Genomic DNA, 72,089 nt, shown 5'->3' on the forward strand with positions numbered 1-72,089 from the left:
CTTGAGATTGACTGTAGACCCTGTAGTCTTTAAGGTTGACTAATATAAGTTCTATCTTCAATGGAGCAGACAAAACAAGCATGACAGAACTTTTAAGAAATTTTCGAAGATTGCCATCAGTTAGCTTATATTTCAAATTATAAAACCAAAACAAATATATAAAGTCTATAATAAGTCTTTGATACACACTCCAAAGAGTGAGAGAGAACACATGTATCTGATGCCATAATGGAAGATGAGGGGAGAAAATTGAAACTATTTTGATTGGTATCTTGCCAATGAAGTAGGCCACACCTGCACAATTGGAACCTACAAATTGTCCTTATCCTATATAGTTTCATGTGTTCCTTCCCTTTTTGGTCTTTTAAAGAGTTCTTCTCTATTCTGTATTCTTGTGCATGCCAGTATATATATAATTTGTGGACAATTATTGTATTATATACATTTGAGTGAATAGAAATTCATTATGAGTTTACAAAAGTTCTATTAATAGAAAAATACTACTTATTTTTGTTTAACTTCACGAAATTTCCAGGAAAATAATACGAATTGATAAAGTCATAAAATCCCACGTATGATCTTAACAAACAACACTGTTCATCGTGCAAGGGACAAATGAGAACAATATGAATCCACTCATAATGCATCATGTCTTTGTGCCCCCTCCTATGCTTCACGTAGAAAATGCAAATGTTTGGAAAAACCGAGCACATGCACTTTGTCTTCCTCACATTAGAAGAATTATTATGAACGTTATCAATAAAAAATTTGAGAAATATTAATATTATTAATATATTTCTAAACAATTCATTTAAATATTTTATTAAAAAAATACAAAACTATATAACTTTTCGTATTTAATAAAATCTTATTAACGGGTATCTTAATAGCATGAGAAATTAATAAATAAATTTTTCTTTATTAAAAATTACATACTAAAGGTATATATTGAAAGCTAGCTATAATGAAAGTGTGTTGACAATTTTTGAGAAAATAGTGCATGCAGCGTGCAGAAACAATGTAAAAAAAATAAAAAATTACGGTATCATCTATCACAAATAAACACATGATATATTTAAGGTCTTTTCCAATAATTATCAGTATAATTTTTTTTTCGTGGTAATATAGAAATTAAATTCTAATGTTATTTTCACAACTTTTTCTTGATCAATTACTTTTTTTTAGAGATCACATGTTACATGTAACTTTCATAAAAGATAATCATGATTAAGCATGAAAGAATTATAATGAGTAATAAAATTATCTGCCAGAGTATTTAACACAAGTATATACATGATTGTAAATTTTTTATTTTTTATTTTTAATGTAAATTTTAAAACAAAATGTGTTTGATAAAAATAAAGTTGAAATAATTTTTAAATTATTTTTGAAACACTTTTACATTTATTTTTAAAATCAATATTTTTTTTTGTAAATTTGATTTTTAGTTTAAAAAAATACACATTTGACAATAATATTTTGTATTGTTACCACCACCACCCATTGTCATTACCCACCACCACCACCACCAATAGCACCCGCCTCATAGCCACCAACATTGTTGTCATTGTCATTGTCATAATTGGTTGTCATCATCACCACCACCAATATTATTATCATTGTCGTCATTGTCACTGTCACCACCACCAATAATGCTTCTATCATCGCTATCAACATTGTTGTCACTATCATAATTAGTTGCCACCACCACGACCACCAATATTGTTACTACCACCACGATTATTATTGTTATTGTCATTATCTTCGGTATCATCATCACCATCAACATTACTATTACCATTGTCATCATCATTATCACTACCACCACCAAACACTCCACTACCACCAACACCGTTCCCATCAACATCACCATCATCATGACATTGCTACCATTACCACCGTCATTATTACTACCACCAACAATACTAACTTCGTCAACCGCCACCACACTGCCACCATTTGCTGCCACCATCAACATCACTACCACCGCCAACCTGCTAATGTCACTTCCATTACCATTGTCATTGACACCATCAATATTACTAGCACCACCATCGTCACCATCGTTGGCTGTTATTACCAACATCGCTACTACCACCACGTCGCCGCCATTGTCACCATGAGTACCACTGGTATCTTGATCCTCGTTATTGCTGCCGACATCATTAATATCACCATCATGGTGTCACCACACAAAAATACTCTTAAACTAATTTTAATGTGATATGAAACTTTTAAAATAAGTTTATTTTAAAACTAATCTTATTTTAAAAATTGGTTTAAAATATTTTTGAAACTAAAACTAAAAACTAAAAACTAGTTGTTATTTTTAAAATTTTCAAAATTCAAAACTAAAAACCACCTGGTGGTTTCTTAATCAATAATTAAAATACATTTTCCTATTTAACAAACCATATTTACAATTTTGTCATTTTTAGTATACTTGTATTACCAATAAAAATGTATTAAAATATATCTTTTAAAAACAAAAATTTATACTTATGTTTGTTGTTTAATATATAAATATATACAAATTTCTTTCATCTATTTTAAATAATAATGTATTTTATCAACTACAGTTGGTCCAGTTAGTAAAAAATGAATTCATATCCCAAAAAGACATGTGTTTGATTCTTATTATCAATTTGAGAATGTTGTTGTTAAGTAATCTATCAGCACGTCTATAAGTGTTTGTTGATCTTGAATCTTGTTCTAATTACAACGAGTCTCATTAAAAAAAAATTAAATCCAAAAATATTAATAATGTATTTAATTTATATACACGGAATTATGCTTGTTTGGTTCTCTACTCAGATAGTCACAGACCTCACCTGGCTCCTAACTCCTAATTACATCAAGTGAGATTTGTGAAGCAAGGTTCCCTACTCTAGTCTTTTTCCAGGTATCCATTACCACATCAGCTTTTCAGGCCACAACCCAACATGTGATCCACCATAAGATTGTCTCTTATATCAACGGCTCTGGTCGATTTGAAAAAGAATCCTGGCCGTTGATCCTGCTCCATACGGTGGTCAAAGTGTGAGGGGTCAACAACATCAGATCATCATCATTGTCCACTTATGTTGAAGGGCTCACGCCTGCATGCCACCCCTCGCACGTGCAAACATCTTTGCGCAAGATGATGTGCATGTGTGGGTTCGCTCGTGCTGGATTCAGCCCCTGCCTCACGTGAACAGTGCCCACTTTGTTTCCCAGCTTTCTCTTCTTTTCATGACCTGTCACAGCTTTTGATTGGTATTGATGAATGATGATGCACTCTTGAGCGAAATTGAGGGGGGGAAAGGATAAAAAATATACTATTTAGATAAATATAAATAAAAATATATATTTTCTCTCTATTTAAATTAATAAATGAGTGAAAAAGATAAATAATTCATATAAAAATATTTTTATATCAAATAAAAAATTAACTTTATTTTTAATAAGTTGAAACTTACTTATATTATTTTTCAATAACTAATAAATAAACAATTGATTTGAGTGATTAATGAAATAACATTAATCATGCTAGAAGGATTGAATAATGTGTTGGTCAAAATATAAGATCTTTTAAAAATGAAAGATGTTAAAATAACAGTTTGTAAAACTCTCATGATAGAAGTGTACTGTTGTCCAATAAGTTAAAAGCTTATCTTTTAATGAAAAAAATTTGTGTACAAGGTGTGATAGATAGTGAAATACTATTAATAATCTAATAAAGAATAGTAAAAATATTTCGCTTTATATTAGTTCATTCAATCTGAACTACGTCTAATTCTCATTTACTAAGCAACAAAAGGTTCCACTAATCAACTTTGATTATAACAAGTATTTTTTCTTATCACTTATGGTTTACAAGTATTCTCAATGACACTCCTGGCACATCCCTTAGACTTTCCTTAAATCAAAGAACACCCAAATATTATTTTCTCACTAAGCCACTCCTCACACACCCCTTAGACTCTTATATGAATCTAAGAACACTCAAGTATTATCTTGTCACCAAAACACTCTTGACTTTTAGAAATAAAAGTTTGAGGTAGAATCAAGATTCATTTACAACACTCAGAGTGGATTTACAATACTACTTTTATCTCTCACTAACACTTTGTATACATAAAGGATAAACTTTTTTAGGCTCAATGTGTTTCTCAACTATTGTTTTTTCTTTTTCTCTTATTTCTTAAATCACAACTCTCTTTCTTTCTATGTACGTTCATCAATGTTCTTTAATCCTTGATGTTGTATTTATAGGTAAAGAGACACTTGCAATTTTGGAGAAGATCTTGGGAATGAATGTTTTGACTGTTGTGCTGATTGATCCTTATTTCCCAAATTAAGCGGATGTTGCACGTTCCTGTCTAATATGATCAAAATTTTCCATTTCTGTCATTCATATCTCTATATGACTGTTAATCAAATAAAAGGAAATGAAAGATGATTTCATACATATGTTCCTTTTAAAAATAAGATCATATAAGGTGGAATAAATATATAATTCAAATAAATGTGTGCTCCACTCGCTATTTGGATGCATTGGACGAGTGTTTCATGCTTCTAGTAGGTGACTTATCCATTTGTGGATAGATCTCTTCTGGTGTCATTTTCAGTCATCAATTCTGTTGGTTTTACACGCAACAAAGTAGTTAACATAAATTTATATTGTTATTTTCATCAAAATCGTAAGAGATGTTTAGGTCATCTAATGATGGATTGTCCAGTATCTAACAATGACGAGCTTTTGTATTTCTTACTCAAGTGGTCATCATTCAGGAGTTTGAATGTTGACTCTTGCATATGAAAAAAACTTGATTGGACGAAGACAAATCATTTGAATGTCTTTATATCACTAAAAAAAATTGGATGAACAATCAAATATACTCTTTGTAATTATATGTTTGTTGAAGAAACTTATTTTTTACTGAATTTTTTTTCTTACTTTCTCTTATGAGGGAGAGTTGTTATGAAAGCTTAAAAAATATTTCATTTTTTAACTAGATTGTAATTTAGTTCTTCAACAATTCTTAATTTGTGATTTTGCTTTTTCTTTTTTTCTTCTACGATTTTGATCCCCTTATTTTAAAAAATCTATAATTTTGATCAAATTTTCAATTTTGTATAAATTTTTTTTTCTTTTATTTTGACCCAATTGAACTCTAAACACAACATATTCACTTAAGAATCATAATTATTTTTAATTAATTAAATATACAAAACTAAATTATTCAAAATTGAAGGTTGAATCAAAATTATAATTTAAAAAAAATAAGAGATCAAAGTAGTAAGAAAAAAAGAGAGAACTAAAATCATAAATTAAGAGTTATTGGAGGATTAAATTTACAATTTTATCTTTTTTTATAACATTCTTTTCAATCCACTCAAGAAATAGTAAAAACTTGATATCTTCATTATGTTTATTTTTTTACTTTTTTTCCCCATTAAACTACATAAAGAGCGAGTCCTAACTACTTGTGATAGATGAGGAAAGCTGAAGGAAAGCCTTTCAATGGGGTTGGGCTTTTGCACCTTTTTGGGGTTTACACTTTAAAACATAGAGGGCCTCCATGTGTGGGTTTCTAGAGTTCGTGTTCATGCCTACAACAAGCAGTGGGTGGAGCCCATAATACATGACTTGGGCCCACATGACAGATGGGCCATATTATGGGCTTGTCGTCAAAGACATGCCCGTGGCTGTGGTGTTTGCTCACTTTGCCCAGAGCTTTAAGACCAGACAATTAGAATCTTTCCACTTATGGCACAGTTAGTGGGACAGTGTCATAAACACTCAACAAAAGAAAAAGTAATTTACTTCATAATATTTACCATACCTTTTTTTGACTGAAATATTTATTTACCTTACCTTGAACAGTGTTTAAATGGTCATAATACTAACGTTTGATAATGTACCAAAAATATACTAACGTTTAATAAAAAAGTAGAAAACAAATGTCAAACATAAATAGCAAAGTATGATTCTCTAGAAAGAGCTAATTTTTGTGATTAATGATTTGAGACATTGTAGAAGCAAGTGCCATCTCGTGAAATCACCTAAAATAGCAGCATTTAGCTTTGGGCCCAACCAAAAGTTGGAAAAACATCTCCAAGTCCATTTCTTATCATGATATCATGAACAAATCAAATTGCATTAATAATTCTGATACAAGCAGTATATGTAATTATACAAACTCAGAAAGAGCAAAATGTACGAAAAAAAATGTAATGAACATGGATAAAATTGCAACTGAGGGACCAGCTAAACTAACAAATATAATAATTTTGTTTTACTGGATCTATTTCTCCACTCCATTGTATCTGTTTAAATGTTGAAGTAAATAAATGTTCATTATAAATTTCTAACGTATTCATTCATATTGCACTAATATTTGACTTAAAGATATACCATTCCTTCTTGACAGTTAATGTTACTATTTTTATTCTTTTTAGACTCAGTTTGATAACATAAATTGACATTGATTTAGTTATGAACACAAATGGAATAGAAAGGAATCGAATTAGGGAGGGGGGATAGTTTGTAGGGGAATAGCTAGAGAGTGGCGAGGGATATAGTTTGTGAGGAATTAGCGAGAGATTACTGCTCTTATGTTCAAAATTTACCAAATACGACATAAATAATCTAGTACTTTGATGATAATAGAGACTATAATCACGATAAATGAAAGTGAAAAAAAATGCTCAATATTAGGAGTGTAAGGATTCGAACCAGGACATTTTTAAAAATCCTGCATAAGTTGTTATCAATAAGCTATATTGATCAAGTTATTAAAATAAGCTCAAAAGATCTTATAAACTACTGTTAAGACATTTTTATAAGTTCTTCTAAACACTCTCACAAACATTTATAGTAAAAGATAAATTTAAATAAGCTGCTCATAAGTCTTTTCAAATGGGACCAAACTCTCCTTTCATCATGAAAATCTAATATAGAAGAATATATTCTTCTACACATATGTCTGAAATCCAGAATGCATTGCCAACACTGATGCACATGGAGTTTTGAAAAGTGCTCTGGGGAAGATTATATTGTGCCTAGAAACATGGTCTAGTGATTGATAACCAATGATCTGGAAGTTGAAACATTAGTTCATTTCTAATATGGGTTAAACTTAGTAGTCTCAATCATCGATTCCTCCCCCGGTTCTTTCTAACTTGTCCTTAAAATGATGGCTAAATGAGTAGCCAATGATAATGATAATTCAAACCCATTAGGATAGAAATGATGTTGCTGAACGCAATTTAAAAATCTGAAATAATCCTAAGCATCTTAAAAGCCCTATATTCAGTTATTAATTAATATCAAAATTCTAAAACATAACATTCCAACAAATCCAAAAACTTTACACAAGATTTTTTTCTTAAGAGGTGACAAACCAGGCGAAAGTCACGTGGCCATAATCATGCATAAATCCAACCAAAGACAGCTTGCCTTGCAAAATGCATAATAAAATTAGCCAAAAGTCACGCATTGATTATAACTTGTTGTCTACGAGTTAGGCATAAAGATGACTCCACGCGTTTCCCCTTAGTTCCTTCTCCTTGTCTTTTTTATTTTCTGCCTTTCTGCTTTTCTTTTTTAAAGCACATGCATGCATGACAAGAGTTGCACAACACAGCAATGGTTACGATTCTTTTTTTGTGTAGGCACAAAGTATTTTTTTGCTGAAGATAATCTTGTTTGAACCATGCATGACTATTATGAGCGACAAAACACTTTCTCTTAGCATTTAACTTGAATTTAAAACTATTTAATTAAGCTGGAACAATCTCACACCATTGACAAAGGTTACAAATAAATTAAGTTCATTCTCACCCTCAAATTACTTTCATTGGCTCAAAGCTTTTCCACGCAATTCTTGTCGCTGATGTGTCAAAAATGTGTACAAGGGACATTATATTGTTCTTTCCTACCCCTTGATCATCACAAACCCTGAAACCTGCCAAGGGAAATAATTGAGTCTCAATTGGTGCCATAGTTAGGTAGAGTCGTTGGTTGGGAATCCAGTGATCACAGTTGGTCTCCATTGTGGAAAAGGGCTTGGTTATGTGATCCATCATCAACTTCATTCCAAAGCTTGTCACCATATGTCTCAACATGCCCCTTCCATGCATGCATTCAAGCAATATGTATATCCTAAGATTAGAAGCATATTGCTGCAATATGATTAGTTGATACATCCAATTGCCACAAGGTCCCATCCTTTTGCTTGCTTGTCATACACCTGAGCCGAGTAGTCTTTTATTTTGATAATGAATAAACTTATGTGTAATATTTTTTGTGGTTTTAGTATCATTTTCTGACTAGCTGGTATTATAGTTTATGTATTGCATGATATAAGTGTTTATTTTATATAAGTATTTTTAATATACAAATCATATTAATTACGAAGGTAACATATAAAATAAAATGTACATTCAAAGAAAATTGAACGAGTGAAAAGAGTGAAAATTTCACTCTCCAAATTATATTTTCTAATTTATAATATATTCATTAATAGTTAGAATTAGAGTTACATATTAATAATTTACATAATAAAAATTGATAAAAAAATTTACATAATAAAAATTTGTATTAGAAATTAGCTAAGTAGAAGTCTACTTTTTATTTTATTTTAAAAAAAGCAGTTAAACTCTAGGTTTAATTATACAACATTACCAAAAGCTACAAAACTACTCACTCTCTGACTTTAAGTCTTTTTTTTTCGAGGAGTTTTAGGAACACATTTTCAAACATGTTTTTTCATATATATTGTTAAAATTTATTAAAAATTATAAAATTAGGACAAAAAATCATATGAAACTCATAAAATATTATTATTTGCATTCAACTATAACCAATGAGAGAAAGTGTAAGAGGTGTGTTTCTAGATTTTTTTTGTTTCTTTTGCAAAACCTCTAACTATTGATTGGTTCTTAAGTTGCAACTGAGCATTGTTCTGTTTGTACAACTTGGATGCCTACATCAGCCAAATTAGGTGATTCATCTTAATCAAGAAACCTTTCACGGTGACACAACTACAAAAAGGAGCTTCTACATCGGTTGAAAACAGGTATCTACGACGGGTCCCACACCATCTTTGTTCCAGATGTCGTTGTATGTCGACAACAACGACATCGGTCATTCAAGGACCCGTCTTTGTAATGTCAGAATACAACGTCAGTGCCTATATAACAATAGACGTTATAAAAAATGATTCGACGACGCACATGTTGAAGAACCCGTCGTTGTTGGGGTCCATTTCAACGTTGGGTACGCAAAGACCCGTCGTTGTTGTGGTCCATTTCAACGTCGGGTACGCCTAACACCCGTATTTGTTGGGTTTCCATTTCAACATCGGTGGCGGGTTCACCCGTCGTTGTTTGACAGTATGGCAACGTCAGTGGTGAGTACACCGTCGTTGTTCTTTGAAGTTTCAACGACGGTGGTCCACGCACCCGTCGCTGTTGGCGTATAAACCTATAAAGACGGGTTTTGATAAGGACCGTCATTGAAGTAGTTCCCCTGCTCACAAAACTTGGGTTATACCATTCAAATTTCAAAAACAAAGCTACACTTTGGTTATCAGTGATAAGGAACAAACAAATATTACTCACATGGTGTTCACATTTCCAAGATTCAGGCAACAGCAAACCCTAAGCTGCCATCCTTTCAGATGACTTTAACTTCCACTCACCTTGGAAATTGAATTATCTGCCACTGCTGCACTACCTTTTATCAAAACCTATATGTAGCATACATTATATGCTGAACGATAGAGACATCATTCATGATTAAAACCTAAGTTGCAAGTCCACCCTCAACCCAGCCCTTCTAAATTATCAGTAACCAATTAAAATCATTTTGAAATTCAGAACTTGCCAGTATTTGATATACATATAAATAGTAATAACAACGAGAGGGAGGGCAGGGACCAAAAGCAGACCCAATGATCAAGCCCTATGAAATAACACGTCCTTGAAAATAATTAACATGTGCAATAATTCCGTTACTGCTAGTCTAGCCCTCAGTCCATAATCATATCTTAGAACTAACAGACTCTGACCAAAATTTAATGATGCTTCTGATAGAAAACAAGGCAGCAAGTAGGGTTCACCGCGAATATTGAGAAGATAGATAGAACATACCTGTATACAGCTGCGTTGAACCATTGCTATTCATAGAAATTGTTACTAGTCTTCTGTCTTGGCCCAAAGATAAAATTTGCATCCTTTCAGGCCAATCAGAATTTAACCTTTGTGCAAAATCTTCCACTTCCCTACAAGAAAAGAAACAAAGTCATCAAATGCAACATAAAAGACAAAACAATAAAATAAAGCACTCAACAATTAGCTGACAAGATTATCCTCTTTCATAGGTTATATTTTGATATGACCATTTCACAAGTTGTCAACTAAAATTAAATAAATGAATGAACTACTACATAAGACAAATGCAGCACGCTCAACACTGAATTCAATTAAGCAAGAATCCTCTTGATTAATAATAATTTTAATGGAATGCAATCAATGAAACATGCACTAAACCAGTCAGGAAGATTCTGCATTTCATCAAATGACGATATTAATTGCATGCAACATTCAAAATTTGAGAATTTCACCCAATTACTTTAGCAGTAATTACCTGAGCATCTGACAAACTCCTCAAGAACTCTCTTTAATCATAATTTTCATCCCCTGGTCGCCTTCCCTTGGCATCCCTGCAATCTCTGTACCAATACCATATAAAACAGATAGCTTCATAAAAATGATAATATAAACCAAAATATTATTAGACTGAAAAAGGGACACTAACAGTTGATATAATGTATGCCTAGCTGATCAATTCAACAATTCATGTAAGCCTAGTTGATCAAATTTTAGAAGTAGAACATTTGAGTATAATGTATTAACTTATAGTTCATCAATCCACAAACAAGGAGGAAACACACCTCTTCAATGCTTGTGCTGCTAGTCATTTTGCTGCTAGTGAACTTTAGGAGCAGAATCAAAGCAAAAGCAAGGTCAAATGATAATATATCATCTGCTCAAATGATAAAATCACTTATTAGAACAATTTTGTGGTAGATAATCCACATGTTGAATAACTAGTCTTGAACCTAAATTTAGGTATATAATAAACAAACAAGAACAAAAGATTATCTCAATTACCTTCAATTTAACCTTCTTGAGTAACTCTTCCAATTGATCTAAGTTCCTCTGAAAAATGTAACAAAATTAATTCAAACCCAGAGATAACTTTGTTCACTGCAGTTTCAAATTTCTGATTTATTACTCTTCTAATCATATCCCTAATCATATAACAATATTTAATTGTTTGTTGTTAAGCACATTACTATTTATTTTCTTTAAATTTATGAAGCTACAAAGTATAAGATTTTTATGATGATATGTTAAAAATAAATTTTGAGTCACTATATGAAAACAAAAAGAATGGTATCAATTGAATAATAACTACAATTAATGACTCTAATTTGTTAGGACTAAGCTCAGACATATTTCTTTCTTCATGTACGTGTTCAAGCTGGAACCAGATATTATTACAAATGTGGGGATAGTTCTATTCCAGCCATGAGCCAAGAGCATTTCTTTTAGACTTTTCCAAAACCTAGTCCAAATAATTATCCAACTCGAATAGTAGTTCTTGGACTCTTAGTTTCACTTGAAGCTTAACCATAAGTCTCATACTATTCATCAAAACAAAAAAGTACACAACGCAAATAAAAAAAATACATTATTGAACAGTGTCATTCATGTATCAAGAAATAGTTCAGATGGGGCAAGACGAAAATTGTATCCAACCACTTGTGCATTTTTATAATTATAATAATAACCCTTAATCAGTGTGAAGAAGAAAACTAGTACAGTAACGTAGATTCCTTTTGTCATTTGAATGCAACAGGTTATGCATATCTAATAATGGAGGAAAATAATCCAAACCACAAATGCATATGTAATAAATCCAACAAGCTATGCTCGAAGTGCACCAATCCAGATACGAAAAACGCGAAACCAAAACAACCAAGAACATAAACTTCCTTAGTACTCTGACTTAAGTAAACCCTTTGGCCTTCAAATCCTTTTGGCATATTCAACGATGCCATTGTTAGGGCAACTCAACAAGTCGATAATCACATTTTAAAAGTCTTACTTAAGTAAACCCTTAATACTATAACACATTTATATTACCAAACAAGAACTCAAAAACTTCAACATCCTTACCTTCACACTAGCAAGGTGGCGACACCACTCCAAAGGGCACGACTTCGGCTACGTGGCGGTGGTGGGAACAATAGCTAGGGAGTCGACTTCAAGTTCCTTTTGCGGAGGTCAGGGAAACGCAATGTGAGGGTGGGCACGACGGAGTCGATGGTGGGATGAGTTCAGGCAACAACGCGCTATAGGTTTTTGGAGGACACGAGAGTGTTCAATCACCGCGAAACATGAGTATATAAAGTACAAAATTAAAGACGGTGTATGAGTAACACCGTCTTTGTATCTGACTATTTCTACGACGGTGTTTATAAACGCACCGTCTTAGATAAGTTCCACCAAAGGTATAAAGGTGGGGTTCAAATGAAACATCGTTGTATACGAAATGCACCACATAAGAAACTTATATATTTACGTAAATGCCATCGTGTGCACTACTACGTCGGGTTATATAAGACCGACGTAGAATGTGCGTCGTAAAATAGGATATTTTTAGTAGTGTGACAAACTTGGCCACCAATTATGCAAATTGAGTCTCGAATGGAGATCCGTACATAACCCTTTCAGTTTCAAGACTCGGCCATCAATTGGGCCAGGGATTGAGCCCACGAAACTCCATGAGCTTTGTTTTTCTGCACTTTCCAGTTACTTCCTGCACTCTCTTTTTCCTTTTGAAATAACCAATTCAAAATATAATATTACATTTCGAAATGCACTTCCTATTTAGTTTTTGGAATCATCAATCCAGAAGATAAAAGAAAAACATCCCAAAAAAAGTGCAGGGAAAACTTGGTGTTGGTCATGGTGGCCAAGGTATGGAACCCATTTGGATGTATATATGGGAAGTGCATGGGGAGAAGAAAATAAGGAGGAAAAAGGTATGTTTGAATAAATTTTTGTCAATGGCTGTTGGCTTCTATTTTTTTGTCAATGGCAAGTGGGAAAAGTAATAAGATAAAAGGTATGTTTGAATAAATTTTTTTAGAAGTACATGGGGAGAAGAAAATAAGGAGGAAAAAAAAATAAACTTCTCCATAGTATTAATTTATGCATAATTTAAAAATCAACTTTATGAGAAACTAATGTGAAAGAGTTTCTACAAATTAACGTGTACATACGATAATTTTAACATGAAAATTTTAATTTCTTTTTTCTTTTTTTTCTTCTTACATGTAACTTTTAGAGAAGTTTTTTCAACCAAACCTAAGAGGAGTCATGATATATGCATGGCTGATAGAGAAATCTACGAAGATTTGGCTTGTGATTTATGAGCATCACCCATGCATAACGCATGGAGATGGAATCAATTAAGGTTTGGGCTGTATAATTTTAAGGCAATTGATATTTGAGTGATGCTAGGTGCACCTAGTATTTTAACAGAATGGACGAAAATATCCTTCACTCAAGTTGATCCGTATGAGCCATACGAATCAAGTTGATCCCTATGAGTTATACGGATCATGTTGATCTGTAAAACTAGGTGAGCATGAGTAAAGCATACGGATCAACTTGATCCGTATAGTTTACTTATGCTCACCCAGCTTTTCAAGGAAGAAGATAGAAGATGGACATTTTTGACATTTTATAAAAATGCTGGGTGCACCAACAATAATGCTGGGTGCACCTAGCATCACCCTTGATATTTGGGCTATTGGTCCAAACATTTTCTTTTGTGGTATTGCTTCTTTATGCTTTTGCTTATTTTGTGTGGGCCCTTTGTATTGGACTTAAATTCTGAAATGGCCCAAATCTAGAAATAATAATTATTTGTTATTAGGAAAGAAAAATGAAGATAAATAGAACATATGAGACAAATTTGGATGTTGACACAAACTGCTTTTTTTCTTGAAATGTTTTGTCAATTTTTGAATTCCAGGGCACCACAATTTGTAAGGCTTAAAAAAGAAGAAGAAGAAGTTGTGACGGAACTTGACATGGGACAAGAATAATCTTTCAAGGTTGTTCAATTCAGAAGCAAATACAAGAAATCAATTTAACAGTTTCAAATCAAAACTTCCGGTCTAGAATAATAAAAAACGCACTAGTTACAAATTATACAATTATCGGAAGGTAGATCGAAGAGAAACATAGCTATGCATAAAAGGCAACAAACCCAATGCAAAATGTTGTACAAAAGAAATAAATAAAAGAAGCCCAACTAACGGAAAAAAGTTTAGTTTATATGAATTGTAATAGTTTTATTTTCCATTAATCAATCAATTAAAAATTACAATAAATATATTTTTTAAAGTAGTTATTATAAAACTTAACATACTAATTTATAATTAAATGATAATGTGAAAATTCACTATCATTACATATACTATTTTATCAACTGAAAATATTGTTGACAATTTTCATCGTTGATTACATGATTGGTGACGGTAGTTGATTTTTTCTTTCTTGAATATTCTTTGTTGAATATTGTTGATGGTAGCTTTTGTTCAATAAAATACAAAATCCTTTTACTGTAAAATAAGTTAATGAAATGTAAATTTAAATCGTATATAAGCTATTCAAAACTTCACAGTTAGATCAATTTCATATATTAGTGCTTTAGTTGATAGCAAGGAGTTAGGATGGATAGGGAAAAAAGGGTAAATTATATAGACCATTTATTTTAGTTTAAAATATTTTTTTATTTTTATTTTTATTCTCTCTGTCAAACGGAGGGTAGCAGAAAAAAAAAACTCCAAATCAGAAAAAATAAAAGTAAAAAAAGAGAGAATATTCTTCAATAGATATAATCGTAACGTTTTTATCTTTAGCCGTTTACGTGAACAATTCAAAGATAATTGAAGTTTTGCTTTGTAACGTCTTTTGGATATACACAGAAGGCGAAATTACAGAAAAGAAAAGGTGCTAATCCGACGAAGCAGCCACGCAAGGGCAAAACATTTATCCAAATATAAAATTTATAAAACGGTGGTAGGGTCCACACCACCACCACCGACTTGTCCAAACACTACTTTTCCTTTTTGATTGGTAGCTAACTTCTGCACCTAAAACACTCCTCATCAATTCCAACTCACCCATTTCCTTAATCCCCATCGTTTCACAATTTCACCTAGCTTGCCTCATCTCAAAATTAACAAGTAAATGCAAGCTTAAAATCAACATAGGCTAATTGATAATTGAAAATTAAAACTTGATAAATAAAAAGTTAACTTATTAAATTATATAATTATGTTTGAAAAGGAATTTCAACTAATTTTTACTTTTTTTATAAACTAAAAAATTTATTTGGTTATTGATAAATATTTTTTTTAAACATTAGTTTCTAATTTTTTTATTTTTCTTATTTTTATCTTCAATATATTTATTAAATTTTCTTATTATCTTTTTTAAATAAATCGTAACTTTATTTTTTTTTATCATTTTATATTTTTCAACTACTTCAATGGTTAGTTTTACCTAATACTTATCATTAAATAAATTAATTTTTCAACTTCTAGGTATTAGCTTCCTTTAAATAAATTATAATTTTATTATTTTTCTATCATTTTATATTTTTCAACTGGCTGGCTAGTTTTACCTAACATTTCAAGTAGTTTTTTTAACTAGTTTTGGTGAACATAGTTAGAAAATAATAAAATTCATGATTTATTTACAAAGGTTATCTATGAAATTGAATAAATATATTGAGGATAAAAATAAAATAAAATATAAAAACTAGAAACTATAAGTTAGAGTTTTAAAAAATATTACTTCAAGTAATGTTTCAAAAAATATAAAAATTACTAAGAAGTTACTAAAAAGAGTTTATCTATCAAATAATCAAATAATATTTTCAGCTAGTAAAAAACACTAGAAATTAGCTAAAATATTTTATCGAATATAACAAAAAAACATCTAAAAAATAGAGAACAAATAGTTTTGTTTCAAGGCTAAATGATAACATGAAAGTGTAGAACAATAAAAATTTAGTTCTTAATTGAATAAAAATTTGATTTAATTTCTAAATGTATAAAAATTATGATAATTACATTTTGCAATAAAGTTTGACTATTTTGTTGTCATTAAATTTTAATGTAAGCTATAATTTTAAATATTAATTTAATATTAAGTTGTGAAATTTATATATCAATTTGATTTTAAAAGGATTAAATTGTTGTTATATTACATTTTTACAATATGTTTGGTAGGGAAATAAAGAGCAAAAAGAAGAAAAATAGAGAAAAAAAATAATATAAATTCTAATAGACTTCACACCTCTTATACTAAACTTTAATTCAAATAAGAATCTTACTAATAAGACTATAAGAGCACAGGATTAACGAATGATATTTTTTTTAGTATCAAAATCATAGAAAAATACAAAAGAAATTTCATGAAAAATACAATTTTATACATCCCAGTAAAAAACTTTCTATTTTAGTCTTAATACTTAGTTCCTTAATGGATATTACGTCCTTTCCAAATCTTTTGATGGTTTAGTTTTCTATTTGTTTCCTTTAAATATTTTTCTTTTATTTTCATAATCTCCTTCAAACTGAGCATTAGGATGAAAGTCACCGTTTATCCTGTATTAAATTTGGAGAGAAGAACGCACGCGCGCATGGATCGCGTGAGGGAATCTGGCTGTTTATTACTGGTCAACAATAGTGAACTAGCAGTGTGAAAAACATCGTAAGCGAAATAGAAGAACAAGGTGGGGGAACAGACCAATGATAAGGCGCGGCTCACGACTTCTTAACCTGCGCACCCTTCCGTTACGAACCCAAATCGTATTTAAACTGCGCACACCGCGTTCTTCACGTTCAACCACACTCTCTCTCTCTCTCTACAATTTTTTTTTAATCTTTTTGATTCGCTTCTGGCTTTTTTGACTCTAAATTGGGACGAAAAGTCGAGCCTTCGAAGAAACGCAGAAACTCATAAACCATCGCTGACTCCGCAATTTTCGTCGGTTCCTCACACACTCTCTGATTTCTCCGCGATGCGATTCGATGAAGTGGTTCTGAATTCGGAGCAAGAGTTTTTGTTTCTGCGGAAGTGTATCAGCTTAAGAAACTGCGTTTAGGGTTTCTGTTTTTGGTGGTGTTGTTGTGATGGCGGATGCTGACGTGGACCTTTCGGAACTGTTCTCTGGTAATGCCGACGAAGACGACGACATGTTTTATATAGATATTCAGACCGTCCAGAAGGTTCTTGATGAAGACGATGATTGTTACTTTCAGGAGGTAGGGTTTCTTCTTTGCCAAAAACAGAGACTCAAATTCCGAATGCTGTCACTGTGTAAGGTTTCTCTGAAAACCGAATCAGTTATTGAACATATGCCGAATGAAGTATCTTGTGATAGAAGAATTGAAGCTTCTGTGCAGTGGCAACGCTAATTTTTTTTCCTTTTTTTCTTTTTTCAAATTTATTTATTTGTTTTACTTTTTTTGAGCTGAAGATGTAATCTGCACAGAATCCGAAGGCCAGTTCTTTTTTTTTTACCACTAATAATTAATTTTACTTAGATAACTATTGTTTAATTTGCTACTGTATTTTGATTATTTATTGTCTAGTTCATCTAAATTAAGAAATTCATTGCAAGGTTATTAACAGTGCAAAATTATATACTTGGATTGAAGAGGTTGGTAGGAATAGGATCCAAACATGTCAGCACGAAGGTTATCTTTTGCTGATTGGTATAACTCAATGAAGGATGCGGTGTGTGTGACCTTGGAATGATTTTTGTGAAAGAAAAAAAAGGGAAATTTTCATGCAAGGACATGGAGTGTGTTTACCACTAGGCAGATTTGAAGTGATTTTTTGGGAAAAAATGTTGGCACAAGTTATTTATTTAGTTTTGAAGCTCATCGATTCTGTATGTTATACCCATAGTCACTGGACCTGGGAAATGCCAGTGACGTGTCAATCTAGTGTCACTTAGTTCCACTTAAAGTGTGAAGGTCCTGAGTAACCTCCATGTCTAAAACCATTTTTTTATATTTTAAAAATGATAACTAATCCATGTAATTATGGTTGCAAGTGAAAATGTGTTATAATGTCTTGGACCTCGGTCATGTATGTGTTATTCTGTCAGGTTCAACATTTTGGATATCAGGGTATATTTCTTTAATATTGGGCTGTTAGGAAGAGAAAATGTTGTAAATTTTTTACATCTTTCATTTTTTTTTTGAATTGCTTACTAAATCAATGAAGGATATTGGTTTTATAACTATTTTGCCCTGCTGCCAAATTTATTTTTGCAGACGGCATCATGTGATCCTTGTAGCCAACCTCAACTAGTAAGATAAGGATTTGTTGTTGATGTTTGTTGTTATTTTCATATTGATGAGTGGGGTTGTGTTTCAGTTCCAATGAAGATAGAAGTTTGGTGTTCTGCTTAGAGTTTGGGAAGCTGTATCATCTATCACTTTATGTTATTCAGAGAAAAATAATTGGGCCCATTTTTTATTTCAAAAATATTTTTTATTTGAAATCAAAATTGAAAGGATTGTCTTATTTTAAATCCAATCCTGTGATTTTAGCTCTTTTCAGTATCATTTTATGCTTTGGTACTAGTTTTTCCAATTGCCCTGACTTTATATGCTTGATATTATCTTTATACCTTTTTATTTTATGTCCTAGCAGAATAGTCCCGAGGATTCTTCATCAAAAAATGTTTCACCTAGTGAATCTGGCATTCATGACACTTTTCAGATACAAAATGGTATGTAAATTTCTGTGGTTTTTCCTGTAATATTACTTCTTATACTTGTTGGCTGCAATTGGTCTGTCAATGATGAGAAATGGACATCTTGGTTCTTGAGTTAATTCTGAATCATGGATGTAATATGAAATTGCTGAGATTAATGTCTTGATTTGGAATGATTCCTTTGCATATTCTTTAGGGTCTCAAGTGTTAGAAGAACCATATCTTTCTAAGTTGGGCTTTGCAAATTCAGTCACGAGCTGTTCTCCATTCTGCTCAGATGTGTCAGATTTCGGGGTCAGAGGTTCAGTTGGTGTATCTGATTCTGCAGCTAATTCTATGCTTGATTGTGAACGTGAAAACCAGGGACCTCAATCTCGGGCTTGCTCTTCCCCAAATGCTTTTCCTGGTAATTTCAGTGATTCATTTTCTCCAGGTGAAAGTGATGAGGTTTTTCGCACAGAAAGGACCCAAGTTTCTAAACATGAGATACCTGCATATAGTGTAGAAACAAGTTTCCCTGAGGCACAGTCAAACAATATATCAATTTGTGGAGATAATTTGAATCTGAGTATGTGGATTGGTGAAAATGAGAGCCAATTCAAGCATGTGAGAGAGGATGTTGAATCTGAACGTATGTGAAATCTTCACTAGGCTATCATTGTGAATACTCTCAAAATTTCACTTTAGATCATTGTATATCTGAAACTTGGGCAACAATCTGATTCTATTTTCTACTTGCAGATGCTTCACTCAGTTCTATTGTTGACAATGATGATGTAAATATTGAAGGTTATGTTGAAGACATCATTGCAGGAGTTTCTGGGCAACAGGAAAATGACTCGTGTACATCTTTTGAAGCATCATTTATGGATGCTGATAGATCTTTGCATGTCACAACTTCAACTGATTCTAGTGTTGGTCAAGGTTCCCATGTTTCCAGTGATTTCATTGACTACCATGTATCTCCAAACTGTTACCAGGGAACACATGATGGACCCTTTGTTGCTGACTCTTCTCTTGGTTTTGTGCCTAATGCTATTAATTCTCAATTGTGGCCATATGAAGAAATGATGAATAACATTAAGGCTGAAAATGTGGAGTTAAATGCTGATATTGCATATATGAGTAATGGCATGCCTTCAAGCACTACTGGGTGGATGCCTTTTCAGGATAGTCAACTTATGTTAGCTGATAATGGTTATCCATCATTTCATTCTGGTAATTTTGATGACATGTCATCACTGTCTCTTTCAGCTTGTGCTTCATACATGTCATATGGAGACCATTACCAGAACAATTTTCACCGTGATGATGCCGAGTTCAATGTAGGCCAAGAGGTGAAACAAACACCTGGTATTTTTTCTTCTGAAGGGTGTCAAGCTTACCAGTGTTTTCAGAATGAGGATAATTATGCAGTTATATCTGGGATATCCAATCAATATCAAGATAGCATTGGCAGAACTGCTAGTTTTCAAGGAAACTTTGACAATTTGAATTTAAAAGCTGCAGATAATTCTTGGCTCCATCCCCAAGAACTAATTACCAGTGAGAAGCAGTTTGGTTGTGTTAAGAGAGAAGGAGGGATTCAACATAACTTTATTGATTCTCATCTTTCAAAAGGAAGAACTGAGAATTTCCATGTTGAGGAAGACCCTGATGTTTGCATTATTGAAGACATCAGTCATCCTGCTCCGACGAGTCGACCCGCAGGCATTGGGAATTCCCTTAATATATCTCAATCTTGTAGATATGTTGGAAGTACGGTCGGAAGTACAAGGATGAAGGCATGTGATGAACGAAATATATTACGAGTTGCATTGCAGGTTGGTGCTTTTATTTTATGGTTTTTATCTTTGGTTGCTGTTGGAAGATATGGGAATATTCTTCTCCCGCTGCACATAACTCTTATGTGGTTCATTGTAGGATCTATCTCAGCCAAAGTCTGAAGTTAGTCCACCAGAAGGATTGTTGGCAGTTCCTCTTTTAAGACATCAGGTTACTTTTCTTGTCCATTTTTTTATAAATAGAAAACTTTTATTATTGAATGAATGAATGAATCAGTCATGTCAATACATGCTATGTCACACACTCACACCTGAGTACACTCTCCTTGTCTTTAAAGATGTGAAATTCTCAAGGCACCATTATCCTAAAGTTCACTGTCATTTACTTTTATTCAATTCCTTGACAGATTGTTTCAATAATTATTTCTTCTGATAATAAAAGAAATTCAATTTTTCTCAGGGATAAGATTGTTGAGGCAAGAAAATCATCATATATACTTGTATATTGTTTGGAAAAAATGCCTTGTTGGATTATATGGGACAAGAACTTTGGTGTACTTAAGTACTTTTCATGTGTCTAATTCTGACTGCTGACCTGATCCTGTGTATATTCAATCCCATTTTTCCTGAGATTTTCTGATAACTTGCTTTATCTGTATATTTGGGACATCCAACATTTTGACTAATTGTACTTGTCCTGGTCAGAGAATTGCTTTATCATGGATGATTCAAAAGGAAACATCAAGTTTAAATTGCTCAGGAGGAATTCTTGCAGACGATCAGGTTAGTTGCCTGCAGCGTTAATTATAACTAATTGTTGATGTGATTTTCTTGTGCCTTGGTGAGTTAAAAACTTTTCTCTTGTAGGGACTTGGAAAAACAGTATCAACTATTGCATTAATATTAAAGGAAAGACCTACATTACTTAATGGGTGCACCACTGCCCGAAAAAGTGAATTGGAAACTCTGGATGTGGATGATGACATGCTTCCTCAGAATGGTATAGTAAAGGAAGAATCTAATATGTGTGAGGATAAGCCAAGTGGATATCCAATGAATTTGTTGAAGCAAGCAAAGGGAAGGCCATCTGCTGGGACCCTTATTGTTTGCCCGACTAGTGTCCTGCGTCAATGGGCTGAGGAGTTGCGTAGCAAGGTAAATGGTCAGGCAACTCTCTCTGTGCTAGTATACCATGGAAGCAATCGAACAAAAGATCCTTATGAGGTGGCCAAGCATGATGTTGTCCTAACAACTTATTCCATTGTCAGCATGGAGGTCCCTAAGCAGCCTCCAGCTGACAAAGATGACGAGGAAAAGGAAATTTTTGAAGATCATGCTACACCAAGTAGGAAAAGAAAAAGCCCTTCTAATTCTAGTAAAAGTGGCAAGAAGAAATTGGATGGCACAAATCTTGAAGCTGTTGCTCGGCCACTTGCAAAGGTGTCATGGTTTAGGGTTGTCCTGGATGAGGCCCAGAGTATAAAGAATCACAAAACTCAAGTTGCAAGGGCCTGTTGGGGTCTTCGTGCTAAGCGAAGATGGTGTTTGTCAGGGACTCCTATCCAGAATGCAATTGATGATCTCTACAGTTACTTCAGATTTCTAAGATATGACCCTTATTCTGACCATGCATCATTTTGTACTAGAATTAAGAACCCAATTAGCAGAAATCCAGCAAACGGGTATAGAAAGTTGCAAGCTGTCTTGAAGACAATAATGTTACGCCGAACGAAAGGTTAGATTTAATTTATCTGAATGCATGGATTTCACATCGCCAAATTAGTTGGCTATAATTATTAGTTATTTCCTTGGTTTGTCGTCTTAGTCATAGAGTATAATTCATTTGACTTTCCAATATGATTATCACTTCAATTTTGTAATCTATGCTTTATTACATGGATAAAAATTTTAGGCATTGGATTGAATGAGAGAATTTTTCATTTTATGGTTTCGTTTTCTTGTCTTGTTAGCTATTGCATTGTTTGTGGGCTCATTCCTCTAAGCAATCATCAGTTGTATTAACTTGAAATTTCCCTGGAACCATGTGATGATCATTCTCTGTAGGTACACTTCTTGACGGGGAACCTATTATTTCCTTGCCGCCTAAGTATATAGAGCTGAAAAAAGTTGATTTTTCAATGGAGGAACGTGATTTCTATTCCAAACTAGAGGCTGATTCACGTGCACAGTTTCAGGTATGGTCTGTCTTTAGAAAGGAATCTTATGTGACTTCTATAATATTTTGTTTGTAATGTAATTGAGCACTTGCACCAATTTTTCCAACTCAAATCAAGTGGGAGCATTTGATAATAGTATTGTTCATGACTTCATGGAAGTATATTTTCTTGGTAAGCCATATTTGAAGTCCACTATTGACATGTGCATGATGTGATGTGATGTGATGTCAGGAATATGCTGATGCTGGAACTGTCAAGCAAAATTATGTCAACATTTTGCTGATGCTTCTGCGCCTTAGACAAGCTTGTGATCACCCTCTGCTTGTCAAGCGATACAATTCAAACTCTCTATGGAGATCTTCGGTTGAGATGGCAAAGAAGCTTCCTCAGGAAAAACAAATCTCTCTTCTGAAATGTTTAGAGGTTTCCTTGGCCCTCTGTAGCATTTGTAATGTATGTATTTACCATCCTTTAGTATTTATAAATTTGGATTTGTGTGACTGTACATCTGCGTGTATTTGTTATTTGTTTGCTTGAGCCGAAACTGGTTAGTTGCAATTATATATTAGTTCTTAGGGTCATAATGTCATAGGTTGTGCTTGGAATGGGTTTTAGAGTAACTGAAGAAGTTAACTCAAGAGTTGAGTAAAAATTGATGGAGATGGAAAAGGTTTTCTTTGCTCTTATATTCTTATTCCCTTGCAGAAAATAGGAAAAGATGATTGAGAATTATTTTTTTCCTCCTTGCTTACTTGAGGGTAAAGGACTTTTATAATTGTTGTATGCCTGTATCATCCTCATCAACCATATTTATTGGCAAAGTGTATGTCCTCCATGACTCCTCTGTTTTACCTTTACCATCACTTGTTTTCTGGACAGGATCCTCCTGAAGATGCAGTTGTCTCAGTTTGTGGCCATGTTTTCTGTAACCAATGCATCTGTGAACATCTTTCTGGTGATGACAATCAGTGCCCTGCTGCAAATTGCAAAAGTCAACTGAGCACATCTATGGTATTTTCAAAAGCCACACTGAACAGTTGTCTTTCTGACCAGGGTTGTGATAATTCACCCAGTTGCTCTGGTCCTGAAGCCGAAGAAGCTGAACCTTGGTCCGAAAGTAAGCCATATGATTCTTCAAAAATAAAGGCTGCACTTGAGGTTTTGAAGTCATTGTGTAAGCCACAGTGCTACACATCAAAAAGTACTTCTGAGCATAGCACTTTCAGGGAAGATAAAAATTGCCTTGGGAACCCCTCCATTGCTAAGAATGGGAAATCCTTAAAAGATTCTCCTGAGAGTCAAAATTTGTCTGATGAGAATAGAAGCTCTAATGCTTCAGTTACTGTTGTAGGGGAGAAAGCTATAGTGTTTTCTCAGTGGACGAGGATGCTAGATTTGCTTGAAGCGTGTCTCAAGAATTCTTCAATTAATTATAGAAGGCTTGATGGAACAATGTCAGTTGTTGCAAGAGATAAAGCTGTTAAAGATTTTAACAATTGTCCCGAGGTTAGTAAAATTGCAGATCCCTTAAAATCATGATTGAATTTTTGGTTCCCATGCCATAAAATTAGTGGCGAGATACATTGAATGATGAGGTTTGACATGTCTTGTAGGTAACTGTTATAATTATGTCTTTGAAAGCTGCCAGTCTTGGTCTCAACTTGGTAGTAGCATGCCATGTTCTTATGTTAGATTTATGGTGGAATCCTACAACTGAAGACCAAGCAATAGATAGAGCACATCGAATTGGCCAGACTCGTCCTGTGACTGTTTTGCGGTTAACTGTGAGAGATACAGTTGAAGATCGTATTCTAGCTCTGCAGGTAATTTTTTGTGCCATATAAAGTTGCTTTTAATCATATTACATTGTGTTCTAGGAGATGTGAGTTATATTGTTCTAGTTAGCACCTAAGTGACATAATGAGATTAGAATGCTTCTGAACAGTCAATGACATCTGCACTTCTATATGAATATGCTTGTATCACTATCAGTTAACACAAAGATTTTTTAAATTTTGGCTTAAAATATATTATTTCTGTGTAATGAATTGTATGGGCTGAATAATGTGTGCGGGTCTTTTGCATAACAACGAACCTTAGTTGGAGCTGCTCTATCTGGGCATATCTTTTGAGTTAGGTGGCGTGCTATCTGAACTGTTTTGGTTAAAATGTTTTGATTTACTAGCCTTAAAATGCTAGTTCGCTAGCACACTCTTTCTACTGAAAATTTCGTTGCAACACATTTAGAGTACTTCGTTATAAAAAAAATGTAAAATGTAGTGTGATTGCTTATGCAAGAAAATCTTACATGTTCTTGCAGCAAAAGAAGAGAATGATGGTTGCATCTGCATTTGGGGAGGATGGAACTGGTGATCGTCAGACTCGCCTCACTGTGGATGATTTAAAATATTTGTTCATGATGTGATTAGACGTACATATTTACAGATATAATCTACATTTTTTGGATTGGTGATTTTTTGACCTGGGGGCAGATGTCATCTTGAGTTTCTTTCCGGTGACTGCTGACGAAACAGAAACAGAACATTTCTAGCAAGGGATTGGAAGTGGTAACAAGGTTGCTATTGACTTTTGACATTAAGATTATATGAAGAAATGTTTATATGTTTAGAATGAGATGTTCATTCTTTGACATGGAAATTTTAGTTTAATCTCACATCTTTGTAGGATGTAGAGAGCAGTAGCATATATAGCAACACACAGAAGATTTTTATGGATTGTTCTTTTCACTGTAAATAATAGAAATTTTTGCTTTACCGTTTTGTTCCTTTTTATTTCTCCATTTCGTGTTCAGTTTTTAAGTGCAATGTCACCGCAGGTGAAAATCGATATCCATGTATACCTTGAGATTATCTCGAACTGAACAATTGTGAATGTTTTTGTAAAGCTGCATTTTGTCGAATAATTATGTTGATTTATTGTTACTGGTTACTGGAGTTTTGGATAATTTAAGTCACAGTAGGAATTTCTAGTTAAAGAGAATTAGCAGTAGTTCTAAGCTGAGATGCATCAGAGATGCATGCTACTACCAGCGCATGCGATCTGCTTGCGAGGGAAACATTGTCTATGAGTAATTTTTGTTGCCATATGCAGACAAATAATGACTCAACCACTTGAATAATCTTGGAAACCTTCAAAGACAGAGGAACTAAAAAGAGAATGGAATCTAATGCAATAGGAAACAACAATGAAAAGTAGTCTTAAGGACGAAGAAACGACTTGAAAGTTGAAAGATGGATAACTTAAATGCTAAATTACATTTTTAATCTACACATTTATGAGGGATTTTTGTCTGTATTATTCTAACTTTTAATCCTTAAGTTTAGTAATTATAATTTCTAATTATAAAAATAAGTTCTCTATTCACAAGTGTCGTTCAATAATCAATGAGAAAATAATAGAAGTGTGACGTGGTATTGATTTATATAGACTGATAACGAAAATATATGAAAAATATTTTATACAATTTTCTTTCAGTTTAAAAAGAAAATATCACGTGTAATTTCGTTATTCTACTATTAATTATTTTACAAAATTTGGAGTGACGGACATAACAATTAACAAACATATTTTAATTTATAAAAATCAATATCGAATACTTTCATTGCACCTTAGAACATGGACTTGTTTAAACTGAGAGGAATTAACTTTAGAGATAAAGTTTAATAATTATTATTAATTAAAAAGGTTAATGATTAAAATTATAATTAATTTTATATTTTATTAATTTTATTATAATTTAGCATTGTTGTTTTTTTATTAGAAAAATATTTATGTATTGATAGTATAAATTTTTTTTATACAGATCTCATCATATATAATTTTTAAAATAATTATTATTTTAAAATGATTTAAATGATGATTTATAATAAAATAATTATATAAAACTGTTTTACATAATGCATAGACATTATTTTTTTAAATCAAAATTAATGGTTATGAATGTACTTTATTCTTTAATATGGATCTTCTTACATTAGATATCCAAATCCTCCATGATTTTGATTTTTCGAAAATTGATGAGTTTTCACATTTTTCATAACTCATACTTCCAAATTAAATGATGCATTGCAAACTTGTGACAGAAACTACAATAAAGAATTTTCATGATGAAGACAAAAACGAAACCAAAAATTGAAAACACCTCGGAGCTTATGACTAAGTCCCAAATCAAAAAGATTAGTTCCATTACTTACTGACTTAAATAACCAGAACCTGTGCAAATATCTCGAGCACTTAATCCGAAGGTTCTAATTTTTACCGCAGTTTTTTTTTTTAAATGGAGAAATAAAAAATACAAATAATGGAAGTTAATGAGTGATTTATACATTTGGAGTCGAACTCATTAGGGTGTTCGCCAGCATATTCGATCAGATTTTGATCAAATGTAGAATTCAATCCAGACAAATTTGATCGATTTGGTTTCATTTAATTTTTATATTTTTTTTTGAAACCCAACGGAAATCATTCATAAATGATTTTGTTCGATTCGGGTTAACGAGTTATTCATTTAAATTTAATTTTTTTCTTAGAATGTTACGCTATCTTGTATCATGATTTATATAAATATTCAATGCAATTAATATAATATTATCAAAGATCTGGAAATAATAAGATTGATTCATTTAATACCATCTAGATAATGTTTTAAAATAGATTAATATAAATTAAAACAAAATATTTTTTAACTAGATCTATGAATCATAATTATTTCTTATACATCAATCCCTTGTAATAAATTTTGCTACAATCAACTTTGTTATATGATCTATTAATATTATAAATATGACAAAATAATTATAAAAAAATGTGAAACGAATAATAATGTATTTGAAATTAATATCTTAAGAAGTTTCAATTAAAATCAAATTAAACAATTCTAAAAATTTAAATAATTTTTAATTAAATTTATAAATTTAAATCTCTATAAACGATTTTAATCAATTCGATTCAATTTTGAATCAAATATAAGTAAAACAACTCAAACACAATGCAGAACATGCCCGTGCTGTTCCAAACCTTCATCCAACAAATATCTGTTCAAAATTATCAATAACATCTTTTTTTCTTTCATAAATAATAAATAAACAGTACACAGAACATTCATCGTTATTAACGAAATTTCATCAAAACGCATCATCACATTTGCCAGAGTCACCAAACAAAATAGTAACACTATTCAACTCTGGTTTGTGTACACCTAGCGAGCAGCCACTCCAAGATATCGTTCCGAACAATCTCAACATTCTCATCGGTTTCCCCGAAGAGCAACAAATGCATCATCCCTTCATAAACCCTAATCGTCTTATCCTCACTCCTGGCCTCACGGTACAACTCTCTACTCCCATGCAACACTATGAAGGGAAGACTCACATCACAGAGCCTCCGATTCAGCAAATCGGTGACCCTCAAAAGCTCCACCACAGTCCCCAACCTGGGTTTGGCGCGGTAACGCAAATGGTCCAGGAGTAGCCGTGGAGCATGAAGATGAGGGCGCGGGGTGGAGTTGAACTAGGGTTTGGGAGCCAGGATCTTGTGAAGAGTTTGAGGCCAAGTGGGGTGGTGAAGAAGGAGGTTGTGGATGTGATTCCTTGTTGTTTGTAGTAGTCCTCTTCTGGAGTGAAGCCCCAGTAGTGGGGGTATGAGTGGAGGAGGAGCTTTTCTTGCTCTTCTTCCATTGCTCTGTGAAGATGATGCTGGCTTTGTGATTGTGGAATTGTGGCTGTGGTTTTTGTATTGATGGAGTCAAGAGACAACTGGAAAATTCAAAGAGGAGTTTGCTTGGTTGTTTTTGGCTTTTGTGGCTGTGTAAGGTTCACCCGGTTTGTGTAATTGGATTCAGTTTTTTCTGCCCTGTCAAACTCATTTGGGAGCTCCTATTTTCACTATCCACATTGATGAAAAAGACATCTTGGTCTCTCTCGTTTGGCATTGAAGACGGTTAATGCAAGGAAAAAGGTGAGGGGGAAAAAGTTTTTTTTTTTAAAGAGATGATGGGTAAGAAGTTAAGCAATAGAGAAAAAGAAAACAGATCATGAAGGTTGAAGAAAGACAAAGGCAGTAGGTATATAGAATTGCACATCATGCTGCATACTCTAATTTCACCACCAAAAGCAGCATAATTTTATTTATTTATTTATAAATGTAGTATTACTTCATAGAACTCCTAACAGTTGTACTTGCTTAATAAGATGCTTATCCAGCTTCTCACAACAACATTGACTAATCACGTTTATCCATTAGATCTATGAGCAATGATATCAGGTAGTAGTAAAAAAAAAATAGAGTGCAACCTTGGATAGAGTTTTTAGTTTCTTGGAGCCTTGGAAGTTGGAGGGCTATGCAAATCCGGACTTAGAAAGTTTATTTTTATTTTTTATTTTTTATCAAGTACTTAGAAAGTGTATGTTAACAATTTACATCATTAAGACTTTTTAAGAAAATCAAAATTTTAACTTACTAATATAATTCTCTTAAAAAAAGTTAAATGATTATATATTAACAAACACTTCGAGAGTCTGTAAAAGAGCTAATTTTGTTCGTACAGCAAAAAACAGAGGATAAAAGTAGATATAAATTAATTAATTTTGACCATATATATATAATTAAAAATGAATTTCTTTTACTTTCAAACACACTCTCTCTGTATCTATTTCTTTGTTTGAATAATGTCTTATGATATACTTCAAAAAATAAAATAAAATAATGTCTTATTGTACAATTCTTAGAGCCACCACACTTTACAACTGTCCATATTCACGTTATGTCTTGTTTGTACTTCAATAGATTTTGTGTTTTTTCCCCCTTTCAACAGCACGATTGATTCTCACTCACACAGCTAATTTTCAATTGCAACACAATTGGGACCGCAAAATTATACAAATGGCATTACTATTCTTTGTTGACTTTCTATTTGATAAATGAAGTCTTACAATGTTCTGCTCTGTTTGCAACTTCTATTCTCAATTGTAATCATTTACATGTATATGGATATGCAGGATGAGAGCTGATAGTGTGATAGAGAGGTTATCTGATTTTCCATTATCTGGTCAATGCTATCCTCACGCACAGTTTGATCCTCATGTGCAAAATGTGTCTTTTCATGTGTCAGAATATTGGTCTGACAACCACTTAGAGAGGATCATAATAGTGCTTAAGAAGTACTAACTTGTGATGACAAAACATGTTGATTTTTATATTTGTCTAAGTCATCACACTATGTATGTTGCTTTCTTAGCTACTAGATACTTTTTCCTTAGGATGAGTCATACCTTGGTTTGGGAAAATCATTTCTAATTAATTAAATTGGTGGCATGTACCGATAGATATATACGTGTCTCCCTGCTTAGTACCATTCCAATTGACAGAGAATTTATCAAAGAGCTGTCTGAGCAAACACCTGTTTAACAAACCCATATACCTTTGTAGGTTAGGATTTGATAAAATTAATGTTAATAGAATTTATTGAACTGTTAAATGTGATTGAAATGTATTTAAAATAAAGATGAAAAATTAAAATTTGAATTTTATGAAAACTAAAATCAGAAGTCTAAAATTTTCTAAGAATATCTTTAAAATGACACACAATATTTGTTACATGACAACTATGTGATTGTCATAGGTTCATGTAACAAAAAAAAAATGATAATGTGAACAATTTTGTTTTCTCTAAAAAATTATGACCAATATCAACAAATATTTAAGAATTTGAAAATAAAAATAACCATAAAAGTTGAGAATTATTATAGACTTGTCAGTGACAGATCCATGCTTAAATGACACAATACACATGCATCCCTCACTTTTAAAAAATTACATATAAATGTTTTAAATGTATATATTTTGTCTCTTTTAGCTAATTTTATATATTTGAATATCCTGCCTTTAATTTTTTCCTAATACTTATTAATTTTTATTTTATTAAATAGATTGACCCCTTAACTTAGGGTCCTAGAATCTCCATTAGTTGGCCTTGAGTTCAATATCCATATGATAATTTTTACAAGTTTGAGTATTAGATTAACTCAAAAGAGGGGTGACAAAGTGGGTTAATCCCACTGCTCAGCCCATCCAAAATCCAACTTGATCTGCCTAATTCACCTCTTAACCCACTAATATTTAATGTATATATGCATAAGTTAATACTTTTATATAATTAAAAAAATGATTAATATGTATATGCATATAAAACAAAATGAGTGAAATGTTATAAAGAAATGAATTAGTATTTTTAAAATATTTTTATTAGATTTTTCTTTATTTTGAATATTTTAGGTGGGTTTCGATAGCTTAACTTGCCAACTTGTCATTTCATGACTCACAAAGCTACCATTCTACCTTTTGGCAAGTCAACTTGTCAATCTCCTCTAAATGGGATGGATTATATTTTTCAACTCATTTTTAGTCGGTGGGTTGATGGCATATCAAGGTGATGTTGGCTCGCTTTGCCACCCCTAGACTCAAAACTTAAGGGTCGATTAAGGTTAACTTCACTGATAGGAACATTAACGAACACTTGTGAACAATGAATCAAACTTTGATTAGGTGTAAAATTGCGTGTTGCTACACCAAAATAGGATATAAATGTGGATGAGTGACCTTAGTTTCTATGCCAAGAAATCCAACCTAACTCTGATGCCTATATATTACTTCATTGTCTTAGGTAAGTCACTCTAATAGAATTCTTATTATTCAATTGTCATAGCGTCTTTACAGGTATATATACTTATTTTTTCATGACATCTCAACTATGTTGGATAACCAAACACAAGAAAACTTTGATTTATCAAAATCACATCAAAATCAACCATCCTCAAAAGTTCATTCTCAAATCTGTTATTAATTAAAGCTAGAGGTGTGAACAGGTCTTTCTCTGATATTAAACAAACATTTAAATTTTTGAGGAAAAGTTGATATTAAAGTTTAAAGTAATCTTGGCTTTCGACTTAGGAAAACTCCGAATGAGGAAACATGTCTTTCTCTGAGTGTGGCAGGAAAGGAATATAATTTTATTTAAAATTTCTACTTCAGAATATAAAATCTGTTATCTATAACTTGTGCAGGGTTGTAACTAAATGGATGAAGTACTCCTGGTTTTTTTGAAACAGGATGAAGTACTCCTGGTACTAAAAAAATATACATAATAGAAAAGATTTAAAAATTACCTTCAAGTAAGTGTATACAACAAAATTGAAGGATTGTATAAAATTTCAAATACTATTTTAGTGAAGAAAATGAAAAACAAAACTGCTACACGAGTAGAAACTTTTGTTTTTAAACGTCATGTTGTCAATCTTTCTTCTTCTGTTTTGGTGTCTTAATTGAATTTCTATAACTTTTGGGAGCCTCATCACCCCCTTGTGATCAACAAAACTCGGGCATTGCATTCGGACACCTTTTTCTATTAGAGTTGTGTATGAACTTGAAGAGTTTTTGGCCATGTTCCACCATATTGGGTAATTAACTCGCTTGAGAAAGGTTTTATTCTGATTGAAACACAACACAATTGAAATAAGAGATGTTTTGATATATATATATATATATATATGTATGTACTTATTCGTTTTCTGATATAAAATGTTGGGTGGCAAACATGCAGAGTAAATCATAAAGGCCATGAAGGTTAAAAGTGGATCAGATGTTTCATAAATCTCACTAAATTTCAAAAATGAGTTGTTAAATATTTCTTTCATAATTGATTTTAATTTATATCATATCTTTTGTCCATTATTATTCAACCTGAGACTTCTTTCACACTCTTCCGTGCTTGTATCTCGTTCATGTTGGTTCCCACTTCATTCTTCCCCCAACACGCAACCCATTTCTGCTTGGCCGTTAACTAATAAGAGATTTTAATTCATTTGACCTAATAAGTAATAAGAAATTTTAATTGATTTGACTCCATTTCCTGTGTGGAATTGATCTCAATCCTATCTCTCGTTAGAAATTAAGTGCACAGAGACTTGATCATTGAATAGAGTTGTTAAATAAAATCGTGAAAAAATTTGAAAAATCACGAAGAGGATAAAGAGGCCAAAGCCTATAGCATTAAAGTAAATGAACTCTGACTCTTGACAAATCATGTTAATTAGGCATATGAATACGTGTCACCTTTTGGATCAAGTTAAATGGCTAGATAGCAATTCCGGATGTTGTATTTTTTCTCGAAATATTAAAGAAAACCATTGAGCTCATCACTGATTGCATTTTTATGCAACAGTCATAGTCCCTCTTAGTGGTGCTGAATCGATCAAGATATAAAATAATATTAAAAATTGAAATTACTGTTGGAATAGGTGGATATCTATTGGTCAATAAATGCTTAAGTTGAAGTTATATGTGGCGAATTCTTTGTTGCCCTTTTATGGTAGGTTTGGCTAATGTGTTTGATATAACTCATTTCATTACTATACCTAAAAGACATATATAACTTGCCCACTTACCTGAGGATTGAGGTAAGAATCAATACCGTCACGTAAGATTGTTCTAAATGTCTCAAATTAGATAAACTTACCAAACTGGCTTTGCTTTCACATCTGTCTTTTTCGTCGTTATTTCCTGACAATGGAATTGAGGAACTATACTTTAAATTCAAAAAGCCAAATAGAAGGGCAAAAGGAAGAAAATTAATTAGAAAAGAATATAATAAAAGATGATATGCATGATATCCTTTTATTCAACTTAATAAAGTTGGAATCCAAGTCATTCTTCAACAACCAACTTGATATTATTTCTTCCATTCCTCTCATCAGCTCTTAGGTTTTTCTCCAAGTTCAAGAGTCATAACGCACAAGGTTCGCCACAAAATCCTACACCTTTCTACTTTGTGATGATGAGATTCTCGAAAGCGCACAGCTATAGCTTTTTTTTGTTATATATATATATATATATATATATATATATATATATATATATATTAGAGGGAAGAAGCGACCATTTTGGAATATATACCATAATGCATTTGCCCTCCGCGATATGATCACAGACCAACAAGAATATGGTCATTGGTCAATATATATAGAAAGATAAAATTAAGATATATATTGCATGAACTGTGATCTTGTGTAGTCTTTTCAATAAGACTCTTCACGGAATGACAGAATAAAACTTCGCAAACATTGCTTTTTCATTAAAATTATTAGAGCTCTTTTTGGCTGTAATGGATCGAGTTGATATTCACTTTCCTAGGATAGGGAGTATCATAAAACAATTAAGGAAAATGGATTTTGAAGGTAGAGAATAGAAATCCAATTCATGCTCAATATTATCTCTATAGCTCTTGCGGGCTAATTAGAAATACAAAGCACCTTACGTGATCTAAGGACAACATAACTGGGTTTATAACTTTAATTTTAACTTTTTATCTTAATTTTTTAAAAGATTTATATAGGCTGTGATATTATTTTGAAAGTCAATAGTTTATTTTCTAAATATATATGATTTAAATAATCCTTATTTAATTGATTAAAAAGTTGGAGCTTGTTGCAAAATATTTAACCATGCCGCTGCAAATTAAATTTGAAGATTGAGTATGTATATTTATTTTCTTTTTAATTAATATATTTAAATTGATTATGAATAAAACAAACAAACCTCTTCTCACTCTGTTGCTGTTTTTTTTTTAAATATATTTATTTATTAAAATATATATGGGGATACTAAAGATGTGGAAAGGATAGAAGGTTAAATCTAAGAAGCCATATCTGCAACATTAACTACACTTCGATATTAAATATTGCAAGTGTTATCATGTGGGCAATTGCCTCATTGACTTCTACTGTGTACAGGAATGGATGGAAAAAAAAAGAAGCTTTTTGGTACATATGCTATCAACCGGTCTTACATATGGGAATACGTATGCACGCTTAAAAAAAAAGCTGAATTTAGACCTAAAAATAAGGTGGTGAAATTAAGAGCAATGAAAATCTGTGTAGGCATAGGTCCATTTTCATCAAAATATAATCACAACAATCTGTTTATTTAATATATTAAATTCCAAATACAAGATTTTTTTTTTTACAACAATTCGAAATACAAGTTATAGCGTTGAAACACCAATCGTCTTATCATCATCATTAAATCTGAAGCAGGCTACAGTGTTAATTAATTAACCCATAACAATGATAGAATAAGTTACCAATAAGTGATTTTCATTTTTAAAATCCAACTCATACAGGTGACATGATTTGGGGATGATCCCTGAATCCTGATGAGCCAACTCCCTAGCTAACGTATATAACATACTTTTTAATATATATATATATATATATATATATAAATAATCAACAATTTTTTATTAACAAACATTTATATGAAACTTTTTTTAAGCATCATTTACGTGAAGCTTATTAAATGATGAGTGGAGGATATGAATCTCTTCATAAGAAACATATCGTATATTGAATAGAAAAAAAGATTCAGAGTAATTCGAAGTTGGATCAAAATATAAATAAAATTTAATAAAAAATTATTTTTATTAAAAGTCGAATTCAAGTATTATTTGAACAATTCAATTTTAACTTTAATATATTAATCATTTGTTTAAAATATTTTTCATATATAAGTATACATACATACCTAGCATTTTGTCATATAAAGTTAAAGATGAGTATTAATATATAACACACTGTCTATCAATTTTGATAAACAAATGATATCAATTATTTTCACAAACTTATTATTTAATTCACATTAGATACCCGGCGGTAAGGTGGTTATCTGTATGAAGCTTAAGAAGGGAATTCAAATAGCACGATTGTGAAAGAAAACGCTGGACTTGAGGTGGTGTTTATGGTATACCTAATGTGAATTAAATAATAAGTTTTCACAAATTACCTTACTTATTTTCATGCCATTTCTTATACAAGGAAGAACTAGTACTACTAATTACGGCATTTTCTTATACAAGGATGAACTAGTACTAGTTACGGTCAAAATTCCAACCAATTACAAATAGATTCTCCTTCGCTCATGTCGATCATGCTTCTCCATTCTTATTTGCTATTCTTACATCATGGAATCATTTTGGAAAGCAATAAAAGTAAATAGATTTTGGAAACCATTTGATGGATTGATTATGGAATAAAAATAAGAATAAAACTAAGAAGGAAAAGATGAATTATATATGCTATCAGATACACTGCTGTTTGCAAAAAAAAGAAAGAAAAAAGAACTTGATATATATTATGACTTATGACAAAAGTATATGTCCTCTCTCTCTCTCTCTCTCTCTCTCTCTCTCTCTCTATATATATATATATATATATATATATATATATATATATATATATATATATATATATATATCCATTGGTCGTTATTAAATTTTCTTTTGCTGAAACTACGAAACTACAGATGGGACTGTTGTTAGTTCTACTATATTTGTACCAAAGAAAAAGTGAAACCTATCAGTAATTCCAATATATGGCATACGTATATATCGAATCTATTTGGATGGATAAGAACAAACAATCATATCATTTTTTTACGAACGATCATATCATTTAATATGAAATAATTGTTTTTCTTCTAAACTTTATTTTAAGACAGAAGTGACACTTTGTTATTAATAACCGATGAAAAATTAGAAGGAAAGACTACAATATGCATTTTAAAAAATACAATAATATTCTGCTAAATATACGTTTTTAAAGTTTAAAGGGCAATCAACACACATATCACATATGACAAATTTGAATTTTCCATTATTTTTATTTGAACAGTAATTCAATTCAATCTAAAGTGTAAACTATAATAATAACATCTACATATCAAATCCAAAGAATTGAAGTATAATATTTCTTAAATTCACCATCCTATAAAATAAATTTATTCATGTATGAACATGAGATTCATGTTCAACCACCCATATTATCACAATTGGTTGTTCCACTCACTTTGTTCCATGCATGAATATGATCTAGAAGCTACCTAAAATCCATGCGAGACGTCACATAGCATCTTGAGGCAAAAAGGAGAAGTGAGATAAAGATGTGTTGCCAGGTAGGGTGCTCTCATCCAATATCTACTTTTTTTTTCAAAATTTTCTACCCATCATGAGGCATAGTGGTACCGAGTAAGTATCCCTCCTTCATCATCACTCATTATAAATAGATATGTAACTCTCTTTGTCCTCCAACCAATTTTCCAATCAAAAGTGGAAAATCTCTCACTCTCTTGCTTCCATAATATGGATAACATTGTATTAAAGATGACTAGTTTATACACCTTGGTTCTTTTACTTTTACTTTTTCTATCTTATAGGCCTGCTCTTTCATTTTCTTCTAGACATAGGCAATATTGGGGTGGTGGGAGGATATTGAGCTCTGGTGATCATAATGGTGATCTTGTGACTAATTTGCCTGGCCAGCCTGGGGTGAATTTCCAGCACTATGCTGGATATGTCACAGTCAATGAAACCAATGGAAGAGCACTCTTTTACTGGTTCTATGAGGCTATCACCAAGCCAGAAGAGAAACCATTGGTGCTTTGGCTTAATGGAGGTAAAAAAGCAGATACTAATTAATGTCTTCTGTTTTAATATGATGTGAAATTTTTTAACATTTGGACTTTGGAATTGTAGATAATTGTCAAAACAACAAAATTTGAGTGAATAGTGTGCATGGCAACAGATTTATGATCAAGCATGTCATAAGATCATATAGTATAAAACTGTATGTCACATATTTTATTGGACTGGCTGCGACATTTCACTTGAGTCATTCGAATGTTTAAGGAGAAATCCATGTCTTTATCAACAATTAAAATAAGTAATTATTAATTAACCTCTAGATTTTCATTTTCTTTTAATTTTTCTTAGGTGGAGAAAGAGAGTTTATTAGGTGGCAGCTAATCATAGAGGGTTTACAACACTTTTGATTTCATTCGCTGTTTGTTAAGTTGCTTATGTTCTCTGCTAAGGTGACAACATGATTTTGTGTTACAGGCCCTGGGTGCTCTTCTGTGGGATATGGAGCAACACAGGAGATTGGTCCATTTTTAGTGGACACTGATGGCCAAGGCCTCAAATTTAATAACTTCTCTTGGAACAGAGGTATTATGATGATGACCACTAGTACTATATACACATACTTTCAGCCACAAGCTCACTTTTCTTTTCATGCCATAATGCATAAAATTCTGATGATGAACCACAACTAGTGCTCCATTATTGGTCCCCACAAAATAATTGTTAATATTGTGATGTGTTATTCATGGAACACCTCTTCTAATAATTTATACAACACTTTGTCTTTTTTCTATTACATCATTTATCACATCTCATGCTTCTTTCTTTTTTCTTTAAATTCTCTTTTAGTTTAAAATATGTTATATAAATTAACATTTCTCTTACTAATTGGTGTGCTAAGAAATCATGATATCTGTGATGTTGCAGAAGCCAACATGTTATTCTTGGAATCTCCTGTTGGAGTGGGCTTTTCATACTCAAATACAAGCAGTGACTATGACCAATTGGGAGATGAATTGACAGGTCATTACTTAATCTTAATGTTGCTGCTGCATAATGAGCAGCAACCACTATGTCATTTTCTTTAATGTGGGTTGCATTTTCTATTATTTGAAGCTTATGGAAAGCAGATCTAGCTCTGACAAATTCGGTTGTGCTCTTTCTGTTATTTGTGACAGCTAATGATGCTTACTCTTTTCTTCACAATTGGTTCCAAAAGTTTCCATCCTATAGAATTAGGACATTTTACATAGCAGGGGAGAGCTATGCAGGTATTGAAAAAAGTGAAAATTTGGAATACCTTTTTCTGCATAAGTGATTTTTTGGGATCAATTATTCTAATTAAATTAATCATCGATACAACTATTTATTTTCAGGAAAATATGTACCAGAGCTGGCTGAACTCATCCATGATAGGAACAAGGACCCCTCCCTCTATATTGATCTCAAGGGTATTCTGGTATGGTCCCACACAATTTAAAAATGAAAAAAAAACGCTTAATAAAAAAAAATGGCATAGCGAATCTTTCTTTACTAAGAATATTTCCTATCTAGTCTAGCTAGCATTTCTATATTTTTGTTCAAGAATAGGATTTGAAAATAGACATCATGTTCCACCATCAATAGCTGAGATATTTGTAAAGCAACTTTTTTACTTGTCATCACTATAATTTAAAGTTTTCATTGTGATAGTTAATGGGTTGAACCCTCTTCATTGATCTCTTGTCATCACCATTTTCACGGTTTTAGTTATTTATAAAAGTGCAATTCCTAATTGCACTTTTAGTTATTTCATATGCGATTCCAATGTGACATGCCACGTGGAATCACACTTCAAATATTTTTTCTCTTAGAAACAAAATGCTAATGTGTCAATGTTAGACTGTTGGCAAGTGCATCAAATTATCACAAATACAAAGTTAAAATGGAAGTTTGAATATCGAATCTACAAGAACTTTATTTGTACTTATGTAGGTGAATATATAATTTTTAGGCAATAAATAAATTGATTTGAAAAGATTGCGAGTAAATTAAATTGACAGAAAATTAAATTAAATTAAACAAGGAAATAAATTAATTAATCAAAAACAAAAAAGATGAGAAAAATCAATATTATAGAAGTTAAATTCAGAAGATGAGAATGTTGGAAACTTAGCCTACCAAAGCTACTCTTTGATGAATGAATTTTCTCTATTTATAATTATTCCAATTTATACACTTGCATCTACTTATTTACTCTAACCAAGATCCCTCAAGTGAAAGAGTCTAACTTATTTATCTTCTCTCCTAAATCTCTTTGTAGAGATAAAATAGTTAGATTGCATTAAGAATATAAATGTATAACAGACTAAACAAAATCAATCTATCCCTAGTGATGACTTTATTTAGATACTATTTCCTAGTTCTATTAGAAAATAACGTTTCCCAATGCTACCCCTAAAACTTACCATGCAAATGGATGATCAAGCCATAAACAACAACATTAAGCACAAGAAAGGATAAACAAAAGGTAATAATATTAAATAGATAGGAAGAGAATTACATTAAAAGTAATTGGTTGTCAAGTTTCCAACAAGAGGGGTTTAGCCTCTCATTGTCATAGAAGATTTCACAATTGCAAGAGAAGAATATTTAGTAAATGGGAATAGATAAGAAAGGAAATGGAGGGAAGAAATGACTCTTAATGATTATTTTTCCTTCTTCTAGCCTTCGCTTTCTATAAGGAATTGTATTTTTTTGAATTTTCTGTGTGCTTTTTCCTTCTTCTCTTTCCTAGATAAGCTTAGTTTTCATGCAACCTTCGCGCTAAGTACGCTTGTCGCGCTTAGCGAGTATGACGGTGATCCTCACGCTTAGTGCGTGACTCACGCTAAGCGCGTTTCTTTCCTGGATTAGCCTTCACTTTTCTGAATTATCTTCCTAGCACTGTTAACTTATTGACAAGTGCACCAATTCGTCCAAGTAGTAATTTAAAATGGTAAGATTGAATATTGCTTCCATATGGATTTCATTTGTAATCAAGATGATGTATATCCAATTTTTGTACAACTAATGAATAGATTTATGAAGAGCAATTTGAGGCATTTTTGTGAAGTAAACAAACTATACTGATCTAAGCTATGATTGAATAAGAAAAACAAACACTGGGAGTGGCAAAGGATTGTGAACGCATGATTTGAATATGTTGGGGGCTTTGCTATCGAAACTACTCTTGATGCGATATAATTAATTTTTCTCTATTCAATATTACCCTAATTATCACTTACATCTATTAATGTACCCTAATTTAGATTCCTCACATGAGAGAGCCTAATTCCCCTAATATTTTTCTTAATCCCTTAAGAATTAAATTAGTTGAATCGTATGACTAATGGAGATGCATAAATAGGCTAACCAATCTCACACTATCCCTAGCAATGAAGCATTTAGATGTTCTTTCCAGTTCTAAGGATAAAAAGACATTTTTTAATGCCTAAACCCTAAACATAGCATATATATGGGTGATCAAACCAAATACATGTGAATAAGCAGAGAAAGATACAATGAAAACTATGAATAGCATTAAACAAATAGCGAGAGTCATTACATCAAGAGAGTTTAGTGGAAAGCTCCTCAACAATGAGTGGTTTAACCTCTTATTGTCACGAGAGACTTAACTATACAAAAGGGATGCAATGTGTTGATGAATGGAAAGAAGATGGGTGTGGAGGTAGTTGGTAGCTCCTAATGATTGTTGTCACGTGCAAAGCGCAAGTAAGTGACTGAGCACTAAGCGCGCAACACGCGCTAAGCATATCTTTACGTGACATCCAACTCTCCAAGCAGCTTCCTAAGTGGCTTCAGCTCGCTAAGCGAGCATTGTACGCTAAGCAAAAATCATCAGGCTTCAACTTCTCTTCCAATCCCTCATCTGTATTTCTACAAAACAAAAACCACCAAAACAGTATAAATCTAACAATTTAGGCATTTAATACACAAAAACTCAAAGGATATCAAAATTCCAATGATTCATACAAAAAGAAGTAATAAAAGAGGAGAAAATTGATGATTCCTATATATCTTAATTGTAGAATATGCTTATGCGCATTAGTTATCAGGCGCTAAGCATGCTTTTTCCACTGAACCTGTGCTTCGCGCTAAGCGCCTGAGACATGCTAAGAGCACCTCTTCAAAATTTCAATATGTTCTTTTGGACTTTACTTTACTCATTAAGCATCATAAATTTATCAACTTTTAATATTTTTTACACAAAAACTTAAATGATGTTAAAATAATAATTATTTGCACAAAAAAAAATAAGAAAGAAAAATTACCAATTCCTATATAATTTAATCTCAAAATATACTTATAAATAATAATTATGAGTCAATCAAGTTTTCAAGTCAAATTTAGGGTTAAATTAAGTCAATAGTCAAAACAAACCTTAGCCAACACATGTTTTTTGAATGATCATATTTTAAAAATTAGTCTCTAAAAGTGTCTCAAACGAATCAATCAACCATATAAAGTCAGTAGGATGCAAATAATTAACATAAATATGAAGGGCAAATTAAGTATTATTATTACTTTTAATTAATTATTTTGCAGTTGGGTAATCCTGAAACATCTGATGCTGAGGACTGGATGGGTCTGGTTGATTATGCTTGGAGCCATGCTGTGATATCTGATGAAACTCATCAAACAATCAAAACAAGTTGTGACTTTAACAGCACTGATCCATGGCGAAATAAAGATTGTAGCCAAGCTGTGGATGAAGTTCTCAAACAATACAATGAAATTGATATCTATAGTCTCTACACCTCTGTTTGCTTTGCCAGTACAGCAAGCTCAGACGATCAATCCATGCAAACTTCCATGAAGCGTTCATCTAAAATGGTGCGTGAAGAAAATATCATACTCGTATATATGACACTTTTTTCATTGAAAAAAGAAAACTGCTTTCAACATTATCCATAAAATATATATGTATTGTTGGATGAATAATTTAAATAAGTATTTATTTATATGATAAACAAAACTTGATGGAAAATTGATTTGAGAGGAATTGACTATTCTGATACTTACTTATTTAATTTGGTTGACTAGATGCCTAGGATGTTGGGTGGCTATGATCCGTGCCTTGATGGCTATGCTAAAGCCTTTTATAATAAACCAGATGTTCAGAAGGCTCTTCATGCCAGCGATGGTCACAATCTAAAGAAATGGAGCATTTGCAAGTAACATTTTTAAACCCTTAATTTCTACTTTTCTTATATATCAAAACTTTAGAAATGCACTAATATATATAGAATCTTAGGTTTATATTTTGTGTCTTTATTTTCTATATTATATGTGGTTAATTATTTTTTGCTAAACAATTTTTAATTTAATTATTAAATGTAGTGACAAGATATTCAATGACTGGGCCGATTCAAAGCCATCTGTTATCCCAATTTACAAGAAGCTTATTTCAGCAGGACTTAGGATTTGGGTTTATAGGTAAATACTATTGACTATATATCAACCTAGCTTATTAATGTTCATGGAATAGCTGCTGCATTTTCTTGTAGCTTCTTTTCATCATATTAATTGCGTTGTTGAAATGGTTTCAGTGGAGATACAGATGGTAGAGTACCAGTGCTGTCGACAAGGTACAGCTTAAGCCCTCTTGCGTTGCCTATCACTAAATCATGGAGGCCCTGGTACCATGACAATGAGGTATAACTAAGAGATCATGGAAGCAAATTGGCTTAACCCTCCTGCACAAAATTCTAGTTTTTATCTATATATATAATTTATATTGTATGCAAAGCTATTAATTAATAACTCGTTATTAAATAAATTCAAACACGTGCTTCACTGAAGTTACCAACTATTTTATTGACAAAAGTATTCAGTGTAGCCGTGTAGGAACAATATCTAATTAATTGGTGAATAAAGAAATTCGAAGAGTGGTTAATGAGTAATCTCTCATTTAGTTAGTTGGCAGCAGATTGCTAATTTATTAATATTAAAATGATCATGAAGATATATAGTTTTGCTAGAATTTTTTATTTTATTTTATCGATGTCCTTAAAGTTCCTAAACATTACATGTATCAATTTTTTTTACGTTCTATTATTATATTGGAACAGGTTAGCGGGTGGTTTGAAGAATATGAGGGGCTTACATTTGCAACGTTTCGAGGAGCTGGCCATGCAGTTCCCTGTTTTAAACCAAGCAACTCACTTGCGTTCTTCTCCTCCTTTCTCAATGGAGAATCACCACCTTCTACAAAATAAGAAATCCGTATAATCATATTGGGTGCTCTTTGTGTGACCCCATATGAAGATTTTGCTCTTACATTAGCAATAGCTAATAGTCCATATTGTCAAAATGCGAAGCAACCCTAAGCAAATGTAATGAATAAAAGAGTTTTGCAATGAAAATAGTTTTACAATGAAATAATGGTGCCATAATCCATATGCTACTTCACATACATTAAGCAAAACCGAGGAAAAAAATATCTATCTTTGAATGCGTTTTTCCTTTTTTCTTTCTTTTATTTCAGTGGAACAATTTCACGATCTTACCGTAATGAGTAGTTCTATCTAGTGCTAACTGCTAATTAAATATTTTCTAAACAAAATGCTAATTAAATAAATAATTTCAAGCGGGTAATTTCTATATTTTTTATTTTTTTTTGTCAGCCAAAAAGGTTTTCTCATTAAAAATGGTACTAGGAGTACCAATCACAATTACACAGATCGATGCTGCACCAAATGCAACGGATACATCTCCTAAAAAGATATGCATCAAATTGATTCAATAGTTATTTAATTATTTGAGGCAGAATCGGTGCCCAAATAAATGATAACCACCCCATCACAGTGCATTAAAATCATATCCCCTAATATGCCATTGACTTGCAATTCCTAAAATGAACAAACCAATCAATGTATGATGTATCCCAGACCAAAATCAGAGCCAATCATAAATAATTACCTTTCCTGCATACAGTACCCCTCCCACCAAAATAAAAACACCTCCAAACATCATCTGTGTTTGTCGTCCAATGCATGTTCCAGGGCCATCCATCCATTGAACAAATGAATACCCAAAGCTAGGGTCATATTCTTTCAACCAGGACCTGCTGTGAAATTGTATCTGTTGCAGACTTGCAGGATATTATCAACATTGAACACCCCTCCTCTGATTTCTCTCCTTCCATACGACCCAAGTTGCTGCACACCAAATGTACTTCAATCTATTATTTGCTATCTTCCCTCCCTTAATCAAACAATGTTGCCAGAAATGTGATATTGCTGAAACTTGTAAAACAGTGGAAATATTTAATTAGCCACGCATAATAGGACCTCCAAATAGCTTCTACCTTTTCACATAAGAAAAGGTGATCAGCATACTCTTCCTGATTATTACACGCAGAACAGAAGAAGTTATCATTGGGCAAAGTAACTGTTCTTTAAATTCACCGCTGTTGGCAAACGATCATGAAATAACCTCCATAAGAAAATGTGGATTTTTGGTGGAATTTTTAATTGCCATAGCTGCTGAAAAATATCCACTTCATGGCTGCCATAATACCAATTCTGCATTGCTAAGTATGCTGAGTGAACCGAGAACTTTCCAGCTCCTTCCCCTTCCCACCACCAAGTATCATCTACCTCTTTATGAAGTTGACCATTGTTGATCAGATTTTGGAAATTCTGCATCAAGTTTAGCTCCTATTGAAACCACGATCTACGCCACTTCAATTCCCACCTCCAAAGTTCACCTTCCCACCTCCCTACTTGATTAATACATTCCTTTTGATTCTTTGGATTCAAAAACAATCTAGGATAGGAATTTGTTGGAAAAAAACTTAACTCACAGAATGAAGGGAGATGAATGCACACATTTTATTGAATAATAATCTGTTTAAATAGAGATTTTTGTAACTGAACAAAATTATAAAAGCAATAACTGACTTCCTAAATAATAACCACTAACATAACAACTATTGTAACTGAAAAGAATCATAAAAAACAATAATTGAAAATAAAATAAACAGTCCTAAACATTCATGATAGACAACTGCTGATACACATGTTCAACACGTAACAGTGGTTGACAAGTCCAAGTTTCTCTCTCAGTAACTCAAATCTGCTTCTCGGAAGAGCTTTGGTGAATATATCTGATAACTGGTCTTCAGTCTTGCAATACTTCAAGCACACTGCACCATCCCTTTGTACATCTCTAAGAAAAAATAATTTGATGCTAAAATGCTTTGTTTTTTCATGAAAAACTGGATTTTTAGAGATGGCTATGGCTGCCTGATTGTCCACCATTACTTCTGTGTTCAGGCCTTTCAACGAGTTTCCAAGTCTGATTTTTATCAATCATGACAAGCTCCTCCTGCATTGTAGCACTCCATTTTGGATCCTCCTTTGCATCCCAATATCTTGTAGGTTCTAGAACTGCTACATTACATCTTTCATAAATATCTGAGAGCAATCTAGTGCCTCTCATGGGTGCATCATCAATAAACTCATCTTGATTTTGTAAATGGTCAGCTATCGACATCTATTCAGTATTATTCCAGCTCCATTTCTCATTCTCCATGAAGTACACGTCCCTGCTTATCAAAATTTTCCTTGTATGAGGTTGGAAAACTCTATAAGCTTTAGATACTGAACTATATACCACAAAGATACCAGGTTCAGCTTTTTTGTCTAGCTTGTCTCTCTTAATCTGTGGCACATAAGTAAAACACAAGCATCCAAATACTTTAAAAATTTTCAAGTAAGGTTTATAACCATAACAAGTCTCAAAAGAAGTCTTCCCGTTTACTGTTTTGGTGGGAAGTTGATTTAGCAAGAATACTGCAGTGTTTGCAGTTTCTGCCCAATATTCCTTAGGTAACCCTTTCTCATGAAGCATACATCTGACTATTTCCATTATCGTTCGATTCTTTCTTTCACTAACCCTATTTTGTTGAGGGATGTAAGAAGCTATTAATTGATGCTCAATGCCTGCTTCGTCACAAAACATGGTGAGTTATGCAGAAGTGTACTCCTTGCCGTTATCAGACCTCAAAGCTTGAATCATGCAACCACTTTGCTTTTCAATCCACTACTTAAATCTCCAAAATACACCTGTAACCTCTGACTTAGACTTGAGAAAGTAAATCTAGCACATTTTGGTTAATCATCTATAAAGATGATGTAATATTTACTATCTTTAAGCAAAGCAGTCCTTTGAGGTCCGGCCAAATCTGTGTGAATCAACTGCAGCTTCTCTGTTGCTCTCCAAGTTGATTGTTTGAAGGGTAATCTTGCTTGCTTGCCATATTGACATGTTTCACAGCTTGGTAATTTAGAATCTAAGTGCTTGCCATATTGACATCTTCAAAAAAAAATCTAGGATAGGAGTTCACTAGATCATCTTCTCCTATCCATTTGTCTAACCACACTTTAACTTTGTCCCTACGGCCAATCTTCCAAGATACCAGATTTTTAAACCATTTTGATTCATTTAATCCACCACATGTCTTTGAAAGATCCCTCCACCAAATAGATGCTTCTTTTGAAACATCATCCCTTTCTAGAGCTCTCCATCCACCATATTTGGAGTCCAAAATTTCACTCCATAAAGATTTGTCATAAAAAAATAGTTCCCATATTCTCCATTTTGCAAGAAGGACATCATGAAAAGGGTAATGTCCTTAAGCCCAAGTTCACCGTGACTTTTTGGTTTGCAAATACTTTTCCAACTTACCCATGCTATCTTACTTCTTTCTCCTTCACCTCCCCAAATAAACTTTCTTTGTATTGCAACAATCTTCCTAACCACTACCTTAGGCATTTTGAAGAATGACAAGAAAAATAATGGAAGGGAAGACAAAATCGAATTTGCAAGACACCCTCCCGGCAAGTGTCAAAGTCTTAGTTTTCCAACAAGCTATTTTTCTTGTTAAATTTCATGACAATAGGATCCCATATCTCTTCTCTCCTGGGGTTAGAACCAATTGGTATTCCCAAATAAACAAAAGGAATTTGTAAAAGCTTACAATTTGATAGACTTGCATACCTTTGCACTTGACTCCTATCCATTCCAATTTTCTCAAATATACTTTTGAAAAAAATAATTAACTTTAAGGCCCGCGACCAACTTAAAACATCTTAAATTTTTTTTTATAGTCACAACATTCCCACAAAAATTATATCATTTGCATATTGAAGTAAATTTACACTCACATTCTTTTTTCCCACCAAGAAAAATTTAAATAATCCTTCCTTGATAGCTTCTCTCATGCATCATGCCACAAAGTCCTTTTGCAATAATGGTAAAAAGAAGTGGGCTAGAGGATCCCTTTACTTCAAACCTTTGTTAATGTTGAATTCATTTGTTGGACTTCCATTAACGAAGATTAAGACTCTACTTGACTCCAAGCATCTTCTAATCCACAAACATCACTTTTCCTTGAAACCCAACCTCTTCAACATGTATAGGAGTAATTTCCAATTGATCGTATCATACACCTTTTCATAGTCAACTTTGTCTTTGATCACCAAAGCACTATGTAATAGATATCTTCCTTCTTGAAACACACTTTGTCTTTGACCAATCACCTCATTTAGGACTCTTTTTAGCCTATTTGATAACATTTTTCCAAAATTTTATACATGCATTCCACTAAGGAAATAGGTGTAAAGTCTTCCAAATGTTGCGGATCTTCACATTTAGGAATGCAGGCAATGAAAGATGAATTGTTTTCTCTAGGTAAAGCCCCATTGCTTTGAAATTCCTCCATAAATCTCATGATATCACTCTTCATGATGTCCCAAAAAGCCTTTATGAACTTAAAATTAAGTCCATCCGACCCCAGGTTCTTTGAACTATCACATGCCCACATTGCCTTCATGACCTCCACTTCCTCAAAATTTGACAACAATATAGTATTATCATCATTTGAGATAGGTTTGAACTCCTCATCTAACTTAGGCTGCCTCCTCCATTGTGAGTCACTAAACCTTGCTTCAAAGAAAAGTTTTACTTCCTCCTTCACTTTATGTGGCTCCTCTTCCCAAATACCACCAATGTACACTCCTCTTAGCATATTGTTCTTCCTCCTCTAATTCGCCATTATATGAAAAAAATCTAGTATTGCCAGGCCAACGATTCATTACTTGCTCTAGATTTTTTTATAGCCAGGCCAACGATTCATTACTTACCACCACCCTCCAAAAAGCTTCTTGTAATTCTATTTTTCTCCTTTTTTTCCTCTTCATTTAAACCCCCGTGATCCTCCTTTATCTCCAAAAGATTAATTTCTTGTGTAATGCAACTTTGTTTCCTTTCCAAGTTTCCAAAAGGCTCCAAATCCCAAGTCTTAAGTTTTTTTTTCAACTCCTTTAGTTTCTCCTTTAAGACGAAAGCCACCCACCCTTCAAAATTCATGTTCCTCCAAGCTTCCTCTACAAATTCAATAAATTTGCTATCCGAAAACCAACAATCCAACATTTTGAAAGATTTTGGACCCCAATCCACAATTGTATCTTTCAATACAATAGGGAAATGATCTTAAATATTCCTTTCAAGGATGTATTGTGCCTTCCGATACACATATTCAATCATTCTTTAGACACCAAAATCCTATCTATTGTACTTCTTGCCTCCCCATTTGGCCTATACCATGTAAATTTCCTCCCCACCACCTTGCCTCCCCATTTGGCCTATACCATGTAAATTTCCTCCCCACCACCGGCATGTCATCCACCTCCATCTCTTCTAGGAACAAGTTGAACTCTTTCTTTTTCTCTCCCTCCCCTACACCCACTATCTCTGCCACCTTTCTCACAATTAAAATCTCCAATTAAACACCACATCTCTACATTACTATTTGCTTTCTCCGCCTTTAAATATTCCCACAACCTCCTTTTTTGACTTGCATCGCATGATGAATATACATTTACAATCACCACTTGACATAATTTTTCTTTCCACAACCCTCCCATACCAACAAACCCACTTCCTACAATTTTCTTCATAATGAGAAAGACTTTGTATCCCATTCACTTAGAAGACCCCTGGCTGCTCCCACTGATGGAATAGCTATCCACTCCAAATCATTGTCTTCCCTCAAAGAAAAACAGCTTCTTTTCAATAACTTCCTTTTTAGTTTCTTGAACACATAACATTTGTGTCTCTTCTTTTTGTATAAGTTGCTTCACAATCTTCCATTTGACATTCCCCCCAACCCCTACCATTATAAGACAAAATCTTCATTTAATAACCGCTTCAGCTCCCCCTTTTGATGCTTTCTCTACATCCCTCAACCCCTCTCTATGCCTTTCCTCCATAGCTACTAATTTTCCCAGCATGTTACTATTTTCCCCATCATACGAAACTCCACACTTCTCCCTATTATCCCAAATCTTCTCAGCTTCCTTGTTATCATTTTTATTCCATATAACACCTTGTTACAATTTCTGATGTCATTGTCCGAAATGCAGTTATTAAACCAAAGTTGATACTTCCCTCCCTGTGACTTCACAAGATTCAAATTATCTCCGCCACCTTTCTTGTTGTCATTTGTCTCACTACTATCTTCAATTTCTGATTCTATCAGGATAGATGGCCCTCTTATTTCTCCACGTCTAGCTAACAGTGTTACTTGTGATGTTTCTCCAACTCCCTTTTTTCTGGCCAGAATCCCAAACTTGTTTCTGGAAGTGAAAGATGTCTTTGTGAGTTCGTCTTGTGTTGTATGTAAATTCTGTTATGCCTTCCTACTATCTCCTTTTCTTCCACCCTCCTTTTTAGACTTCATTAGTCATCCCTTTTCCACACCCCCTTCATACTCTTCACTTCTATTTGTGTTTCAGGTTCTAGGCTATCTGTAACATCCCAATTTTTCGTAAATAAATTTAAAAAGCTTTTTAGTAAAAATAAATAAATAAATAAATAAATATAGAGCAAATAATAGGCTGAGTACCCTAGATATAAATAGTTATGTTAAGTCAGTTGTCTCCTTTTGGCCTCATTTTCGTTTTTCCCCTTCTCCTCTCAAAACCCTTTCTTTTTCCCGCAGCCCACCAAACCAGTCTCAGAAATCTCGAACCCGTTCACCGTTGGATCGTCGTGAAATTTGAGTATCATGTTCGCAACACAATTCCGAACATTCTCACCGTTGGGAATTTCGATATCATGTCTGAACTGAGAGAAACACCCTTCGCATTGTAGCCTTTTTCTTTCCCGCAGAAACCCAGAGCTGTCTTGGTAAAACTACGATCCCGGTTTCGTTAACCGTTGGATTATTGTGAAATTTGGATATGTTGTTCGAAATTCAAATCCGCACGCTTCCACCATTGAGATTTGCGAGATAATATTCGTGGAGGGAGAAAAAGGAATCGCATGAAGACAGTATAAGTGGAGGTTTCAATCTCTTCTCCGTCTCTCTGACGTTTGAAAATTCTATCGGAGCAGTCGGAGGAATAACTGAAAGAATTTCAGGGAACCGCTAGAGATGTTGCTATCCCTGGCTGAAGACACGTGAGTCCGCTCAGAGGTAAGGGATGAGTTATTCACAGTTGGGGATTAGTGAGAACATGTGTAGGGATCCTTAGAGGATTAAATTGGGGTTTTATTTTGAGATGTTTATTAAATTGCAATTTTTCCTTTATGATTATAAATAAAATATTGATGTCCTAATGAAAATTGCTTGATAAATTGTGCTCTTGATATTTGTATATTTCGACCTATGATTTTGATATAATTGTGTAATATTAGTTAAGGGGTTTTAGTCCTAATGTTGTGATAGTGTTTTATATAAATTGTTATATTGAGGATATGAAATGATGATTCAAATTGTGAGTATGTGATGAATTGTAGAAGAATATGTTGCTTTGAGATTATAATATTGTTATTGATATTGAGTATAAGTGTAAAGTTGAACATGTGTTAATTTGTGAGATACGTGTAAACATGTGATGGTGGATTGTCACACTATGAGAAGTGAAATTGTGAATGAGTTCTAGTTGTGGATAAGTGTGTAGTTAACACTTGATGTGAAATTACTTGTGTGGTAAGCTATGAATTGTACAATAACCCGACCAATGTTATCTTGAGAAAAGCGTTGATGCACAGTGTTAAAGAGAAAATGTAGGTTTCCTATTTAGGAGCCAGTGTTAAATCATAGTGCGATTGTGTTGAAAGTGTTTAAAACACGAGTGTAAGGTCGTGGGTATTGTATAATTCATGAGCAGTGTCTGCATGCAAAAAATTATTTTAGGGGTTGGACCTGAATCAGGAGGGAGAGGCCCTGACGGACTCTTCGGAGTGTAGGCCTTGGGGGTCACCGGGTTTGAGTGCTCCTTTAAGCCTATGCTGATCTCATATGGTTGGAGCATTCTCGCAAAACATCGTGACCCTGACTGGTCTCCCTATGATCTTACTTAGTGAGAGTGACCTGACAAACCCATTGTGTGGTGTGTCTTGTTATGTACTCCTAAGCGCCCCAGGGTGGTTTTTCACTGACATGGTACCACATTGCATATAGGATTGAGTCTTAGCATAACTATTGCATATGCTTGCTAATTGATGTGTTATTATATCTTGATCGAAGTGTGGGATTCTTGTGTAATGTGATTGATAATTGAAAAGTGAATTTTGAATGATGAAGTGGTGAAGTTACGTGAGCTATGTTTAAGCAAGTGGTATCTCATTTATATAATATGTATATTTAATTGTCTTGTTTCTCTATTAGCTAGGAATGTGATAACTCACTCCCTGTGTGTTGTTGTGTTTGGATCCTGTGATGATCTTGAACTTGTGTTCGAGGGAGCAGATGAATAGGTGGATGACTATGAAGAACCTCATGCTAGAGGACACGGGAACACCACGCTCTGATAGGATGTGACATTAGGATATAGGTTCTATATTAATTGTATGAGACTTATATGATTTTCTTTGAGTCGAGATGACTTTATTATTTATTTGGACAAGTTTGAATATGATGTAGAAGAAAGTGAATGTGAACCTTTTATCCATTTGAAAAGCTTGTATTTAAAAATGTTTTAAAAATACTTTTAATTAATATTTAAATTTTTATTCATTTATTAATATATATGTGAGGGGTAGAGGGTGTCACACTATCAACCTTACGATCTTCTTCTGCCTCACCAACGATCTACCATTATTCTCATCCATCTTGAGACCCTCATGTGTTTCTTGGACCTTAGATCCCTCAAGTGCTTCCTTACTGTAACCTGGCATTTGCCATTATCCCTGCCTTCTCATATACATTTGTTCTAGTGCTATACGACCCAGCCCTTCACATTACAAAGATTTACACAAAATAAGGAATGAAACAATAGAACAACCACACATTAGTGCATTAAGTTTTGTAAAACTATTCGCAGTGTCAATCAATTTCGTTGAATATTTGCTGACGTATTATATATATATGCGTATGTGTACCACCCCAATTTCGTTGAATATTTTCTAAAATCAATTCATAATAAAATCGATCCAAAACCACTTTAAATCCTTTTTAATGGGTTGATTTGATGTTCAAATTTTAAATGGATATGAATTGAATAGTGATTGAATTTCTAAAAATTCAATCCATGTTTACTGGACTTTGAAAAAACTCAAAACAAATCATTCGTCATTGAGGTCAAGCCAGAAGATGCTTTGCCCGAGGCCGTGGCCAATATGCTCTACCCAAAGCTTAGATGAGATTATATTGATTAAGTTGAACATATTTTGATTAAGGTCGAATTAAAATTATTTTACGCAAGACTAAGTTAAAGATATTCTGTTTATTTATGATTTGGAATTGGTTTATGATTTGAAAATGATTTTAAGACCAAATTGGTATTGAATCAATAATCACTTTTAAAACTAATTTTGAATTAGTTTAATAAAATTCAAACCATTTTTTTAAAATATAGGTGTGGAATTTAAATCCAATGTACATTTAATTAAATATGATTTGGATTTTTAAAAATCAATCCATGCCCACCCTTATACTTCTAAGTGAAATTTTTGACATGAAAAATCAATATTATGAGTTTTTCGACTCAAAATTGGTTTTAAATTATGAAATGGTTGTAAAATTGATTGTTGTTGACTCAACACCGATTCTAAAATCAGTTCTATGCCATAAACAAGTTTCAAAATTAGTTTCAAAACCAAATTGGTGTTTATTGTTGAATACCGGTTTTAAAAAAATCCAAATTGCTTCTTAAAATCCACATCCTTTCAATGGATATGGTTTTGATATATATAGATTGGTTCTTAAAATCCACCTCTATGCGCTCACACTAACCGTCCGCGCACATGCAATAAATTACAAGTGTTAATTGTCAACCGCTTAACCACTTGTAATCCTGGGACCAATTAACGAAAATTAAAGTCATGGACATATCTAATGGCTTAGTTGTTTTTTTCTTTTCTTTTACTAATGACTTAGTAGTCGATAATAACTATCTGCTTATTTTTTTAAAAATAGTTTATTTAAGTTAACTATAAGAAGTATTCAGATCGATATACATCAAGTAATGATGAGTTTTAGGCACATATGTAGATACAAGACAGAGAATTCAAATACAAAATATTTAAGCTTTAAGCATTTCTATTCATTAAAATCTTTTGCTTTTTATTTTTATTTACCAAGAAAGATAATATTTGTAATGTTGAGATTGCATTGCATGTACCTAATTTAGATGTTCCATCACTACTACAAACGTGACTTTTAATAACATTTTTTTAATACTTGTTAAAAACCTATGGTCACATTTAAAAAAGTTATTAAATTATAAATAAATATTATTAATATGTTTATAGATATTTTATCAAATATTATATATAATCCATATTAAAAAACATATTATTAACATTTATTTATAATTTTGTAATATTTTTAAAATATCATAAAAAAATAGTAATATTTTGATTGAGCATTAAATAAAAAAATATTGTTAAAAATCACATTTTATATTTTATAGTAAGACATTTTATCATCCTCTGCATGAATGTGGGCTAGAGTCCCCATAATAAGCTAGGTTAACAAAATTTCCCTTGGTACCATCCTTAGCGAGATAGCCTGGTGCCCAGGAGCAAATTGAGTAACTGTGATTGGCTAAAACTGCTTATAATTTAGGCTTGTATGGTAATTCTTTGAGTGAATTCCTGTTGGCAACCCCTGCACGCCATATTAGTGCTTTCCAATTCTACTACCTTTTTATGTCTCAAAAATATTCTCACTTTATTATTTTTCTTTGAAAATTTCAAAAGTATTTGCATTCACTTTTAAGAGAGAATTTGAGCCCAACATGGTGCTACAAATAACATTAAATATTCCATTTGAGGATTACTTCTAATTAATAGGTATACCAACAATAGTACCCCACTATAAGCTGTTAATTACTAGCACTTTGTTAAGTCTAATTTCAGCTTAGATAAAGCCCGGTATAAAGGTTTTCGGATTGACGGATATTATCCCATATCCATTTCTTAAAACAGGTGGAGAAATTTCTTGACGCACACAAAAGCATATACAACTATTGTGTTTAAAGGACCGATTGAACCGTGGCATCTGAATATCTGTATCTTTCATTTTTGTGTTTCTCCTTAGAGGAAGATAAATTGCTTTATTAATATCTTCAAGCAGTTGGGTGTTAGAGTCAAATGCATTACTAGAGTTGTAGAACATTTGAAAAACTTTCAAGCATGTTAAATGCAGCAGCTTGCAAGGCTTGGGCAAATCACTGTGACCCTCAACTAGAACATGTTGAAGGAACTCTTTCGTCCTTTCATCTATCTCTCTCCCCAAAGCAATTGAATCTTTCATCCCCAAATTTGGGTTCTTCATCAAATTGAGCTGAAGAAAATTCCACTTTCCTTCTTCCGTTCCGTTTCCCTCTGTTATGTACACATAAAATGGGACTTGTTATGAGAGATTTTATTTTTAGGGTTAATTAAGATTTTATTACATAATTTTTTTTTTAAATTTTATTTTTTTCCTTAAATAAAAGTTTGATTGGTTAAGATCTTCAACTATTTTCAGTTAAGATTTGTAATTCTTAAATAAAAGTTTGAAAAGTCATGAAGGTTGTTAAGCTTTTTAAAAATTTAATTTTTAATCCCAAAATTCCATTAAATAAAAATTTAAAAACATTTTTGTTCTTGCAATTTAGTCTCTTTTTTCCTATTAATCTTTTTATTTAGTCATATTCCAAAATATATTTTTTTTTGTTTTGTTGTGTTGTTTAAAACATTAAACATTGTCTGAGATACTTTGAGGACGAAAAATAAAATAAATATAAATTATAAGAATTAATATATATATTTTTTGTAAAGACAAAATCGAAAAAACACTAAATAACAAAAATAAAAAATATATTTAAACCTTAAATAAATAAAAATAATTGATCAAACTTTTATTGAGAAACTAGAACCATAACAAAAAAAAAGTTGAAGCATCTTAACCATTCTAATTTTTACTTAAAGACTAAAAATCAAATTTTAAAAAGGATTAAAAAATAAAACTTAATTAATCCTTTTGTTTAATAGAAACTGATTAACTTCTTTTCTATTATGATTACTTAACTACCTTATGGGTCTGCGTATCATTTAATAGACCACATATAACCATTAGTAGTTTAGTGATGGTTTCATATCGAGCAGTCCTGAGATTCTCGTATGACAAGCTGGGACTCAAAAAACATGAAGCTGGAAGAATCATGGTGTGTGTGGCAATAGAGATCATGCCATTCTTCTGGTAGTCATCAATAGATGGTGCCTGCTGTCCCTTTTTGTTCCACTTTACTTCCGTGAGCCACGAAAGAAAAGTTTCATACCACTTAACAAAGTAACACTCCTTTGTTAATTATCAACAATTAATAATTGGTTAAGATTAATTATACACACTAAACACTTAAATTTATAAAAGTTACTAGATCTTTTAGACTACTTTTTATATCATGAATCCCTCCTTGTTCCAGATATTTTCCAGCAGCTTCACTCACGAAATTATCAAGAGCTTCAAATATGACTTTGCCCAGCTGGCTACTTAAGCCCTTAGAATCCCACCTGTTACCTGTTATATATGTGTATATATATATATATATATATATATATATATATATATATATATATATATATATATATATATATATATATATATATATATATAGGAATTAAATTAGGTTGAAAATGTAGATTTTTTTACCGGAAAGTGTACATGTTCTAAAATAATTTTATAGACTTTTTTCATCAATAAGAATTAAAGTAAAAAAAAAATTACATATGTTGATAAAAAAAACTCTTAACACAGTTTTCTTATTTAAAGTAAAAAAAAAAATTCTCTCAAAGTTTGCTTGAAGTTTCGCTTACCATTGAACCGATGCTGTTAGTTACAAGTTTAAAGAGAGGGCTGCATTCATGAAATCTTTCAACTGTGATCATTATATATAGCACGCTTTGCCACTAACATTCGTACATAAGTATCATTTGGATAGGTATATAGTGGCAGCAGCTATAGCATAGTAACAATATGTGGTCTTCTCTACCAAATCCCATATTCGTTAGATCACAACTTTGGGCCCACCTGTTTCAATTAATGATCGTAACCTCGTGAGATAGACATGAGTTAGAGTAAGTTACGCTGTGTTAGTCTAAAATACGTTCACCAAAAAAATTCTAAAATTAGTAAATCAAACCTCATCAATTCTTTTAATTCACTTTTGAAAATTGATTGCTTAAACTCGAAATTTTGCATAGCAAGTTGAAGGAGATCAACATTGTGAAAGTGTGAAATCCTAAACCAGATAGTTGTCAAATGAGTGTGGTCCCCATGTGAAATTAATGCTACGCAACTTTTTTTTTTTAAGGAAACAATTTACATACGAATTAAAACGAGTACCTAAAATGTGAGGTCTATCCACATCCTATGATCCAATTGATCCATGTGAGCCAGCCATGGGATATTCAATTCACGTTGAACCTGTTTAATTTAATCATTTAAAGGATAAATGTTTTAAGTCGGAATACGAGGATATTTTTTTCATAAATTAATATAAATTAATTTATGTTTAAAATGAAACTTCAATGATGACGTGACAGTCTTTTTGCATGCATGATGGTTAATATTATATAAATATAAGCCATACCATTTGTTGGAATTGGGACAATGTCCCCAGTGTTTCACCGTTTTTAGTTAGTAAGCTTCTCTTTAGTAAATCCCTCGTGAAAAATTTGACATCCTCAAATTCATTTTCCCCACAGAAAATAAGGTTTATGGCTCTGTACAATAAAAACATTGTAGTTGAGAAGTGTTCGGGTTCCTTTTCAACACGTGTTCTGATTTCCTCATCATGTAGAAACCAACGAAAGCTCACTGCATATTGCATTGGAACTTTAATGAGTAAACTTATACCAGAAGTATCGGATTCAAGTTAACAAGCAAAATTCTATTTAGGTAACTATCATCATCTTTGTATTTGTTCTTCATGTAATAATCACATCATGATCAAATAACATGAGATAATAAAATTTGTGTCGAATTATGTTTAATTATTATATTATTCCATATTATTAGTATTTGATCATGTAAATCAATTTATTTTTAGTCTAGATGTAATCTTAAGAGTTTTTTTTGGAGAATCAATTTGTATAAAACTCTCTTTTATATATTTATGCCTTAACAAAACATAAAATACAAAACAAAATTATTTTGTCATAGAATTCTTTATGGTCAAAGCCAACAGGTTCTGTTTGAAATTTAGTGACAATGAGTCATCATGAAGAGGAGACTCCTAAGAATACGTCTCATAAGCAAGAAGAACATAAAATGGTGAAGAAGACTTCATCACCGTATGAATTGAATTCCAACAACGACCCAGGAACTCGACAAGGAAAAGGAGGAACAATGCGTACAAATATTGTGCATAGTGGTGGAATAAGTGCAAACACCAGGATCTCAGAAGGAGACAGTTTAGGTTTGACCGAGCTTACTACAGAACAATGACAGACGTTGGTAGAATTACTAAATGCTCAGAAAATAAACTATAATGACAATATGACAGGTGAACGTGATATCAATACATAGATAATTGACACAGGGGCTTCCAACCACATGACTGGAAATTTGATCATATGCATGAACTACGAGATATTCAAAGTTGTCCAGTTGGACTTCCTAGTGGACAACATACAATAGCGATTAAAGAAGGAAGTGTGGTGCTAGATGGAGGCTTAAAACTTACTAATGTTTTCTATATGCCTAAATTGAATTGAAATTTGATATTTGTTTCACAAATGATGGATGAATTGAAATGTGTTGTGCAGGACCATATTTCGAGGACACTGATTGGAGCAGGTGAATAGAGGGATAAACTTTATTTCCTCAGAGGGGTTCGAAATGTGAGAGCTTACAAAACTGATGATTTGCATTCCATGGACTTATGGCACAAACAGTTGGGACATCCTTCTTTGAAAATCACCCAGTTGATTCCTGAGATTAGAAAACACAAAAATAACAATGTAGTGAGTAAAACATGTGAAGTTTGTTTTAGAGCCAAACAGACTAGAGAGAAGTTCCCTTTGAGTGAACACAAAATCAGTAGTGCATTTGAATTAGTTCATTGTGATTTATGGGGACCATATAGAACTACTTCTACTTGTGGTGCTTTTTATTTCCTGACAATAGTTGATGATTATTTACGTGCTGTATGGGTATACCTATTAGTTGATAAACAAGAATTATCGACAATGCTTCACAATTTTTTTGCTTTGCTTGAGAGGCAATTTCATAAACAAGTCAAAGTATTCATAAGTGATAATGATACAGAATTCACATGCATGAAAATATATTTTCTTGATCGTGGAATAATTTTTCAAACATCTTGCACCGGAACATCCCAACAAAATGGGATAATGGAACGAAAATATAGACATATTTTGAATGTGACTCGAGCATTGTGATTTCAAGGTAATCTTCCTATTAAGTTCAAGGGGGAATATATTTTAACTGCAACATATTTGATCAACCAAACTCCTTCCACTGTTTTGAATGGGAAAACTTCATATGAGATGCTATATGGGCAACAACCTGCATATGAACATTTGAGAATGTTTGGCTCCTTATGTTACGCCCATAATCAAAGAAGGAATGGTGATAAATTTGCAAGTAGGAGTAAGAAGTTGTTTGACAAGAAAGGGCTCCTTATGTCTCTCGAGATGTTGAATTCGTTGAGACCAAATATCATTTTTCTATTGATGTTACTACCAAAAAAGATGTTCCTCCTAAAAATTGGAGCTATGAAGAAATTGTTGGTGATGTGACTAATGGTGTAAAAGAAACGGAGCACACAAAAGGTACTAAAGAAAGTGGTGATATGACAATGGATGATAGAGGGGGTGAGCCAAATGTGGGGTTCGATAAACAAGGTGTTACTCTCCAAAATATGGACACACAAGATACAGTACTTCCATCTATATCACTAACCGAGCCATTATTGGGTAGAGGACATAGAACCAAACAACTTTCTACTCAATTGCAAGATTATGTGACAAATACCACCAAAAGATTGAGTCAATCCAATTGTTCATCCTCTCCAAAGGCAGACTCAGGTGCACCCTATCCCATAACTGAATATGTGAATTATGACCATTTTTCTCTTGCACATCATGCTTTTCTTGCATCCATTTCACAGGAAAAGAAGTCTGTCACTTATATTGACACAGTGAAAGATAGTCGGTGGAGAGATGCAATGAAAAGTGAGATACATGCGCTTAAGACCAATGAAACTTGGACAATCACACAATTTCCTTTGGGAAAGAAAGCTTTTGGCTGCAAGTGGGTGTACAAAATAAAGCATAAAGCTGATGGAAGTGTAGAACGGTTCAAAGCGCGGTTAATACTTCTTGGCAACCATCAAAATGAGGGGATCAATTACACATAGACATTTGCACCCATTGTAAAAATGGTAACGGTACGCATAATGTTAGCCGTAGCAGCCACACGAGCTTGGGAATTACATCAGATGGATGTGCAAAATCTATTTTTACATGGGGACCTTGAGGAGGTTGTGTACATGAAGCCACCTCCTGGCTTTCTTCCTCAACAACATGGTATAGTGTATAAACTCAACAAGTCCTTATATGGACTCAAACAGGCGTCTCGTTGTTGGTTTGCCATGTTGTTCGCTGCACTAAAACATTACGGATTTTGGCAATCTCTGTCTGATTATTCTCTTTTCGTCTTGCATAGACCGGGGGTACATATTGTAGTATTAGTGTATATTGATGACCTAATCATTTTGGGAGATAATCATGAAGCTATCACCGAATTTAAAGCCTATGCTTTCACATGAAAGAATTGAGGATCCTCAAATATTTCTTGGGTGTTTAAGTGACACAATCTTCCGCAAGTATCTTTCTTTGTCAACGGAAATATGCTTTGGACATTATAGCCGAAGCTGGACTTCTGGGAGCTAAGCCATCAAATGTGCCAATTGAATAGAATCATCGTCTGGCACTTGCAGCAGACTTGCTTTTTCCTCATCCTGGCCAGTATAGGCGATTAGTAGGTCATCTCATTTACCTTTGTTTTACTAGACCCGAGCTTTCATACGGTGTGTATGTGTTGTCTCAATTTATGCAGGCGTCTAAAGAGGTCCATTGGGAGGCTGCTCTCCGTGTTGTTTGATACCTGAAAGGGAATCCAGGACAGGGCGTTTTGTTGCATAAAGATTGTGACCTGCAATTATCTGGTTGGTGTGACTTTGATTGGGCTAGATGTCATTTAACTCGTAGGTCCCTTACCGGATGGTTTGTTCTACTTGGATCTTCTCTAATTTCATGGAAAACTAAGAAACAACAAACAATATTTTTCTCCTCTGCTAAGGCTGAGTATCGATCCATGACAGTTGTAATAGGAGAATTGAAATGGTTAAAAGGTCTTCTCCATAGTCTTGATATCTCTTATTCTTAGCTTATGCGACTTCATTGTGACAGTCAAACAACACTTCATATTGTCAAGAACCCGATTTTTCATGAGCACACCAAGCACATCGAAGTGAATTGCTACTTCATTCGCGACGAGTACGTCACTGACAATATTGCACCTACTTATGTTCCTACACATGCACAATTAGCTTATAGTTTTACTAAGGCTCTTGGTCCCACTCAGTTCACCTCTCTGCTATGCAAGTTGAGGATATCTAATTTACATGCTCCAACTTGAGGGAGGATAATGATATCATGATGAGATAATAGAAGATAACATAATCTGTGTGAAATTATGTGCAATTATTATATTATACCATATTATTAGTCCGTGATAATGCAAATCAATTTGTTTTTAGTCTAGACGTAATCTTAGAAGTTTTATTTGGAGAATCAATCTATATAACTCAATCTTAGGAGATTTTGTTGTAACTCTCTTATATATATTTATATCTTAGCAAAGCATGAAATACAAAACATAATTATTCTATCATAAAATCTTTTATCGTGATTTTGTAAAATACAAATGAGTATCAAAACATTCACAATATATCAAAACTCACATGATTGAGAACTTGCTTAGATATTAGTTAAATAATTTTTATATCTGTAAAAATCAAATACAAATATAAAAAGATTTACAACAATTCTGATATCCTGATTAACTAACTGAATTACACTCTCTCGGTTTAATTAATTAAATTGATAAGTACAATTATTGTTATCTATTATCTATTTCTCTTATATCATATGATCTCTGTGCTTTAATCTAATCAGGCTGTATACTTAAAATGCCTCTTTATTATGGGATTTTTAATGTCATGATCAGGATCATGGCAATACAACTTTTGGGCTCGGTGGTATATGTGCTGCTGGTATATACCTACGTTGCTATACTGCTGTATGTTCTTTGGAGCTTATGCTCAAATCATTAATTGGTAGCAAAAGAAGATTGTGATTGATGTATAGGGTGAAGAGAACGGACCCTAGTCATCTTTTGATTATTGCGCTTTGTTAATGTGATTGCTCTTGTTTTATTGCTATCACTCATTCTTTGGATTGCTCAAATGTTTCAATTTGATAGAACGTAATTGGTACTTGACTCAATTCCTCCTAAGATCAACACTTTATTATTTGATATATAGGACCGATGCACTTGCCATAGTTGAGGATTAGTATTTCCTTAACATTTTTATACCCCTAACTATATTTACAATCTTTTATTCGTAAAATTTAATTAGTATTTAGTAGATTATTTCTAAAAGTTATGTGTATGTAAAATATAGTTAATTAATTGCAATGGTTGCCTTACATGACGGTGATACACTGTATCCATGCATCCTTAGGAGCTAGAATGCCAAAGAATCTTTGCGAAGTTGAGCTGCAATCGTATTGGTGGGTTTTACCCATGATTGTTGCTCCACATATTTCCTGCAGGCGAAACTCAAGATCATGTTTAGAACAATTTGTTTGGGGTAATGTATAAATATTAATTATTAATTTAACGCCAAAATGGATAAATTTAGTGTTATCATATATTGTGAGGAATAAAACTTAGTTTCACAATTTCATATTTACTATAAAAAAAAAAAGCTTAGTTTCATATGATTTTAAACTTCTATTGCGATTTTTCTTCGTGATACAAAAAAGTCCAGTCCACACAACCTGCATCTGTTGTACATGTACAAAAAAACAAATTATACCTAATTCTATATTAGAAAGCTGAATTCCATAAACAAAATGTACCTAAACATGCATCTGTAGTAATGGTGTACATTACATGACAGACACATTAGAGAAACAAGTAAATGAGCAATAAAAAACTAGAAGCATATGTGAGACTTGCTTCCAATCAGACCTGCATCATTTTTTATTAGAAATATAGTTAATTAGTTGGAGCCTATATAATTAAAGGCTAGAGTAGTGACTTTGTACACAACCCTTCTCATATCAATAAAATCCATTTTGAGTTCATCACACTTTTTCCTAATTCTTTCTTCTATCTTGGTCTGAATTAATCATGAATTCTAACAATTATAACAAGTAGATGACCAGCATAAAATCATCACTTCTGCATGAAAGCAACAGGCAAAACAATACTTGCATCATGAAAAATTAAGGTTTCTTCTCCTGAATAAAGTATTATCATACTTACTGATAATTGAGGCGCCTTTAAAAAAAAAAAAAACCCACTGATAATTGAGGCAATTGAGGCAGAGTTGTCTTCACATCAAGAAAAATTAAGGTTTCAGTAACCGAAGGTTGTAACATCTCATCATTTTTCGTAAAATAAATTAAAAATGATTTTATTTAAAAATAAATAAAATTTTAAGAAAATAACAAGATTTTTGTAATTAAATAAATAAGAAGAAATAGTTTTACTAATTAAAATAATTATTTTAAGGAAAATAAAATAAATGTATATTCTTAGAAAATAAAAATGATATTTTATCTATTCATTTGATAGGGAGTAAAATAGAGTTTCTTTTTATAAAATAATAAAATAAAGAAAAATAGAATAAATAATAGAATGAGAGTACCCTAATTATAAATAAAGACATATTATGTCAATTTTTATATTTATCATACGTCTTTATGTTCTCTCTTCTATCAAATTCATTCTCCCTTCCCCCTCTTCCAAAATTCTCTCTTTTTTCTATATAAACTCAAACCTATCTCAGTAAAATTACAATCTCAGACTTATTAACTGTTGGATCATTATGAAATTTGAACACTAGGTTTGGAACTCATACTTTCACATTATCACTGTTGGGATTTGTGAAATAATGTCTGTAGTGAGAAAAATGTCCCTTGCACGTAGCTCTTTTTTTTCCGCATACACCCAAAATCATCTCAGTAAAACTATGATCCCGGACTTGTTAATCGTTGAATCATCGTGAAATTTGAACAACAAGTTTGGAACTCATTTTCTCACAACCTCACATTTGAGATTTGTGAAATAATGTGTGTGGTGAGAGAAATATGCTTCGCACGGAGACAATAAAATGGAGACTTCAATCCTTTATTCTTTTCTCTAAAGCTTGGAAACCCTAGTAGAACAACCAGAGGAAAAGCTTGAGCAATCTTAGGGAACTTTTAGAGACACTGCTATCATTGTCGGACTACACACATGAGCCCGCTTAGGGGTAAGGGATGAGTTTATCGCAATTGGAGTTAGAATGAACATGTGTAGGGATCCTTAGAGAATCAAATTGAGATTTGTTTTGGGATGTTTACTATATTGTAATTCTGCCTTTATGACTATAATTATGAGATTATTATGTTTAATGGGCCAATTGATGTCTTGATGCGAATTGGTTGATAAAATTGAGTGCTCTTAGTGTTTTGTATTTTTAACATATGATTTTGATATGATTATGTGAAATTGTTTGAGGGGTTTAAATCATATGAGCATAACATGTTAATATTATTACTGTGTGACATATATATGATGTATGAGGCATGATAATGTGTTGTCTTGGGATCATGGGAGTATGATTAATTATGTGTAAGTGACAAGTTGAGTATGTGTTAAATTGTGAGATCGCACATGTATTGAGATGCTGTGTGCATTGAGTTGAAACATATGAACCGTACAATCACACGACTATAAGACCCTTCAAAGACGACGAATATTGTGATGGGATCCACTATGGGAACCCAATGAGTTTAGTTACTTTGAGGCACGACGAGTTCAAATTATTTTGAGAACAATTAAGGAGTCGTGTGTTTTGTACAGTTCATAGATATAGCCAGTGTGCTAAAATATTTTTTGGGTTGGACCTGAATCAGGAGAGAGAGGTCCCGACGGACTCTTTGGAGTCTAGGCCTTGGAGGTAAATACACTCGGTTTGAGCGTTTCTTTAAGTTTGTGCCGATTTCACATGGTTGGAACATTGTCGCGAAACAGCATAACCCTGACTAGTCTCCCTATGATTTTACCTAATGAGAGTAACCTGACTTACCAGCGTGTGATTTGTCTTGTAATGTACTCTTAGGCGCCAGACGAGGTTTTTCACTGACAAGGTACTACATTGCATATGAGATTGAGTCTTAGTATATTTGTTGCATAACGCTTGTATATTGATCGATATTGATTGGTTGAGCGATATTGTGTTTTGATCCTTGAGTATGTGGATGATGTGAAAATGTGTGAAACATGTAGTGTTGAGATATGATGTCATGTGATAAGTGGTGGAATGACGTGAGTTGTGTTTAAATAAGTTGTATTTTATTTATATGATATGCATATCTATGTTGTTCTATTTCTCTCTAGTAGTTAGGAGCGTGATAATTTACTCCCTGTGTGTTGTTTGTTTGTGTTCCGATCTTGTGATGATCTCGAACTTTGTGTTTGTGGGAGCAGATGGTTTGATGGATGGCTATGGAGAACCTCGTGCTAGAGGACGTTGAAACACAATGCTCGGATAAGATGTGACATTGAGACTTGGATTTCTGTATTATTTGCATAATATTTTGAATATGTTACTTTATGTTATTCGACTGCTTAACTTGTTTTCTTTTGTAAAAAAAAATAAAATTAGATGATCTTGTTTTGGGTCAGAAATATTTTCGTATCCTTATTTGATAAGTTTTTAATTTTGTGATTAATATAAATGTGAATATTTTACCCACGTGAACTTCTTTATATTTATTGAATATATTCATTTTAATTAATTTTGCATTTTTATATATGATATTATATAAATATACATAGGAGATGGTCTCACAAAGGTTCACTTTTGCATGTCTCTTTTTGCTATATTATTATTTTGATTCATGAATTTTTTAATTAATTACTATTAGATGGAAATATTATATTGGTGATGGAGCATTAATGATGGGATTTTAAACTTTTTAACATATCACTTCTTTCTTGTGTGCATTGCTCACCACACTTTGAATTCTCACTCCAGAACTTAGTTATCTAATTTCTTGGATATAATATTTCATTTTGTTTCATGTATGAAAGATTATTGATATATTCATGAATGTTTTTAATAAATTACTCTTAGACAGCAGCGGAGCTAGAGTATTTTTTGAGAGGGCCAAATATAAAATTAATTAAAATTGATCTTTAATTTTAAAATTATTATATTAAATTTAACTAACGATGAAAAGAATTATAATAATTGACAATATATCATAAAAATATTAATTATATAAATTAAACAAAAGACACAAGATTATTAGAATGTTTTGGTAGTAGAAAAGAGACTTAATTTTTAGAATTCAATTAAACTTAAACAGGTACTTAAGTTTAATTATAATTAAATTTTTAATCATATAAAATTTGATATACAATATTATATTGTTAATACATTATAGACTTAAATTTTAAGATTATATATAATGTATAATTTTTTTTTTCATTTAAAGTAACATTATATATTAATGTCTGTGTAGAATTTTTGGTGTGCATGACGCTCCGCCCCTGTTCTTAGATGGAAATAAAGGACTTGCCCCACATCTTTATCCTTTAGCCCCTTGTGCTCTGGGCCATTTTTATTGTGATCTCACATCACAAGGCTAAGGTGAAAAGTTGTGCATGTCCTTTTTTTTTGTTTGTTTATTAATAATTATGCATGTCTCTCTCCATTAAAAAAAAGGGGAAAGATTAGCTTCATCAAGAGCACAAGAAATTGCATATATAAATTTGGGCTTCCTTGACCAAGTAACATCTACAAGTTTGGGCTTCCTATCCATTATAAAATGGTTCAAAAGAAGGATTTGGAGGAAAAAAAAAGAAAAAAGAAAATATGAAAAAAAAAACAAAGGTTGTAGGAAAAAAAGAGGGTTAACAAATGTTACAAACATAATTTATGTACATGGCTCAAGGTTATTAGGTTTAAATTGGGGATTACACCTCAACATTTTGTAAGTATAATTAATGATTAATCTTTGGTGAAAAATTAATTTTATTAGTCACCTTTAATAAGATTTATTTTACTAATTATTTTTCTTTATAAAACTCGAATCTAATACTTACTTAAAGAGATTAATTTCACTCTCAATCAACCCAATAACTTGTTCATGCTCATAACTCTAACACATTCTCTAAATTCCTCTCATTTCTAATGTTTTAATCTCTTTTCTCTTGAAAAATCAGTTCTTAACCTTGTCCAAGCTACTACTAGATTATCTTATGTATTAGTTACTTAAATACTTTTTTATTTTTAGCATAATACTTTTCAAAATATACTATATTTAAATTATTTTTTCTTAACTAGATTTAAGTATCTGGCGTTTAGAATTAAAGTTATTAAATAGCATTAGTCATTTTTTTTCTTCATCGGCAATAATTTGCCTAACCTTCTCGAGGCGTGTTTCATCCTCTTAAATAAACGCCGAAAAACATTACTAAGGAAGGTAGTTACAACCTTACCAGATTTTTTTATATTTAAAACAAAGAAGAGTGGTGAGACTCACTAATATTGTCACCATAGTGTGTATATGTCCTGTCCAAGCAATAATTGTACGTGACAAACTACTTTCCGTTGAATAAAAATCAGAAATTATTCTACAAGAAGATATACAGTGTAATATTATTTTTCTCCAAAAATTTAGATTAGAAAATGACACGTTATTACAAGGTTAAGAAAGACTACTAATTTTAGAAAAAAAATATAATTATAATAGAATTTATATATCACCAATAATCCAACCTAAATCATAACTAATATGATCAGAAGACTCGATTAATAAATCTATCGAATTAATAACCTGTGTTGGCCAGTGTAATAAAAATATATACGCATAATTAATTTTCTATTGCAAAAATGCATTTGCTATGATTAATCATTGGTTATTAAAAACAAAAGAATAAATTCTAGATGCATCATGGTCCATGGTCACCCATTTTTTAATTACAATTTTGATCCTTTTATTTTGTTTAATATGCAATTTTATTATCTTCAATTTAAAAAAGATATTTCATCTCTATATTTTAGAAATAAAAAGATTAAAATTATCTTTATTTTATTTTAAAGTAGAGAGATAAAAATTAGGGATCGAATAAAATTGTATTTAAGTCAATTATTATTTGTTGCTGCACCAGTCCTTCCTTATAAATTTTCTTTCCATATAAGATTTTAATTTCGCGGTTGTATCCAATTTAATCTAGTATAATTAATGTTGTAAGCTTCAAGTTCAACATATATATAGTACTCCATGCCTATAGTCTCGATCTCTTCCTATTTTGTGTTATGAATACAGTAGAAGGAAAGTGAAAAATACTAAGACCTGCATGAAGAAGTCTATAATTAATGGTAGTTACATTTAATTTTCATGTGTGTGTAAAGTAAACTAAGCTAAAGCACACTATTGATTAATCAGTTCCAATTTATGCCATGAAGATGAAATTGTTGCCTCGGCGCACCATCATCCTCAACGGACCCATGAATCGCGTTTGGCTGAAAAGTTGCGTTCTGAGGAAACTGGCTTAGCAGGGAAATAAAGGAATCATTATTGTCCTCAGCATTGCTGCATCCACAATTAAGATCACCATGAAATCGCTTGCACGAAGAAGAAGACCCCGGAGACCCTGTCTCGTTCCAAAGTTGTGATGTGATCAGTGCACGTTTGATAGGAAAGTTGCTAGCATTATTGTTGTTGTTATTATTATTATCACCCTTTGAGTTTGGAGAGAAAATGTGAGAATCAGAACCATTTTGCATGCTTTGATCCACGGCCAAGACTCCCTCGAAGAAGTTGTCATCATTTTCAAGTCCTAGTGGACCATAACTCGTGCTCCTCGAGGGAGGTTTAGGGTTTTGCATTTTGTTGTTAGCCATTGACAACGTTGACATCGTTGGTAGCATGTTGTCCATTGAAAGCTCCTCTTCATGCTCCATCATGGGTGGCCTTGGTAGGGTGGTGTTGTTGCTTTTCTTGTATATTCGGCACAAAACCCAATCGTCCAGCTACAAAACCATAAAAAAATAAACTCATTTTAAAAAAATGAAACATTATTATTATATATATACATGGCATTAGGAAAAAAAAATTATGTAATGTACCCTCAGGGAATTTTTCTTGTTATGAGGAACCAGAGGAGGCGGTTTTGAGCTTGAATTAAAGGAATCATCAACAAGCCTATACTCATGCATGATCCAATTGGTTTTAACCCCTTTTGGAGGCTTTCCACCATAAAAAACAAGTGCTTTCTTAACTCCAACTTTGTGGTGCCCATATGTTGTTAATATAGGCTTGTCAGTTCCAGTGGCCTTCCAATACCCAGAAGTAGCAGCTCTATTGGGCCTAGCCCCATTTGGGTATTTTCTATCCCTTGGGCTGAAAAAGTACCACTCTTGCTCACCAAAAGTTGCTTTACCTACGAAACCCAAAAAAAGAAAATGGGAAAAAACATTACAATCAAAACAAATTCACAAATGTGTATTTGGTTTCACCGTGAATTTTCTAGTATCACGTTGAAACAGTAGTTAACATGATTTTAAAAAAATCACATGTTTAATTTCAAGTTAGAAATTTATTATGGGGTCCATAATTATTTGAGTTAAAATAAAATAACTTTAGATAATTTTTATACTAGATAAAAAATTTTAACTAAATTTTACTACTAATAAATTTTTATAATAAAAAATTCTTAACATTACAACACTTTAAAATTAATTTTAATCAAATCAATTCTGTGATCACCGGTAAAAAAAAACATCCTAAGCAACCTAAACAACAGTGAATTTGAAAAAAGGTTTAAAAAAAGAAAAATCCGTGATAATGATTTCAGTGACATCAAGGATTTTAGAATGATCACAACTTAATAAACTCCATCATTAATTTACATTTGTTTGTAATTTTTCACGGTATCAAAAGAACATAATTGTGATAGCTACCACAATTTAAAACCTTGATATTTGAAAAATGGATGGAAAGATAAAATGGGGTGTGATAAAGTAGAGCATACTTGGGAGCTCCCAAGGGTCGAACTTGTAGAGATCAACATCGGCGATGATGGCGACGGGAAGGGGTGCAGAAGCAGCTTTTCTCTTGAGGTAGTGAACCACGAGCTCTTCATCGGTGGGGTGGAACCGAAACCCTGGAGGAAGGTGTGGGTGCTGAGACCCCGATGATGAATCTCTGCTATCCATGAACAACACCACTTTGTGCTCAATTTTCTATGTACGTCTCGTGCATCATTTTAGTACAAACTATTTTTCATTTGAGCCTTTTCTTACTTTATCTTCTGCTTTTTGCTTTCCTTTGCTCTTCTTTCGCACGTTTTCGTGATATTTGGAAAAAAAGTAGCGGTCAGATAATATGGGACTTTGGATTTCTGGGATCAATGTATGTGTACCTATGTGTATGCAACTATGTAATATGCATGATGATTTAAGAGAAAGGTACCTAATGGATGAGGATGGTTTTTGCGACACATGGGGTGGGGACCACACAACGATATTGAGGATGATGAGGCTGGTTTTGTGGGAATGAATAAAGGTTGGGGAGTTTAGAAATGAAACGCTTTTGATGTCATGCTTTTCTTATGCAAATAAGCAACCCTCTCACACAAGCCCCACATTCAGTTCAGTTTCACAGGTAGGAAGATAGAGATAGATAGAGAGGGTTGATGGGCACGTGAACATGTGCTCTCCCTCTTTTATGATCGCATATTGTTGTATTTGCTTATTATTTGTCATTGTCTTCTTTATAATTTCTTCTTGTGATCTTGGTTGTCATGGGTTTTAATGTGTAACGGATGGTAGATGGTGTAGGTTTGTTAAATTTTGACAAAGTTTTGTTGTTCTATAATGATTTTATTCAATTTGAGAAAATTCTCTCAAATTGAATTTTATTTTTTGTTGTCATCTGAAATCATTATGTGTTCATAATTCTTATGAATATTTATATAATACATGTTTATGTTTTTTATTTATAGGAAAGAGTTTATAACGTTTAATTATATGCTATATGTGAATTAACGGGAACAATCTTAAATTACTTAATAATTTTTTTAATGATAAATATATATGATTTATAAAAAAATTAAAAAAACATGAATCAACCTAGTTTTAGCCTCTTTTTTTTTTAAATGCCTTTTCTTGGACGTTAAGGTAAATTTGCTGCTTGAGAATAAAAGAGATATTGATGCATGTACATGAGCTAAAATCCAGAGAAACTTGATACATCAATAATGTCTTCTACATTATTTCTGAGTATATGTAATAAATGGCAAATCATTTTGGAGAACACTTAAGGAGAATAATTCTAATAAAGGCTGGTAACTATCTTAATTATTTGATACAAGTCACATAAGAGTAATCCATCTTTTAGGATATGGCAGTGACGACATAGAACCAATTACCCTTTTTTGTGATTAGAATTCTTTTTAGAATAAAGTGCAAATGACTTAACCAAAATATGGAAATAAAATGATGAGGATTTATAATTATACCATCCTCCCGCGTTGATAAAACGTAACAACTATCAAAGCATCTTTATTTCTGGCAACCATGGCATTCAAAACTCTCTAAGAGGACGGAGATGATGCTATTGGAACCTGATCCAGTTGTTATGATTGTGAAAGCTTGACTTAACGCACGAATCCATGTGCCTTAGATGAAAATAAGACACATAAAACTCAAAGTTTGTTATTGTTATATTTAGCACTGATCTCATAATACGTTTCAGCAGACCTAACTAGCCACAAACAATTTTGCTAAGAAAGGGAAGGAATAAATAAAATAAAAAAGCTTTTTTGGCACATAAAAAAATTGTATAACTAGTTTGTGTTCTTTGAGAAAAAGAAATTATAAAACAGACAATGTAAATCTCTATAT

General features: G+C 32.5%; 3 protein-coding genes and 2 long non-coding RNA genes across 6 annotated transcripts; 4 read left to right on the top strand and 1 right to left on the bottom strand.

Annotated features, from left to right (window-relative positions):
• The first annotated feature begins 17,141 nt into the window (after window positions 1-17,141).
• On the top strand, window positions 17,142-25,586 carry LOC100527790 (uncharacterized). Of its 2 annotated transcripts, NM_001401086.1 has the most exons (12): window positions 17,142-17,408; window positions 18,811-18,889; window positions 19,071-19,505; window positions 19,616-20,697; window positions 20,798-20,869; window positions 21,364-21,441; window positions 21,526-22,393; window positions 22,723-22,853; window positions 23,067-23,288; window positions 23,715-24,341; window positions 24,449-24,658; window positions 25,156-25,586. In NM_001401086.1, the coding sequence occupies exons 1-12, from the start codon at window positions 17,277-17,279 to the stop codon at window positions 25,258-25,260; spliced, it is 4,041 nt and encodes a 1,346-aa protein (NP_001388015.1). In that variant the 5' UTR covers window positions 17,142-17,276; the 3' UTR covers window positions 25,261-25,586. The 2 variants fall into 2 exon arrangements, 1 of the variants encoding a protein (NP_001388015.1); NR_174671.1 differs by lacking the exons at window positions 18,811-18,889; window positions 19,071-19,505; window positions 19,616-20,697; ... (6 more) ...; window positions 24,449-24,658; window positions 25,156-25,586 and having other exon boundaries at window positions 17,142-17,703.
• A 2,274-nt stretch (window positions 25,587-27,860) lies between these two features.
• On the top strand, window positions 27,861-30,158 carry LOC121175162 (uncharacterized). Its single transcript, XR_005892350.1, has 2 exons — window positions 27,861-28,811; window positions 29,852-30,158. It is a non-coding gene; the product is annotated as an uncharacterized lncRNA (long non-coding RNA).
• Window positions 30,159-36,979: 6,821 nt separating this feature from the next.
• LOC100815993 (serine carboxypeptidase-like 31) lies at window positions 36,980-43,743 on the top strand. Its single transcript, XM_003529256.5, has 10 exons — window positions 36,980-37,354; window positions 37,798-37,905; window positions 38,248-38,343; window positions 38,499-38,591; window positions 38,697-38,779; window positions 41,908-42,195; window positions 42,406-42,536; window positions 42,703-42,798; window positions 42,912-43,017; window positions 43,434-43,743. The coding sequence occupies exons 1-10, from the start codon at window positions 37,042-37,044 to the stop codon at window positions 43,578-43,580; spliced, it is 1,461 nt and encodes a 486-aa protein (XP_003529304.1). The 5' UTR covers window positions 36,980-37,041; the 3' UTR covers window positions 43,581-43,743.
• Window positions 43,744-68,536: 24,793 nt separating this feature from the next.
• NAC165 (NAC domain-containing protein 165) lies at window positions 68,537-70,561 on the bottom strand. The gene is made up of 3 exons (XM_003528390.5): window positions 70,217-70,561; window positions 69,312-69,625; window positions 68,537-69,215 (listed from the first exon to the last, which is right to left on the bottom strand). The coding sequence occupies exons 1-3, from the start codon at window positions 70,398-70,400 to the stop codon at window positions 68,625-68,627; spliced, it is 1,089 nt and encodes a 362-aa protein (XP_003528438.1). The 5' UTR covers window positions 70,401-70,561; the 3' UTR covers window positions 68,537-68,624.
• Window positions 70,110-71,104, top strand: LOC121175163 (uncharacterized). Its single transcript, XR_005892351.1, has 2 exons — window positions 70,110-70,431; window positions 70,555-71,104. It is a non-coding gene; the product is annotated as an uncharacterized lncRNA (long non-coding RNA).
• Window positions 71,105-72,089: the final 985 nt, after the last annotated feature.

Source organism: Glycine max, chromosome 7 (genome assembly GCF_000004515.6).
Source record: "Glycine max cultivar Williams 82 chromosome 7, Glycine_max_v4.0, whole genome shotgun sequence".
In the NCBI taxonomy this organism is placed as follows: Eukaryota; Viridiplantae; Streptophyta; class Magnoliopsida; order Fabales; family Fabaceae; genus Glycine; species Glycine max.

What these genes read in the sequence shown, in the direction of transcription:
- LOC100815993 (XM_003529256.5), top strand. Translation starts at nt 37,042, where the DNA reads ATGGATAACATTGTATTAAAGATGACTAGTTTATACACCTTGGTTCTT. An exon ending in TGAAGCGTTCATCTAAAATG is followed by an intron (nt 42,196 to 42,405) that starts GTGCGTGAAGAA and finishes TTGGTTGACTAG; the next exon opens with ATGCCTAGGATGTTGGGTGG. An exon ending in CTTAGGATTTGGGTTTATAG is followed by an intron (nt 42,799 to 42,911) that starts GTAAATACTATT and finishes AAATGGTTTCAG; the next exon opens with TGGAGATACAGATGGTAGAG.
- NAC165 (XM_003528390.5), bottom strand. Translation starts at nt 70,400, where the DNA reads ATGGATAGCAGAGATTCATCATCGGGGTCTCAGCACCCACACCTTCCT. An exon ending in CGACCCTTGGGAGCTCCCAA is followed by an intron (nt 69,626 to 70,216) that starts GTATGCTCTACT and finishes TGGGTTTCGTAG; the next exon opens with GTAAAGCAACTTTTGGTGAG. An exon ending in ACAAGAAAAATTCCCTGAGG is followed by an intron (nt 69,216 to 69,311) that starts GTACATTACATA and finishes ATGGTTTTGTAG; the next exon opens with CTGGACGATTGGGTTTTGTG.
- LOC100527790 (NM_001401086.1), top strand. Translation starts at nt 17,277, where the DNA reads ATGGCGGATGCTGACGTGGACCTTTCGGAACTGTTCTCTGGTAATGCC. An exon ending in ATTCACGTGCACAGTTTCAG is followed by an intron (nt 22,854 to 23,066) that starts GTATGGTCTGTC and finishes ATGTGATGTCAG; the next exon opens with GAATATGCTGATGCTGGAAC. An exon ending in ATCGTATTCTAGCTCTGCAG is followed by an intron (nt 24,659 to 25,155) that starts GTAATTTTTTGT and finishes ATGTTCTTGCAG; the next exon opens with CAAAAGAAGAGAATGATGGT.